This window comes from Oculina patagonica, chromosome 9 (assembly GCF_052425735.1).
Source record: "Oculina patagonica isolate OP01 chromosome 9, crgOcupat, whole genome shotgun sequence".
NCBI lineage: Eukaryota > Metazoa > Cnidaria > Anthozoa > Scleractinia > Oculinidae > Oculina > Oculina patagonica.
Window position 1 is genome coordinate 8,765,931 of NC_135766.1, and position 71,246 is coordinate 8,837,176.

At 38.0% G+C, this 71,246-nt stretch overlaps 4 protein-coding genes, 3 long non-coding RNA genes and 2 pseudogenes across 8 annotated transcripts in view; 6 read left to right on the forward strand and 3 right to left on the reverse strand.

Annotated features, from left to right (window-relative positions):
* Positions 1 to 6,157: 6,157 nt before the first annotated feature.
* Positions 6,158 to 9,974, reverse strand: LOC144664923 (failed axon connections homolog; annotated as a pseudogene). The gene is made up of 2 exons (XR_013572878.1): positions 9,533 to 9,974; positions 6,158 to 6,785 (listed from the first exon to the last, which is right to left on the reverse strand). The product of XR_013572878.1 is annotated as a failed axon connections homolog (transcript).
* A 707-nt stretch (positions 9,975 to 10,681) lies between these two features.
* Positions 10,682 to 12,516, reverse strand: LOC144665775 (failed axon connections homolog). Its single transcript, XM_078527069.1, has 2 exons — positions 11,855 to 12,516; positions 10,682 to 11,260 (listed from the first exon to the last, which is right to left on the reverse strand). The coding sequence occupies exons 1-2, from the start codon at positions 12,196 to 12,198 to the stop codon at positions 10,822 to 10,824; spliced, it is 783 nt and encodes a 260-aa protein (XP_078383195.1). The 5' UTR covers positions 12,199 to 12,516; the 3' UTR covers positions 10,682 to 10,821.
* A 4,558-nt stretch (positions 12,517 to 17,074) lies between these two features.
* On the forward strand, positions 17,075 to 20,885 carry LOC144664924 (uncharacterized). Its single transcript, XM_078526123.1, has 2 exons — positions 17,075 to 17,794; positions 20,805 to 20,885. The coding sequence occupies exons 1-2, from the start codon at positions 17,075 to 17,077 to the stop codon at positions 20,883 to 20,885; spliced, it is 801 nt and encodes a 266-aa protein (XP_078382249.1).
* Positions 20,886 to 28,541: 7,656 nt separating this feature from the next.
* Positions 28,542 to 51,218, forward strand: LOC144665677 (uncharacterized). The gene is made up of 10 exons (XM_078526961.1): positions 28,542 to 29,449; positions 36,306 to 36,351; positions 37,403 to 37,630; positions 38,108 to 38,374; positions 38,961 to 39,233; positions 39,317 to 39,592; positions 40,576 to 40,746; positions 41,050 to 41,229; positions 43,269 to 43,502; positions 50,579 to 51,218. Exons 1-10 carry the CDS (start codon positions 29,126 to 29,128, stop codon positions 50,884 to 50,886), a joined length of 2,307 nt encoding a protein of 768 aa, XP_078383087.1. The 5' UTR covers positions 28,542 to 29,125; the 3' UTR covers positions 50,887 to 51,218.
* Positions 51,219 to 51,904: 686 nt separating this feature from the next.
* On the forward strand, positions 51,905 to 52,022 carry LOC144667005 (5S ribosomal RNA; annotated as a pseudogene).
* Positions 52,023 to 57,934: 5,912 nt separating this feature from the next.
* On the forward strand, positions 57,935 to 67,772 carry LOC144664925 (muscle, skeletal receptor tyrosine protein kinase-like). Its single transcript, XM_078526124.1, has 8 exons — positions 57,935 to 58,308; positions 62,817 to 62,862; positions 63,879 to 64,097; positions 64,591 to 64,857; positions 65,655 to 65,927; positions 66,010 to 66,285; positions 67,088 to 67,258; positions 67,567 to 67,772. The coding sequence occupies exons 1-8, from the start codon at positions 57,991 to 57,993 to the stop codon at positions 67,770 to 67,772; spliced, it is 1,776 nt and encodes a 591-aa protein (XP_078382250.1). The 5' UTR covers positions 57,935 to 57,990.
* Positions 58,717 to 59,589, forward strand: LOC144665830 (uncharacterized). Its single transcript, XR_013573072.1, has 2 exons — positions 58,717 to 59,045; positions 59,449 to 59,589. It is a non-coding gene; the product is annotated as an uncharacterized LOC144665830 (long non-coding RNA).
* On the reverse strand, positions 60,944 to 61,756 carry LOC144665845 (uncharacterized). Its single transcript, XR_013573077.1, has 2 exons — positions 61,476 to 61,756; positions 60,944 to 61,100 (listed from the first exon to the last, which is right to left on the reverse strand). It is a non-coding gene; the product is annotated as an uncharacterized LOC144665845 (long non-coding RNA).
* A 1,210-nt stretch (positions 67,773 to 68,982) lies between the features above and the next one.
* Positions 68,983 to 71,246, forward strand: part of LOC144665848 (uncharacterized) — a 2,990-nt gene continuing 726 nt past the window's right edge. The window contains exon 1 of the long non-coding RNA XR_013573080.1: positions 68,983 to 70,082. This is a non-coding gene — a long non-coding RNA (uncharacterized LOC144665848). The remainder of the gene's footprint in view (positions 70,083 to 71,246) is intronic.

The window sequence follows — 71,246 nt, forward strand, 5'->3', positions numbered from 1 at the left end:
GTCCGCGTTTTACAAGTCCGCGTTTTACTAGTCCTCGTTTTACAAGTCCGCGTTTTACTAGTCCGCGTTTTACTAGTCCGCCTTTTACAAGTCCGCGTTTTACTAGTCCGCGTTATACTAGTCCGCGTTTTACAAGTCCGCGTTTTACTAGTCCGCGTTTTACTAGTCCGCGTTTTACTAGTCCAGTCCAGTCCTCGAAATACAGTATGCCAAAACTCCCCGCCCTCTAAAGATAAGTCCTTGACGGTTCTTGTCGTTTTTCGGTGCCTATTCATCTTCGGCATCTTTCTCATCCACCTCTCGTTCTGTCCTGTGTCTGTCATCACACGAAAGAAAAGCTGATTCTCAAAAAATCTGCCACAAAAGGAAATTGACAAAAACAATATGAAAACCATATATCGAAAGTTTCTTATTCTAAAATTTTATCATACGTCTTAATTCAGAGCTACAAAGAAGTTCCTCCTTTTGAGTTATTGATACTGTTCTTACAGTACCTCTTTCCACTAGCGAAATTTTACAAAATTCCTTCGCGGCGAAAAGGTAGCGCGAATCCAGAACAGACTCCAATCGAGAGTGGGTTAATTCTAGATTACTATTAATTAACTATTACAACATTCATTTTTAAAATAGTTTCCCAAGCCGACTAAGCTAACTAAACGTCGAGTGTATCTTTCAGTAAACAAAACATGCCGTTATGACGCCGGAAATCCAGCTCACGCATACTATACCCCGTGACTCACGCAAACCTCCGACTTACGTGCTACTACAGTCATTCCTTTCTAAACATTTTTTCTTTACCACCACCGTACCTTTCTACCCAAAAAACTCATGAAACCGCCCGGTTTTAACCTGTTTTAACCTTTCAAAAATTAGAGCGTTCGAAACTAAATAAGATCCGTAATCACAAACAACATACAGCCGTTTACCAGCACTCTTTAAAACTCCTGAAACCCTTCAAAATCAGGCAAAATAAATCTTTGAAATAACCTTTATCAATGTTTCCTATTTTTTATTCAGTTCTATAAAATGCCTTTCATACACTACTGTCAAACAAAAATTTCAATTTCCTCAAAGTTTCAAGACAAAAGAATAACAAATATTTCGTGCACAATGTAATTTGATTAAGCCAATATTATCACGTCTAAAAATACTTCAAGCAATTCAGTGAAAACCCGTTTTTTTTTCGTATCAACGAAAACCACTTTCGAATAATCAATACATGAAAATAACAATAAGATCAAAAGGAAGAAAGGAACCTTTCTAATTATTTGAAGACTTTCAAAGCCGTGATATTATGCATCCAATCCGCGATAAAATTTAATTACAACAAAATCCAAGTTCTCATTTTGAATTCCATTTTTTTCAGTTGATACCTTTATCCAACTTGTGAAAAATTTCATTCAAGTTCCTATTAATACTGTACATTCCCAATGTTTTGCTCAGGTCTTCAGAAGCGTCTTACTAACCAAATCTAAAATAATTCCAAAACATGCTGTACAAACATTCTACTCTTTGTGACAAACGACTTGACGACCAATTGTTCGAAATGAAAATCGACACAGTTCTTCCTAAATAAAAAAAAAGTTTTACGGCGGAGTCAGGCTCAAAAAATATACCGCAAGATCACACCCCCATTCATAGTCAGAAACCAGCAAACCATCTAGTTTGCTAAAAAAAACACTGCGTGACATCAATGACGTTACCTTTTTCATTTACAAAAATAACTTTAACTTGTCAAAGTAAGTGCAATTTCACAATGGTGAATATATCGGCCCAGTTCTCGGCCGGGTCCAGTTCTCGGCCACTTTGTGTTTAACGCGTTTTTTCACACTCCAGTTGAATCAAAAAGAAAAGGTATTTCCTTCAAACGATAGACTGATTCATGTGCTTTAAGTATCTTGAGTTTGATCGTTCAATTCGATATAGAAAGCTCACACGTCGAGTTTACGCGGAGGTAGTTGTTTGTTTACGGCTCCAAATTCATGGATGTAGTTAAATTCGTATTTTATCCAAAAGCCCCCACCATACGAGCTAATTTTTGGCATGTGAAACGTAGAATAATTCAGCTTTCTGCTTTAGTTAACTTTTCGTTGAACCGTTGTATTTTTTGGTCTTAATTTACTTCGAAATTTTTTCTTGCGACGTTTGCGTATTTGCCAGTTCTCGGCCACCCTGCTCGCTATCACAGCTTAGCGCTTGGTTTTTAATATAATTTCATCTGCTGCTGCCAGAATGAAAGAAATAAATGTTTTAAAAATAAAGTTCAATCTTATCTCTAAGTTTTGAGCTGACTCTTGTCTTGTCTATTATTTCTACAACACCTAAATATTTCAAGACCTTTTCACTGCAAAATAAACCATCTAAATGCACGGGTCACACAATGCGGTTTTGCCAGAACCTGCACATAGGCAACTAGGCGCGTTAAAATCCTTCTTTTCTAAAGTAAAACAAAGCATCATAAAAATAATTTGGGATCGATATAGTATAAATAGGTTTACAGAGTGATTTTATGACTGTGAAAATTAATTGAGCATTTTTTTACAGATAATTACGCACAAGCTTTTTAGTGGCTGAGAACTGGGCCAAGGTGGCCGAGAACTGGGCCCACAAATGGAGCTTTTATTTTTATTATTGCTCGGGCAAATTAATTTTTGACCAGTCGATAGCTTTACACCAAAAAGCTGAATAATGTAGCTAGCTCTGGGAGAAATTTCAAGTTCCTGCGGTTCTTCTGAGGTAAGAAATACAAGTTTACGTCAAAAGTGGCCGAGAACTGGGCCAAGGTGGCCGAGAACTGGGCCCACAAATGGAGCTTTTATTTTTATTATTGCTCGAGCAAATTAATTTTTGACCGGTCGATAGCTTTACACCAAAAAGCTGAATAATGTAGCTAGCTCTGGGAGACATTTCAAGTTCCTGCGGTTCTTCTGAGGTAAGAAATACAAGTTTACGTCAAAAGTGGCCGAGAACTGGGCCAAGGTGGCCGAGAACTGGGCCCACAAATGGAGCTTTTATTTTTATTATTGCTCGGGCAAATTAATTTTTGACCGGTCGATAGCTTTACACCAAAAAGCTGAATAATGTAGCTAGCTCTGGGAGAAATTTCAAGTTCCTGCAGTTCTTCTGAGGTAAGAAATACAAGTTTACGTCAAAAGTGGCCGAGAACTGGGCCAAGGTGGCCGAGAACTGGGCCCACAAATGGAGCTTTTATTTTTATTATTGCTCGGGCAAATTAATTTTTGACCGGTCGATAGCTTTACACCAAAAAGCTGAATAATGTAGCTAGCTCTGCGAGAAATTTCAAGTTCCTGCGGTTCTTCTGAGGTAAGAAATACAAGTTTACGTCAAAAGTGGCCGAGAACTGGGCCCCATACTGTACTTTGCACCGTAAGCTTTTTTCTCTGTCCTTCCGCCGAAGCAAAAAAACACAACCTGATTACACATTAACCCAAAAGTCGACCAAGTGTGCCTGCAACGATTTCCTGTCAAAACTAAAATGAAAACCATTGCGGTATGCGTCACCCGTAGCGGTTTTGTAGCAACCCCGAGCTATCCCCGTCTTTTTGGCCGCGCCAGGAGACTACGCTCTAGGACGACCAAAGGGTAAACCTTAAATCGGCCACGCCCGATTAATTATTGGACGATTGACGTCACGCAACAACGGCTTTGTACAGAGCGTAGCCGAAGGCGAAAATGGTCGCTAAATTTCAACATTGCGACGAAAAAATGGCCAAAATATTAGATGATAAAGATAGCAAAAACATCAAAAAAGCTTCGAAGGGAAGTCACTTGATTTTTGAGTCTAATGCTTGCGTGCGCTTTGCGCATGCGCATTAGACTCTTTGTAGTATGAAAAAAGCTGTTAGCAATCCCAAGGGAATGGTTCGGGATCGATAATCGTTCGCTGTAATGTAGAAAACAATGATCAGCTGCAAGAACGGACTCCGTACGGACACGCACGATTAGTTTCAATTAAAAACAGCCAATCAGCGACACGTGTTCCCACGCATAATTAAAAGTTCTTTTTCAAGTCACGATTATTCAACACTTGCACAAGACGAAATAATTTTCCAGTTAAGGCATTTGTAAGCTTTTTCTGAAAATAAAACTTCGTTTAAAGGTCACTTAAGCACTTGTGTTTTCGTCTTGCTTAAAAAGCAAAACGTCTTTGAGAAAAATATTTCGACGGCGATTCGCGTTTATTTACACAATGTGACCAAATGTTTATTTTGAGAAAACAGAAAACTTTACCTCGTATTTTGTATTTAAGTCATTCGAATTTTTTTCTTTCACAGTGCAAACGAAAACCTTCAAAAATAAAAGATGTACATGGATAAATGTAAATCAAGCTACGTGACTAAATCAAAATGAGTTTGTTTGGCCGCTTTGCCGCTTTGCAGTATTACACTGTCCCGGGTCTTTGCATGTCATTGCCATACACTGAAATCGAATTTCATGCTTTTATGACTCTCAGAGATCTCAAGTTCTTCTTACAGCTAGAAAAATCATAAAATGGTTACAGTAATATGGAAGTGATGATTCGCAAAATTTGTACATCATGATAAACAGTCTTCGCTCCTGTGTATCCTAGCTCAATAATAATTGCCTTCCAGCGTTCAAAAGGTCATCATTATATTGACGAAAGCATTTAAACCCGTTTTTAGGAAAATCTGTCACTAAGTGTTTACAGTACAATGGAGTAACAGTTACTATTTCAAGTGCTTTTATTGCAAAATCTGTTTCAAGAGTCATCATCAAAATGGTGAAAAATCTGAAAGAAAACGATGTGAAGTTCTTCAACCCTTGTTGTAATGAACATGATTTTTGTAAATCGTCACGCAATCTTGTCCAAATGTTTAATCGTTTCTGCTTATACGGACAATACTGAAGAAGTAACATCAACTCCTGTCCATACTTTCAATTTTGTGAAGCATATAACATTTATTACCGTTTCGTTTTCATCCATAATCATCCACGATGCCCCTAGCTTGCTATATGTGTTCGGGAGTTTAAAAACTCCCGAACACATACCTCTAACCAATTTTAACCGGCTTACGAAACCCGCGCAATCTGTATCACTATGCCATAAAGCATTAGACTCATGTCACCCTTGGTGACCTATTTTTAAAGCTTATCTTCAGGAGAGAAACATCAAAAAACCAGCGACACCGGAGGAATTGGCCACTGTTAGCGAAAATTCTACGCCCAAGTTAGAAGCCATTTTAATTCATTTTGTGTTTTTAGAGCTCTTGGAAATATTTTGAATGAATAATAAACCAATTATTGAATTCGGCTTTCGTATGATATGAAGAATTATGCAGATTTTGGAGGGTGTTATCCACCCCCGCCTTCGGCTTCGTCGGATAACACCCTTCTCGATCTGCATAATTCTTGATATCATACTTTAATAGCCTCATCCAATAATTGCTTAATATTAGTAACAACACTCAGAAAAATTAAAAAGCTTATCGAGCTGAGCGAAAGTAAATTAAATTAATTAATTTTAAGAAGGTGGTTGGCAATAAAGCAAAAAAACAGGTAAGGGACCGTTCATTTTTTATGGGGTAGGGGGGGGGGGGGGGCTGGTGGGAATTTGATAGATAGTCACTGTTATATATAATGGTCCCCCTTTCTTCATCGAAAATTTTTGCCTGCCCCCCCCCCTCGAAATCAATTTTTTTTTCGATGCCCCCCCCCCCCAAAAAAAAAAAACAATAATCAAGTGAAATTAAAATATATCGAGCCTTTTGAATAAATAATTTATCAGTGTACGAAAAACACATCCCAAATAGCTGGCATTGCCTCAACTGTTTATTGTGGATGTCGTCTGTTAGTATGGGTTGTCTGCACTTGTAACCAATAAGCTGTTGGGTTCAGTTAATGGCATTTGGTACATAACAAAGTAGGGGGGTTCGGGGGCATGCTCCCCCGGGAAAAATTGAATTTTGAGAACCTCAGGAATGTTATTTTGGGCATTCTGGCAAATTTTTTTTACTCTTACAGAAGCCTCTTTACAACACTTAAAAGTACAATTATATTTAGTGACCCCCCCCCCCCCCTTACAGACAATATTTTTTTGGCTGGCCCCCCCTTTAAAGCCAAATTTTTTCGGATGGCCCCCCTCAAATCCCACCAGCCCCCCCTATCTCATAAAAAATGAACCGTCCCTAATGGAAAACGTTTATAGCTAACACAAACATTCTATAGCAAAATATATAAAAGCTAAATAAAGGAAATAAGTACTATTAAATATTAAATAACTACTAGGTGCCAGATGAACACTCATTAATGTTGGAAGTATTTCTGTAAGAAAGTATTTTTGTAAGTCTGAGAAAGTAAACAGGCCCCGTCTTCAACCAGATTTATGTTTATTTGAAATGATTTCATCCCAGTCTGGATAGTACAGTTCCTTCATTCTTTTGGCGTGCCTTTCAAGATTCTGTGCTTTAGTCTGAGTTAGCAAACCCAAAGGACACTCAGGACCCATATCCCAGATAAACGCAGCGATGAAAGCAAACAGTGCTGCGTCAGTTAGACAAGGCTTCTCTCCAAACAGGAATTTCTTCTGGCCCAAAATTTCCGACACCGCAAGCAAATCTTTCTCACCTATTCCATACACTTCTTGCTCCGAGTGCCGACCAATGCCGTGGCCCCACATATTTTTTCTGCAGCTCCTTTGTATCATATGAAATACCAGATATTTGACTGGAAAGGCGAGATGGCCAAACCACCTCTCTCTAAGAACCGGTGCATAGTCTGAACACCAACGGTAGTAAATCATGGTCCTGCGAACAGAAAGAAAAACAAAAGAGTATAGTTTGTTTTGATCGAGATCAGAGTCGTAAATGCACAATACATGTACTTTTAGGCTAGAAAAGCTGTCTGCAGGTACTCCATTACCCTGGGTATTAGAGGATTTTTAAGCGCGGAGGAACCGGAAACCGCGCATGAAAAGCCTCTGGCACCCAGGGTAGTACTTCATACGGAAACCATAGAATGACCACAATAACCCAGAAAAATTATTACAGTGAACACCGAAAATGGCCTGAGCTTTTCACGAACATTTCCGGAGATTTTCCGTGCATGTATTCCGAATATTCCCGTAGATACTGCTAATTAATATTATGTAACAACGATCTGTATTAGTAAGAAAACCCAAGAAATACCACAAATTTTCAAAAAGCCTGAATTCATGGATTGCAAATAGATAACAGTGGAGCCTCTAATAACGCCCAACTCTCTATAGCTATATCGGCCACATCCCCACAGAGACAAGGATTTTTCGTCCAAACCAAATTGAAACCTCCAAACTACAATGGCCACCTTTGCTATGGTGGCCGTTCTATAGAGACGTTCATTAAACTTTAAGGGTGTTTTTATCATCAGGTAAAGGTGACTAATTTCCAATGCGTTATGACTTAAACATTACAGGCGTTGACAGTGCAATTTTATCATGTCCATTTTTCTGGTTAAAAATCAAAATGACGTCTTCTTACTATAAGGTTCTGCATTATTTTTTTGTTTTTGTTTTTGTTTTTGTTTGCTTTTTATTGCCAATAACTTGGTTGTCTTTTTAATTTGAGACATAACATACAAAAATATTTTGAAAGAAGAAGCTTCACGCGGCGCACAACATATTAGCCTGACAAAAGTTCAAACAACGAAAGCGCAATAAGATTTCACGCGGAAACAACAGCCCATGACATTCATCCCAATTACGTGAAAATTTTAGAGAGAAATGTGAACAATAGGCGACAACACCTTTTCCTGGAAGCTCTACATTCTATCAGGGACATTAACTGTGTGAAGGAGCATGTACATTTTCCGCAAATATATTTAACATTGGGGGCATCCCTAGAGATCGGCGGCTTATAAAAATCTTATTATGCATAAACAGAACCGATTCAACTCTGATGAAGGTAGCAGAGAGCTAGCGAAAATTCAGTTTTTATACGTTTTTTAACATATTTTTTAAAGGTCAGTTACAAACCGCTGTTTTATAAAACACTTGAGTAGGTGTGTTTTTATCAAACACTGATCTCCCTAACAACAAGAAGCTTCAATTGGTAACCTATTAATCCATAATTTCTGTTCTTTATTTCTTGTGTTATGTGTAGTAAAATTAATCAATCAATCAATCAATCAATCAATCAATCAATCAGACAGTCAATCAATTAATGAATCAAGGAAACGAACACCCAATCATTCAATCAATCAACTAATTAATCAGTCAGTTAATCGCGAAATTCATCAGCCACTCAATCAATTATTATTATTATCAATCAATCAATCAATCGACGAATCAGTCAGTCAATCAATCAATCAGACAATCGATTAACACATTTAATTAATTTTCAACTTAACTGGCAATCTTTCATAAAGTCCCGTTAATGTGCTAAATCTAACGAAATTTGTTTAGCCTAACGTAACAGTAACAAACAGGGATAATTTTAAAACCTGGAATACAATCTAGTAATGAACTGTCGACATACCCCAACATGTGGAAATAATGACAATGTACTACAACCTTTAAAACTCACAAACAATGTCAAAGTCGCCACAATCAATATGCGAAGACAAAAATCGCCAAAACAAATAGCGACAAATAAAATTTGGATTCGAAAGTTAGACCATTTTTGACGGATCGACGGATTCCGTTAATAAATTAAGACGGATCGGCGATTTTGAATACCCCTTTAGTCAAACGATGATGTTTTTAAAAGTTTCCTATTTCAAAACTGTTCACAACAAACTCCTATTACTAAAACCTGTGGATGCCTCCGCAGCGATCCTTTTCACTGACAACAGCGACAAAAACGGACATTTACAATTGTTATTGTTTATTACTAGTTATGGGGTAGCAAAAATAGAGGTCTGGAACCGGTCCATGGGGGGGGGGGGGGGGGGGCACAGGTTTTGTCATCTTCATGTGTTCACGACCTGCTTGTGCCTTTTAAAGCGAAATTGTGCGTTAACTTTCTTCTTAATGAGATCAGCAATAGAACGTGCGGCGCTCACGAAACAAGAAAACTGTAAATTAATGTTTTAACTACTGGATACTGTAGTAAGTTGTGCGCGTACCATAATAATCGTACAGCCAAGAAAACATAGCCTGCGCCGCAGACGAAACTTAATCCTGATTTATTACTGGCCGGGGTTAGGTTACGTCTGCGACGCAGGCTAAGAAAACAGTGAAGCCTGAGAAGGCGCATAATTAACTTTAATCGCTTTCATGCATGGCTAATTTATGTAAAGCTCCTCTCACTTAATGAAACATTTCACCTGCACTGCTTTAGTTGGGTCATATCTTTCCATATGGTACGCAAAAAAGCAAAGTCTTTCTTTCCGGCTTAAGCCATCAGGAAGAAATAAATAAATCTCGAACTGTACTGCCTATCGAAATTGACCCTTGTCATGGTCTGTGCTGCTGCGTGACAGTCATTGAAAGGGCTAATTAATTCTGGAACCATGCACGAAACCTAAAACAACATAACTAGCAATACAACAGCTAATATGAGATGAGTACACTTACCAATAAGTATTTTCTTCCAACATTGTACGAATGCTGTGAGCAATGGCTTTTTCTGTGGCACTCAAATAAGAATCGATATCCACTTGGAATTCTTTCTTCAAAAACTCAATGCAGAAATTTGAACTAAGCGATTTCTTGCCCGTTGAACGCGATCCACGGCTTTTTTTCCCTTCTTAGAATTAACCTTGAAGCCATACTCATTTTCGTACGGGATCTTTGTCATTCGAAGGAAAGTTTCCAACTTTAAACATGGCGGACTAGCGCTCAGGACCACATCGGATGGACCGGGCTGATGTAAGACAACTGTACCAGGCTTGGCGGGTCTCTTGCTCTTTTTCTCCTTTGAAATCTCTTCACGAGGAGATAGATAACAAGAAATGCAACAGCAGCGATGCCAGAATACAGAACAGAAGTTGAAATCTTCATGGTTACTTGTTACGATTTATGAGCACGCGTAGAGTCGGGACTCGGGAGGAATGTTCGCACGTACTTGTCACGCAACAACAGAACAATTCACCACATCATGTAGTGTTTCGAAGTGTCTTGTGACTCTTGAGGTAAACAAACTACGAATGTTCGGACATCCGCCGAACATACTTTGCACAATAGGTAGTGTACAAGCAGAAAGGTCAGGACAAAAAGATGTGCTTATTGTGCTTGTAAAAACGATTCCCGATATATCCTGAATCCTGGGTAAGAAATTAAACCTAAACGGCAATTAAGTCAAGTTCTTCCACTCTTTTAAACACACCATGAAAAACGTAAAACGTACTCAGACGCCTGCTACGCAGGCTAGCAGGTGGCGGGGTTTAGAGTTTGAGCCCGAGACCACCGGATAACAATACTATCGCCCGAAACCACTCGGCTACGCGGGCTTGGTAAATAGACAAGTCAGGGCTAATTTCGGAACCGCTAAGTCTGCTTTTGACACATCGATAAACATGAAGGGGAATCTAGGAGTGGACGTTGGGGACTCACCTGTAGCCTAAAATTAGGCCTTTTGGTAGTTGAACCCGATACAAAACATACGTTTAATAAAAAGCTGTGGCCTACTGTATTTCAAAACATTAAAAAATTAGCTATTAAAGTAATGGGAGAGAAATTATAAAAGTAATAGGAGAGAAAGACGTGCATATGCATTTTTTTTAATGTTTGATATCACCTTTGTGCATAATAAATATATAAACATCTTTAAATCAGTTTATCATTAGATATATGAATAAATAAACTAAAATAAATAATTTGCATCTGTTTACCGAAGCATGAATGAAAAGACGTCAATAACGGTATCAAGATTTATATTTCTTCGAAATTAATTTGTTCCAGTCTGGGTAATAGAGTTCCTTCATTCTGCGAGCGTGCTCATTAAGATTTTTAGCTTTGGACTTTATGAGTTCATCAAATGGACTTTCTGGACAATCCCAGGCAGATGCAGCGATGAAAGCAAACAGTGAAACGTCTGCTAGACTAGGCTTCTCTCCAAACAGGAATTTCTTCTGGCCTAAAATTTCCGATACCGCAAGCAAATCTCTCTCGGCTATTCCATACAGATCTTGCTCCGAGTGTCGGCCAATTCCTTGGGACGATAGATCCCTTCTGATCTTACGCTTTATGCGGTACACCACCAGATGTTTTAGTGGAAAGAAAAGATGGCCAAACAGTTTTGCGAACAACTTCTTCCGTATGCCCGCTCCATAGTCAGACAACCAGCGGCAGTAAACAAGGGCCCTGTGAACGAAAGTTAAAACAGAAAGGTAATTCAGAGAGAATCATCGATCACTAGCAAAGCAATGCCAACAACCATTGAACCTTATCAACATTCAACTTTACATGTGACTGAAGATTTCAAAGAAACTTTTCTACGTTATTTTGAACAAAAGTGCAGAAAAATCTCCACTATAGAAGTATACATAAATGACGGGTCTAAAAAGGCCGGAAATGATGTCATTGTTCACGTATGACCTCATTTCCCGTGTTTCGTGACAGCATTTCAGTTACATGAAGACAACGAGCTGAACTGAGAAGAAAGAATATTGCTACTGAGACGTCTTTAGTGAAAACTTCTTTTAACAAGTCGAGGATAATTTAGTTCCAAGTTGCGCGTAGAGTAGAGTGCGTGACGCTAAATTTCTTCACTTGCATAAACAGACTAGAAGTCAGATTAGTACTACTTATTGATCGATAAGAATCAGTTATATAACATTAGTTTTAAACAAATGACGGCCAACACATAAAAGCCGGTACCTCCAATAATAGTTGGGGCGGCTGTGTGTACCCGGCAACCCGCGGGATAATTCGGGAAATTACTGTATATTCACCTACCAATAAGTGTTTTCCTCCAACATGGTGCGAATGCTGTGAGCAATGGCTTTTTTTGTGGCGCTCAAATGACAGTCAATATCCACTTGGAATTCTTTCTTCAGAAACTGGATACAGAAGTTAGAATCAGCGATTTCTTGGCCATTGAACTCGATCCACGGCATTTTCCCCTTCTTGGAAAACTTTAAACGATAATCATTTTCGTACGGGATCTTTGCCATCCGAAGAAAAGTTTCCAACTTCAAACATGGCGGAGAACCGTTCACTGATAAATCAGTTGGAGCGAACTGATGTAGGATGACTGTACCACGCTTGGCGGGTTTCTTGCTCTTTTTTAATATCTGCATAGCTAAAATTTTGGAGACTTTTCTCACGCACTGCTCAAACTTCAGAACTCGGCTTCTACTCAACTCTTAGAGCTAGAACTGTCCAGCAACTCTTTTTATTGCGGATATCGAAGTCCATTTATGGAATATCCGCTGGGTAAACAGCTACGTGATGAGCAGAACATCTGTCAGAGTTCCCTTGACATGACCACAGTTGGGTGTTGTTATCATAAACAGGAAGGCATAACATTACACACCGCCTGGCTCTGAAGTCACGGAACGTATTACCGACAAACATAACAGAACGTTCACTGAAACGACAGAACGTTATGATTTACACTTAGCTATCACTGTCTATGAAAAAAAAAAACACCGTCTGTTTTCAGACAGTGAAAACAGAATTCCCGCGTGACGGGAGTAGGGTGCGTCACGAGCAAAAGAATCAGTTAAAGCATGATCGCCAAGGGATTAAAAAGGACGACAAATGACTTCTTGTATCTTGCTGGCTAATTCCCTCACGATAACACGCTCTGATCGAACAGTTTAACCCCAAGCTGAAAAAAAACGTCCACTTTAAAAGCAATTAGTAAACCCATCATCGCCTTTAAATCCGCGGGAAATTATGCGGAAGATAAATACCGCAGGCGTAACCGGAAGTTACTTGTAGCGCACTGAAGGTTCTGACCCTGGTTATTTCACGTACTGTCGCAGATGACAGTTCCGCGAACTTCAACATCATTTGGCTTGAAGCGGACTTTACCTTACAATTACCGTTGCCAGATATCAATAGCAATTATATTTTGCTGTTTTAATTTAAGCTAAATCTTTTCACTTCGATATCGTACAGCAAATGCGATCCAGTGATAATTGTTAGTTGCGTAACATTTTTTGTCGCACATGGGAGTTCCGTATTGTACGCGCTTACTCGAACAATAACAATTTCCCATTTAGAAGATGTTCGTTATTCGCCATATATATATATATATATATATACTGCAACATTCACAACCAGAGGAAATGGCATCAAGAATCCGTCCTTTTTTAGTCATTCTTAAATTATGCTGCCACACTTCCACGCAGTTACACCAAGGTTAGGTGGTCGCAAAGAAAAGTTGTACTAAATGAAGACCAATGAAAGAACGGAAAATGTCAATGACATGAGTCTCATCTTAACGTTTTTTTTTTATTATTTATTGGCGCATGATAAGTGAAAAGGCTTCTGTAATCGCCCCCTGTAAACGTCTGTCCTTGAACATCTTTGAAACAGGAACACAGAATCTCATGGCCGCTAAGTAAACTACGTAAGATGTATTTCCGGTCCCTCCTATGACTGAGCTGAGCTGCATCTCGCTTCCGAAACGTAATTGGAGTAGTTTTAAGAGGTTCTTCTTTAAAATAACCTTTCTGTAATGGATGATTAAAAAGGGGAGTCAAGAATGTCTAATTGTAACTCCGTGAGCTCATTTAGTCTAAATTCAATGGACACTCTGCCACACTCGCGTGTTACTGTCTAAATTGATATCCACGTTTTCTGTACCTTTAAATGCATCTTCTTAAGTTGTACTCCCCAAAATCCCCGGCTTATTTGTAGACGGTGGAAACTAATGCTGGAATTTGTGGAACATTTTCCTCCTTGCGCATGTCTAGAGGGAATTAAATCGCTGTGTAAGTAGCTCAGTGTGTCGGGCTTTAACCAGTCCTGAGCCAGCCTTGATCTTGTGCGGTCGCGCAAGGTGCGCTTGGCGTTGTGAGACTACCTGTTTCCCGCCTAAACCGTTGAAATGCAACGACGCCTCTTCAGTATGGTGTAAAGCATGACTGGGCGGCTAGGAAAATGTCCATGTTGTTTATCAGTCGTTAGTCATGGCCACGCATCGTTTGGTAACTAAGATTTTTCATAATTTGAGGTGGGTCTTCATTTAAAACTAAAAGAAAAAATGTATTTTAGGTTATGTAGGCGATGTGGTTCATACACAAACCTTGGTTACGGTTTTCGCTCTGGCTGTGACGCATAACATGTAAAGTCGATGATTACATTTTCGTCCTTTTCATAACTTTTAAAGATATAACTATTAAATTCATAATATTGTTAATATTTATGTGCAACGGTCATTCAATTAAACGCAATAGCTATTTCTTCTGGCATTTGTTGGTTAATACAAGACCATGTTTTTCCCTTTAAAAATGAAATAAACTAAAACTAAAAACTAAAGCTATTAGGTTTCATACCCCAGATGATATTCACGGAACTACTTACAAATCAAGTACAAGTGTGAATAATGAATATATTAAATACTACTTATTAACCGAGGGTGAGGTCATTACAGGGGAATCTCAGACCGAGGCCTTGATGTATTGACCGAGCGATAGCGAGGTCAATACATCAAGGCCGAGGTCTGAGATTCCCCTGTAATGACCGAACGGACGAGGTTAATTGCGTTCGACGAAGGAGAGCGCAAGCCTAATTCTGTTTTGCGTCCTGTGTCTTTTGAGTTGGTAGGCTTGTGCACTGTTATGCGGAATGAATCGAGCCGTAATGCGCGCACTGGTGTATGGACTCCAAATTGGCCGCCCCGATAGATTTTTGCAGGGGCAAGTCTCGGCCGGGAAACTCACTCAGGTGCGACGATATTTTAGTCTCGTTTTCGCATTGAATCGTCCCTTTTGTCGTCTTTGGTCGCTGTTCTGCACGCGTGCTTCACGAATTCGCTAGAACATTTCGTTTGGTCGCTAGATTGTGTACTTAGTAAAACTGTTTACTTTCGTTCTCGTACAAGAATCGCCTCTTCTGTCGTCTTTGGTCGCTACTGCGACCAAAACTGACCGTTGCTTGTGGTCAAAAAGCAAATGTTCTGAGTTGTATAGCTCAGCGGCCATTGTGCCACTTGATCATTGCTTGTGATCAAATAACAAACTTTCCGAGTTATGTAGCTCGGCGGCTGTTGAGCCACTTGATCATTACTTGTGATCAGAACACGGCGTTATCGAGTGATGAGGCTCGCATTTGCGTTTAACATTTGCACGGTGTAGACGACATCAGAGCAGATGAAGCGATCGAATACAACCGAACCAATGTTCAGTCAGATGAAGCGATCGAATACAACCGAACCATTGTTCAGTCGAGTAAATGCGGCACCAAAAGCATTCTTTTGTATAACGTGATCAAATCACGTCGTGCACAGAGTTCTGTCCAGACTTCGATAAATGATACCCACAATAATTATGATAGTAAGCTTATAAAGAGATATGAAAGAGATGTCCGTGTTGTAGCTGGAAAGAATGGCGATAGGAGTTGTTCTGTTGCTATGATCTCTACAAATGCTGAGAAATCTCAGGCTGTGAAAAAAGCAATTGCAAAAAGCAACAGGAAACGAGACAGAGAACCATCTCGAATTTCTGTTCGTAGAGTTACTAAAGTGCTTAAAAGAAAGAAATACAGAATTAGACTTAAAAAACTACTGAAACATATTAAAAATGGACCTGTAACCAGGTGGTTGATTCATTAAGAAATAAAAACGTTACTCTGGTTAAAAATTTTGTAGTAAAATGTTCGTAAAATATCTACAATGTCCCAACGTTTCGGCTTAAACTAAAGCCTTCATCAGGGGAAAGTGATAAGTGAATACAAAAAGCACGTTCTTATATAATATGCAAATCGAGAGCTAATGTTTGTCCCTAAAGGCTAAATTTAGAAATTCGTGCGGTAAATGCATGCCGTCATCGCGGTTTAGCGGATTATTACAAGTGTTAATTTCCCAAGCCTCCAGAATACGTCTTTTGCGCCAATTTGTGCTTGTACGTAAGATCTTTGACGATTCCCACGAGATAGTGTGGCCAGAATGAAAACAATGTTCCGCTAAAGCTGACTTGTGTGAGTGTTTGTTTTCAACTGCTTTTTGATGCTCTTTGAGTCGGGTGGAAAATTTTCGTTTCGTTTCTCCGATGTAGCTTTTGTCACAAACTTGGCAGGGAATTGAATAAATTGCGCCACGAGTCTGATCTTTTGGCAATGGATCTTTCGGTTTTGGAAACAAATTGCCGATGGTTTGGTGTGGTTTTAAAGCGACTTTGATATTATAATTGCTTAAAATTCGCTTGATTGGTTCCGTAGTACCCTTGATGTACGGCAGAATGCAGAAACCTTTTTTGTCATCCGGTGCAGTTGCAGGCGTTTGTTGAGAAGGTCGTTTCGGTTTGCTTACATCAATCACAAAGCGCTTAGGGTAGCCATTCGCCCTGAGTGCCGCAGTCACATGTTGCATTTCCTTTGACTGTTGATCAACAGAAGATGGAATAGTTTTTGCACGATCAGTCAAAGACTTGACCACAGCCCTTTTGTGAGCAGCCGGATGGTGGGAGTCAAACGAGAGATATCTTTCTGTGTGTGTCGGTTTGCGATAGACTTTAGTGGAGAGTTGGCCATCGTCTTGTCGACAGACAGTGACGTCAAGAAAGGATATTTTCCGTTCTGTTTCTCTTTCAACCGTAAATTGGATAGATGGCTCGATACTGTTCAAATGATTCTGTAAGGTTAGCACCAGGTTGGATTTAACAGCGGCACATACATCATCTACATATCGTTTCCAAAAACACGGCTGGGAAAGGGAGGTGGATAGTGCTCGTTTTTCAAGGTCCTCCATGACCAGATTTGCCATAACAGCTGACACTGGAGAGCCCATGGCGGTTCCGAAGATCTGTTGGTAGTGATTGTTGTTGTACTTGAAGTTTGTTGTCGACAAACAAAAATCCAACAGATCGACAATGTCATTAACAGGTATGTACAGCCACTGTACCACCTCCAAACTTGCCACAAGCCGAGCTCAGAGCTTTACACAATCTCCGTAAAGACCAAGACCGACTCGTTATCCCTGCGGATAAGGGTAACTGTACCGTTGTCATGGATCGCAAGGATTACGACGACAAGGTGCAGCAAATGCTCAATGACCAAAGAACTTACAAGGTGTTAGATAAAGACCCTACACAGCGAACGGAGAGGAAGCTCAATGAAAAATTGGCCAACCTTAAACGAGAAAACAAGATCAGTGACAGCCTTTACAAGAAACTTCGCAGTTCTGACGGACTGCCTCCTCGCTTTTATGGTCTACCAAAGATTCATAAGCCTGGTTTCCCCTTAAGACCTATTGTTTCGTTCATAGACTCTCCAACTTACATATTATCGAAACATTTGGCGCAGATCCTGAGTCCTCTGATGGGCAACACAGATTTCACGGTCAAGAACAGTGTGGAATTTTGTGAACAGATGAAAAATGTCTCACTCAAAGAAGATGAAGAGCTGGTGTCGTTTGACGTTGTTTCTTTATTTACATCCATTCCGGTGGAACTCGCCATTCAAGTTGCTAAAGATTTGCTTTCCAATGATGTCACCTTGCAGGATAGATCCACCATACCTGTTAATGACATTGTCGATCTGTTGGATTTTTGTTTGTCGACAACAAACTTCAAGTACAACAACAATCACTACCAACAGATCTTCGGAACCGCCATGGGCTCTCCAGTGTCAGCTGTTATGGCAAATCTGGTCATGGAGGACCTTGAAAAACGAGCACTATCCACCTCCCTTTCCCAGCCGTGTTTTTGGAAACGATATGTAGATGATGTATGTGCCGCTGTTAAATCCAACCTGGTGCTAACCTTACAGAATCATTTGAACAGTATCGAGCCATCTATCCAATTTACGGTTGAAAGAGAAACAGAACGGAAAATATCCTTTCTTGACGTCACTGTCTGTCGACAAGACGATGGCCAACTCTCCACTAAAGTCTATCGCAAACCGACACACACAGAAAGATATCTCTCGTTTGACTCCCACCATCCGGCTGCTCACAAAAGGGCTGTGGTCAAGTCTTTGACTGATCGTGCAAAAACTATTCCATCTTCTGTTGATCAACAGTCAAAGGAAATGCAACATGTGACTGCGGCACTCAGGGCGAATGGCTACCCTAAGCGCTTTGTGATTGATGTAAGCAAACCGAAACGACCTTCTCAACAAACGCCTGCAACTGCACCGGATGACAAAAAAGGTTTCTGCATTCTGCCGTACATCAAGGGTACTACGGAACCAATCAAGCGAATTTTAAGCAATTATAATATCAAAGTCGCTTTAAAACCACACCAAACCATCGGCAATTTGTTTCCAAAACCGAAAGATCCATTGCCAAAAGATCAGACTCGTGGCGCAATTTATTCAATTCCCTGCCAAGTTTGTGACAAAAGCTACATCGGAGAAACGAAACGAAAATTTTCCACCCGACTCAAAGAGCATCAAAAAGCAGTTGAAAACAAACACTCACACAAGTCAGCTTTAGCGGAACATTGTTTTCATTCTGGCCACACTATCTCGTGGGAATCGTCAAAGATCTTACGTACAAGCACAAATTGGCGCAAAAGACGTATTCTGGAGGCTTGGGAAATTAACACTTGTAATAATCCGCTAAACCGCGATGACGGCATGCATTTACCGCACGAATTTCTAAATTTAGCCTTTAGGGACAAACATTAGCTCTCGATTTGCATATTATATAAGAACGTGCTTTTTGTATTCACTTATCACTTTCCCCTGATGAAGGCTTTAGTTTAAGCCGAAACGTTGGGACATTGTAGATATTTTACGAACATTTTACTACAAAATTTTTAACCAGAGTAACGTTTTTATTTCTTAATGAATACTGAAACATAATTTCCCAAGCTCCTCACTTATTAGAAATGTTTGTAGCAATTACAAGAAACGGTTTATTTTGTGTAACTCTGAACATTTTTACAGTAAATATATATGTTTTTTCATAAACAAACAGAAAGAGAAAAAAGATACAAGTATTGCACTGGTAAACAGAAAGAGGTATCAATAGACCATTTGCATTATGACGTAAAAGCGCAAAGACTTCTGGTAGTTGTAGTTAAGTTCGCGGGAAATTTTGAAGCGTCATCAAGCCTGCTTGCCCAAGAAAATCGTGACGGAGGCAAAGAAAAATACTCTCACCGAAGAAGACTTCCCTGTGGCTTCATTTAAAGCGCAAAAAGCAACCTCTCAGTATAAAACCAAGTCCGTTAAAATGAAAAAAAGTTATGCAAGAAATTGTATATTTTCTGGGTTGCGTTTTGTAGTGAATTCAAGTTTTAACGAGTGTTTCCTTCACTCGAGTCCGCGCGGTAATTGAATTAAATTCCTAAAACTTTTGCTTGCCATGCATTTTCAATTAATAATATACAAAGGCGCAATATTTTACCCTTTCTAAACATGGGGGAGTACAGTACATGATGTCTATACTCGTAAAAATCGTTGAGGCTCACCTTTCGAGTCTCACAAGTAATCGTTCATCAACAAGATTATAGAAATAAAATTATATTTGCTCGCACGGCCCTCGCTTGGATTGAAACCACAACTGCTACTCGACGAGTTGACATTTCCAACACAAAAACAAGAAAACTTCTTTGTTAAAGAATATTGCAATTACAGTTCTAATTTGACGACAACAGAAATACAATTTTAAGATAAAAAACAAATAATCTGTATTCACCCGCACAGGGTAGTTTTGATTGATCAACTACTAGAAAATCCTTTATGATTGATTCATCGATGAAGCTCGATTGAACGAGGAAAATTATTTGACTCGTTTCTCTGTCTCACTGTAAAAATAAATTAAGCTGACCGTCCCGCCGAGCAAACATGATATATGGTAAATTTTCTACGCTTTCCAGTGAAGAATTAATTCACCTGCGATCGATGGAAGCGATCGTTTGTTGAACGTCTAAAAATAGATGCTAGATGATGAACAAAGTCAATGGCTTGCCTTGCTTTCACTTGATTCCACACAAATTTAGTTATATCCTAGAATCGTCCTTTCAAGCAATCTGTTTTCAGTGCGCGATGTTTTGAAGCTGTGATATTAGGCTGAAATTAATTACAAAGCGAAGTTGTCGGCCGTGATGAATGAATTTCTACCAAGTCAACTCCGCCACACAACGTACATATTAAACTTACTTGAACACGAACAACATTTGTCTGTCTTGGTTAAAACACAGAACTCAGTCATTTTTCATTCCAAAGCTATCATCCTGTTTTCTAAAATTTTGACAGGTAACTGAAAAAATAAATGAATAAACAAATTTCGAAGCGACAAGAGCGTAAAAGCAGCTCAACTTCAGATCAAAATAGACAAGAGCGTAAACTTTGCAGCTCAACTTCAGATCAAAATAAAAGTCCTGGATGTCCACCTTCGCGCTTGGCTGCCCTTAGCCAATCATAAGGCAGAAATGGTTTTTTCCCGCGAACTTAACTACAACTACCAGAAGTCTTTGCGCTTTTACGTCATAATGCAAATGGTCTATTGACATGCTTCAAACAAAGTCTGACTTCAGTCACAATAGCGCTTTTGGTCACATTTTCCAAAGTTCAAATTGAAAAGGAGGTATGCTTCCTGCAAATGACAGTTGTAATTTGCCTTGGGTATCTCTTAATGAGAGACTTTCATTAATAAGTTTAATGCCTTATGATGTTGGTGGGAGTGGAGACTGTTTTTTTAGGTCAGTTTCACACCAATTGTATGGAACTGCAGAGTTGAATTTTCAAATTCGTGCTGCTGATATTAGGCACTTGAATAATCATCCAGAATCTTATGTTGAGAACGTTTCTGACAATAGTTGGCAAGACTACATTGCCAGCAAATGTCAACACCAGGAACTTGGCGTGACAATGTAATTATCCAGGCAGTAAGTATTTTTAGTTGAAAGCAAATTCTGCAATATTAATTCATACTTCAATATATTGCTGTTTCAAGTTAAAAGTGCTTTCTATGGAATTCACATGTTGCTGTTTCAAATATAAAAGAATGTTGTCTGTAACCTAAAAGGAACAGTGCACAGCTGAGTTTAAAGGAACAACGTCACGGCTGGGCATGCGCATTGATGACCACTATTTCTGGCACATTTCGAAGCTGTCCGCCATCTTGATTTTAGATCGTGACTTTCAATTCGTGCAATTTACTCGTTAATACGCGTTATAATAACCATTATTTAAGCGATGGCGTGACATCGCTTTTATGCCATCGCACGATCGGTTCGTTTTGTCTGTTTGGCCCGATCGAACAGAAATCAAGTTTAACTTAACAAGAAATCGCCGCGTAAAACACAAAAGCAAAATACTTCTGTGCAGTTAGAATGGAAAACTACAATGTATGAACGAAAGAGACTTATGATATATGATGGAATCTATTAGATTGAGTAGACAGAAATTTCTAATTCTTAAAATACAAAGGGTCGCTGTGAGCAAGAGACCGTTTGACCATTTCGTTGTCTAACCCAAAACAAATTGCAACAAAAATAAAACATGCCTTATTCGACTTTGCATATATTGAGGAATAACATACTAAAAGTCACCGTGAATCGGAGTATTGGAACCTCGTCTTTTTTTGCGATATTTGAACTACAATGAAAGATGAGAAATTTAATTTATGCATAACTAATGTGATTTTTACAAGTAACATTGAAGGGTCCTTATCGAAAGAAATAATCAAGCTAGCAAAACCAAACAACGACAAGCCAACAAATCAGTTTACAACAAATGTAGCAGCTATTACTTTTCCTATTTATTGCGTGAAATGAAATTACTATTCTGCCCTTTTTGGTACCTTAGAGAACGTACTACCAGCGGCCGGATTCTGGCATAGATGCAAGTATAGTAACAACGTTCGCTAATCGGATATTTCATTAAAAAAGCTGAGTTTTCTTCAAAAATTAAAGATACTGAAAACTGATAAAGTATAATTATACCTTTTTGATGAAAGAATAAACGCTGGTCAAAAAAGTTACCGTCTGATAACTAGAATTGCGGCAAACAATTATGGCGGGAGTCTTGGATGAAACCCTTAACATAATCTGTCAGAAAACGTAATGCGTGAATTTGCTCCCCCAAAACCCTTTCTGCTTATTGGAAGGTGCCTATAATTCCAATAATCAACACTGATTGATCTTTGCAAAAGTCCCCCGAGTGACTGAGCCGTCACAGACGCCGGGGACACAACCCCGGCGTAACTATGGGCACGCCTCCATCTCTGCACTTAATTCTTTTACAAAAGGATGAACAAATTCTTTCAGGAGTAGCAGAATGATTTTGGACAAAAAAAAAGGGTTAAAACATTTGGAAAAAGTTTGGTAACAACCTGCAAATGACTTGATAAACATGATTTCAAACTTTGAATTCAAACAACAACAACAACAACAACAACTTTATTCACCCTAAATATTTACAAAAGAAAAAGACATATACATGGTATTAATAAATAATTAAGGGTCTGGTGGCCTGAAATAACTGAAGAGTTTAAAAGGGCAGGCAGCCAGTGACAAGTATGGTATCACTCTATTCACTCAATATTAGCATTTGTATACAGCCACGTCAAATGCTATACAGTTTTGTACGCCAATCGTCACATTTGTTCAACCACTGTGGTGGAAAGCATTAACTCATCAACAGACACGCCTTTTTCTCGCTGTTTTAAAATCCTTTTTAAAAAATAAAAAAATAAAACAAATATTTTAACAGGATTACCCATCAGTACTTTGGAGTACTGTTATCTTAGGGGTCCTGTAAGATATTAAAATTTTAAAAGATGACTTACAAAGTTTAAAAAAAGTTTAGAAATGTTAAAAAGACAACGGTTAAAAACAAATAAAAACTTATGAATAAAAATTACAAATAAAAATGTTTTATAACTTTTTGTTTAAAAAGAACTGGGTCTAGAGTTCAATTTTTTCATGTCCGACGGTAAACAATTAAAAACTGACGCTCCTAAAAACGAAAAACTCCGACGGCCAAACTCTAGCTTCATTCTCGGCAGGACATAAGCCATACCTTACTCATGCCATGTGCAACTAGGACACTGTATGTATGACGTTATTTTCAGTCGTTACTTTACATATGTTTCAAAAAATATGGCCCTGCCACTGTATTTTTGGATGGTTATCGAAGAAGACCAGCCACCAAATATGACTAACGATAAAAGGGTCATGATGTTAGATTCACTCGGAAAAGAGTGTATATTATAAAGAAAGATTTCCTTTCCAAAATGTCAAACAAGATAAGGTTCGTCGCGCTACTACCTCTGCATTTTAAACGGCATAGTAATGCCGTTATTACAGCAGGAGATTGACTCCCTGTTCTGTCTCTAAAATGATAAACCTGGAGAAAAGCTGGATGTCCTTCAAGTGAGGCACTTTCGCAGAAAAGTTTTACCCAGCATGCTACCCACACGTCGGGATATAATGCCTATTCGTAGCACAGCCTGAGGGTCTATCATCAAGTACAGCAGTTGAATGGAGTCAACAAGTGCACTGAGGATGGAAACCGATGGAAGGTAATTAAAGAAAGCATGGTTCCTGTGCAGTTGAACACGCAGTCACTTTAAGCGTACTTGTTAAAAGCAATCGAATGCAAAAGCAACTGGGGTACCAAACGGGTGCAGTGTATAAGCTTACTTTGCTCAGGTGTTGTTGTACAAAGTTGCACTGAGGATCTGTGAGACGTGAAAGTTCGAGCTCATTTCAGCTTATGTATTTGTTAATTAAGAAATGATCCTTTCCGTAAAAGCCACTGCAACAGCGTTAGGGCGGGCGGTTATGTCTGTTCAGAACATTCGATAATATTGGACCTAAAATCCTACATGTTTTCGTCAGTGATCACTTTTACCATTTAACTCGACTTGTTGCAGTACATTTTAGAGCAGGAGGGCATTTTGCGTGCGCATGCGTCGATATGGGCTAGTGCGCACGACAGAGAAGTTCTGCTATCGATTGTTTACATATTTTTCACAATTTATGGCCTAATTTTCAGCTCAAAATAAAAGGTGTTTTAAGTTTTATTTGCTGTATACGATACTAAGAGTCCTTGCTTTATCTTCTGACAACAACCAGCATACTTTGGTGTCGGCGTGCCGTTTATCTGATCGACTTTGGCTATGTGTATTAAACATTGCGCGTGGACAAAATGGCGACCGAATGTCGAGAACCGTAATACCTTGCCCATGTTTTTAATAGCTGGGAGATCTAAACGGACAAAACGCTACGGCTACTTAGTACTAAAATATAAAACAGCAGTTTTAACTTTACGATGTTATAATCAAGTATCTCGGGTTTGAGCGAGTGGTCATGATTTTGTTCAGATTTTTCATAAAACTGCAATTTCATCGTTCTCACGATGCAAAAATCTCAAAATCTAACCTTGATCTCCAGCGTCTACCGATGATAGATGGAGCCTGAAGTACTTGAACTATCGTCTAATGCTGCGAATGTAGCGTTAAAAAATGGTCTATTGTGGTAATTTTTAGCTTTCTTTAACGTACGTTCTCGCTGGTTTATTCTAACAGAGAAACTATCGTTTGTGATTATTTCCTTAAACTTAAGCATTAGTCAAAATAACTTCACATTTCGATGTACCACAATTATTCCGTTGAACAAGAAAAGAATTACTGAGATCGGTCTTAATTTTAAAGTGTTATGGTAATTCTTTGCTGGTAGACTATTTGTTTACATTTTACTATGTTAATTAGTACATTTTTGGCTCCTTTAACAAAATCTAGCCTTGATCACCAGTCAAAAAATAGCATGAAACAAACAAGCGATATATATATTTTTCAGAAACGTTCTAATAACTGCTGCATAAAATGTCTTAAGAAATAATTTTTAACTATAAACAATGTTATTTTCAAATTTTCATTTCAACGTTTGTTTCTTTAAGATTGATGTTCGTTCTGTTATAACGACTGTTTTACTTCTGTGTCGCCTTAATGTGATTCTGTGTCGCCTAAATGTGTCCAGGAAACCCTGTTTGCCAGTCGAGGGCAAGTTGGCCTTGCTTTAGAGTAATCAATGAGCTGCATTATCATGTGCAGAACACCCAAACATGTCTTTCCCCTCAGGGAAAACTCTTTTCTTTGGTGGCCGTCCCTTTAGGCAAAAAATCTTCCGACAAGCTATAATATTGCTCGCACTCTGCTTGTATTACAGCAATTGATTTGATATGAAGTTTTGATCTTAATATATCACACTCCTGCACACGAATAAATGTTTTCCTCTTTTTACGGCCTGTTTGATTTCTGTCGGTGAAGGCTTTCCTACCTGTCCCACATATTTTCCCATTATTTTCAACAACGATCCCGAAGCAGGCCAGAAAATCTGCTTTATAAGAGCCTTGCAACACACAAAACACTTTTTTTTAGCGAAATTTACGTCTATATTGAATTATGTGACGATAAACAGTACAAAAAACAAAGTTTGAATCTTCCGCGCCATTTTTATTCCCAAGATCACGCGGTCTTTGTACAGCGGTTGAACGCATGCGCCCGCAAAATGCCCTCCTGCTACATTTTAGTGTGAAAATATTAAATCCAATTTAAAATACAGGCCAAATTTTTCTTACTTTGATATTTCAGTTACTGCAAGACAAAAATATTCTGATTTCTTAAATATTTTTTTTATAAATGTGAATTGTTCGGAACATATTTTCCCGAAAAATCAATGGCGGCTATTGGAATTAATTACGTCACACATGAAAACATTTGTGTCACTATACTGGTAATGAATCAATCAGTTGTTATATCAATTTTGGTTTAGCTGTCTTTATTATTCGTGGAATTACAGACGCTAGAAATTTTTTTTTTGGTTTCGCCATATTACATACCAGCCAATTTGGGAATTTCGCCAATGGTTTGAAAGTCATAAAAAATATAAGGTTCCAATGCTTAGATTTACGGTGACTTTCAGCAGCGTATTCTACACCAAATTTGAAGTCAAGAACAGCATGTTTAATTTTTGTTGCAATTTGTTTTGGGTGCAATACTAATTTAACTGGACTAATTGGCGTACAAAACTGTATAGCATTTGACGTGGCTGTATACAAATGCTAATGTAGAGTGGATATATACTAGTTATGCAACGCTTTCGAGTGGTATACTATGGAATATCCCACGAGTCACTTGTATTTTCTCGGTATACACACGAGCCTTTAGGCGAGTGTGTATGCCAAGAAAATACAAGTGACAAGTGGGATATTCCATAGTATACCACGAGAAAGTGTTGTGTAACTATTTTATACCATGCCATAGAAAATACGCTTACTAAATTTCGTCGAGAATACAGTCGCAGCGCACTATGGGAAGGTTGGGTTGAATACCGTCGAATATACAACGGCTTTCCTGTTTTCTGATTGGCTGTATTTTCTATGGCATGGTATAAAGAGTGATACCAAACTTGTCACTGTGGTCTAAATCAATTTTGAATACATGTTTATAAATAATTTGAAGTCATTTGCAGGCTGTTACCAAACTTTTTCCAAATGATTTAACCCTTTTTTTTTTTTTTGTCCAAAATCATTCTGCTACTCCTGAAAGAATTTGTTCATCCTTTTGTAAAAGAATTAAGTGCAGAGATGGAGGCGTGCCCATAGTTACGCCGGGGTTGTGTCCCCGGCGTATGTGACGGCTCAGTCACTCGGGGGACTTTTGCAAAGATCAATCAGTGTTGATTATTGGAATTATAGGCACCTTCCAATAAGCAGAAAGGGTTTGGGGGGAGCAAATTCACGCATTACGTTTTCTGAGAGATTATGTTAAGGGTTTCATCCAAGACTCCCGTCATAATTGTTTGCCGCAATTCTAGTTATCAGACGGTAACTTTTTTGACCAGCGTTTATTCTTTCATCAAAAAGGTATAATTATACTTTATCAGTTTTCAGTATCTTTATTTCTGAAGAAAACTCAGCTTTTTTAATGAAATATCCGATTAGCGAACGTTGTTACTATTCTTGCATCTATGCCAGAATCCGGCCGCTGGTAGTACGTTCTCTAAGGTACCAAAAAGGGCAGAATAGCAGGGGCGGATCCAGGATTTTTCCAAGGGGGGTGGCTGTTTGCCAATATTTTAGTTTACTATCTTGTTTAAGCCCTAGGGTTTTTATGGCGATGGGGGTAGGGGGTATCAGGCTTTTAAACAGGATTTAGAAAGTGGGAGTCCAAATTAGTTCAGGCCTGAGACCCATATTTCATGGGGCCGTAGGCTCCTTCCCCCTAGGGGGGTCTGGGGGCATGCCCCCTCAGAAAATTTTGAGAATTTGAAGCCTCTTAGACGTAATTTCCGCGATTTTGAGCAGCTTTAAACATCTTTCAATTGAGTAATTAAACCGCTGTTTTTCCTTGATAATTTAGCAAACCTATTCTTTCCTCAACTTACCTTGAATTATATTTGGGACAGAAACTCTAGTTCTTATGAATAGTGATTGAAATTTGAAGTTGAAAAGCCACGAACTTTCACGAAGGAATGCGTTGTTTTCCTCACCTACGTGCGAGAAAAATTTTAGCTCTTGGCAAAGTGGCATGGGGACATTTTGGTAAGTCAATGTTTTTAGAATAGCGGCTTTGCTTGAGAATCGAAATCGCTTCGATGCGAAGAAAACGGTAAGAAAACTCACTCAAAAGATTAATATGGAGAAGAAAATCATGCCAGCAAGGCTAAAACAACTCTAGAAAGCTTAAAGGAATGAATTTTTTTAAAATTATACCACATGTTTTTTTTTACATTAAGCACAGAACGTCGTAAAACAGGCTGTCGAAAATCTCCTGTTTCGGAAAAGTGGCCGTCCTTTACTTTGAACGGCCGCCTGGCTCAGGAAGGTGGATGTTAACAAATATGTCAAATTAACTTTAGCTAAAAATATTAACACCTTTTTCCCCTTACCCAGTGTCATTGTCCTTATTTGCTATTTTAATGTGTTTATTCTCATTTCTCTGGTGGATCAAGGGGGGTGGCTAGCCACCCAATCCACCCCCCCTGGATCCGCCCCTGGAATAGTAATGTCATTTCACGCAATAAATAGGATAAGTAATAACTGCTACATTTGTTGTAGACTGATTTGTTGGCTTGTCGTTGTTTGGTTTTGCTAGCTTGATTATTTCTGTCGATAAGGACCCTTCAATGTTACTTGTAAAAATCACATCAGTTATGCATAAATTAAATTTCTCATCTTTCATTGTAGTTCAAATATCGCAAAAAAAGACGAGGTTCCAATACTCCGATTCACGGTGACTTTTAGTATGTTATTCCTCAATATATGCAAAGTCGAATAAGGCATGTTTTATTTTTGTTGCAATTTGTTTTGGGTTAGACAACGAAATGGCTTATATTGACTGGACTAGCGATCGATTATGGTCCTTTCATTTATTGTAATTCTAACGTTTTAGGCTCATTAAGTTTCACGAGCTTTTATTTACATGATTGGTTTAATTTGCGCCTAACAACCGTTGAATTGACAAAATTACTTATCCACTCTAACAGAAAATGTACTTGTCAACAAGTGTTAAGATTTAAATAAGTTTAGCCGTATGAACTTTGTGGCATTCCTATATTTATTTAAAATAACAGTAGAACAAATCTTAAATCTTGGTTTAACAAACAAAATAATTCATTTTCGCGAAATGAACGGTTGGTCGTGTCGTTTTTATCTCGTTTAAATAGGACGAAACAAGTAAATAGTACAACCATGCAATTTTCTCACGCTTGTGTTTAACGTCATTTTCAGATACCTGTAACATCCTTTAACGCTTTACCCTGAGAACAAAACTTCCCTTATGAAAGATTTACCTTCCCCGTAAGCTGAATAAACGTTTATGCTAAGAAGTTCCTCTTTCTCTGATCACACCACTGCATGAGGTCTCTGAGCTATATATCAGACAATTCGATAATGGAACGGAAATACCAGTTAAAACTGTAAAAGATATTATGGCGATTAACGTGGAATGCGAAAACAAATTAATGGTGATAAACATGGAACAATAAATAGGTCAACATTCCTTGAGTATTAATAACAGTTCCTGTCTGACGAGACGAGTATAAGTAAGCTAAAGCATCAATCAGTCGTTCAATCTAGTCTACAAGCAGATCGACGAACATGGAGAGTAAAAGCAAAACGAGCTCCAATGTTCTTCTCTTTGGCCTTTCATTCAATTTAATTTTGACGTTGGCTTCTCTTGGTTTCACCTGCTATTCACTACATCGGTTAGATTCGCGTCTTACAGCAGTTGAACGGGATTTGCTGGTTGTAAACAGTTATCCATATGGGCTTGCTAATCACGAGATTGTGGCACCAACAACTACACACTCGCCTCAAAGTGGATCACAAAGGAAGGAAGCTGTCGTCAAAAGAGCTGCATACAGTCAATCCATGTGCCGCAAATGCAGCAGCGTCTGTTTAAACTGGAATGGGCATCGAAATGTAAGTTGTTCTTAATAATGTGTGATTACTTCCGTGTTTCATATACTGACACTACTCTACAAAGTTTAAGTGGGTTTGTTCGTAATACAGATAATTAACTCGTTCTCCTACAACGCTTGATATTGCTTTAACCCTTAGAATCCTAAGGTTCTGGTATTTTTTAAGCAGTTTTCTGGGCTTAAACTAATCTGTCGAATTTCGTGATTGCATATAAGAAGCTCAAGTAAAAATGTGTGCTGTTTCAAAACACTGATGGCTCAAAGTTTTATTGTGACGTCAGCATTCAACCGTTTCTTTCTTGTTGAGCGAGCATACGGGCTCGAATCTGGCGAATATTTCGTTTATAAGTGTTTTTTCGAGTCATTTTCCACTGCAGAAGCCCCCAGGCTGGCATCATTAAGCTAGAATGGTGGGTAGAGGCCAGCATCTGAAAGAAACCAGAGGTGAGAGATGATTTTGTCTTGATTGGAACGCCAGAAATATTCGAATCGAAAGATGGCGGTTCATTGGTAAAGTTGTCTCTCTGGCCGTTCTGTGGGTGGATTCCAAGACCTGCCAAGGCATTTTGGACGAGTTCTGACTTCCAAAGAATGCAATCGGTGCAACATTTTGCCGGCAGGATTGGGTGGCTCGACACTTATAAAAAATATATGGAATAAAGGTAGGAAGCCTTTCATGCCGTCGCCATGACTGTTTTTCCCAAGCATCCCTTTCGGTCAGCAACGAGGAAATTACAGGTTTGCAAGCATAGCTCTAATCGAATAGTAATTGCTGAGTCTGCTGAATGATTGATGGGAAATTTCCTTGGTGAACGGAAGGGAATAGGGTTGAAGTTTGCTGCAAATGTATATTTTTGAAGTCAGAATTATTTTTTCATTAAAAAAAATGGAGGCAAAGATGTGTGTTTTTTGTTGTTGTCCTGTTACGTAGAAAACGGGCATTTTCAGATTTGCTGCTGAACAAACAACCATATGCAACAGAAATCAAGAGTTTTAGTCAGTTAGTTGGCTTTTAAAGCTATGAAAATTATCACTTTGCCATAAAAAGCAGTCATTACTATCATGTGCCCAGATATGTAAAAGCTAGAGTTTTTTCAATCACTGCTGGTATTTTCCACGCACATATGCGTGGCTAGGACTTAAAGGGTTAAACGAAAATACTCTTTTTTAGTCAATTCGTCTTTCGAACTCGGAGACTCTTCAGACATGCAAGGCTCATCAATACTAGTCCCTCTGCAAATGTTTGTGTTAACTTGAACACATAGCAAGAAGTTAGGGGGGGGGGGGGTGGATGGCACTAGCCCTCAAACCTTTATTATCAGACCACAGCACAGAATTGAAACAAGATGAGTAAATAATTTGAAACTGTAGCTTGCCCAGAAACTTTACTTAGGCCTAACACAGTCATTAGGCTACAATTACTTCATTTAATGTGATGCAGTGTGACAGGAGTGCTTGTCACGTGACTTACCCAGGCCCAAACTGCCATCCTAAGCCTAAATCAAACCTTAACCCCAACAACTCATACCTAACCTTAACCCATAAGCCTTTAACCTTCAACCCTAATCCAGACACTATTATGGGTTAAGCATAACCCTAGCTTTCACTCCGTGGTGTCGTACGTCCTGGTCACGTGACCCCTATTGTTCTCCATAACCCTTAGAATCCTAAGGTTCTGGTATTTTTTAAGCAGTTTTCTGGGCTTAAACTAATCTGTCGAATTTCGTGATTGCATATAAGAAGCTCAAGTAAAAATGTGTGCTGTTTCAAAACACTGATGGCTCAAAGTTTTATTGTGACGTCAGCATTCAACCGTTTCTTTCTTGTTGAGCGAGCATACGGGCTCGAATCTGGCGAATATTTCGTTTATAAGTGTTTTTTCGAGTCATTTTCCACTGCAGAAGCCCCCAGGCTGGCATCATTAAGCTAGAATGGTGGGTAGAGGCCAGCATCTGAAAGAAACCAGAGGTGAGAGATGATTTTGTCTTGATTGGAACGCCAGAAATATTCGAATCGAAAGATGGCGGTTCATTGGTAAAGTTGTCTCTCTGGCCGTTCTGTGGGTGGATTCCAAGACCTGCCAAGGCATTTTGGACGAGTTCTGACTTCCAAAGAATGCAATCGGTGCAACATTTTGCCGGCAGGATTGGGTGGCTCGACACTTATAAAAAATATATGGAATAAAGGTAGGAAGCCTTTCATGCCGTCGCCATGACTGTTTTTCCCAAGCATCCCTTTCGGTCAGCAACGAGGAAATTACAGGTTTGCAAGCATAGCTCTAATCGAATAGTAATTGCTGAGTCTGCTGAATGATTGATGGGAAATTTCCTTGGTGAACGGAAGGGAATAGGGTTGAAGTTTGCTGCAAATGTATATTTTTGAAGTCAGAATTATTTTTTCATTAAAAAAAATGGAGGCAAAGATGTGTGTTTTTTGTTGTTGTCCTGTTACGTAGAAAACGGGCATTTTCAGATTTGCTGCTGAACAAACAACCATATGCAACAGAAATCAAGAGTTTTAGTCAGTTAGTTGGCTTTTAAAGCTATGAAAATTATCACTTTGCCATAAAAAGCAGTCATTACTATCATGTGCCCAGATATGTAAAAGCTAGAGTTTTTTCAATCACTGCTGGTATTTTCCACGCACATATGCGTGGCTAGGACTTAAAGGGTTAAACGAAAATACTCTTTTTTAGTCAATTCGTCTTTCGAACTCGGAGACTCTTCAGACATGCAAGGCTCATCAATACTAGTCCCTCTGCAAATGTTTGTGTTAACTTGAACACATAGCAAGAAGTTAGGGGGGGGGGGGGGTGGATGGCACTAGCCCTCAAACCTTTATTATCAGACCACAGCACAGAATTGAAACAAGATGAGTAAATAATTTGAAACTGTAGCTTGCCCAGAAACTTTACTTAGGCCTAACACAGTCATTAGGCTACAATTACTTCATTTAATGTGATGCAGTGTGACAGGAGTGCTTGTCACGTGACTTACCCAGGCCCAAACTGCCATCCTAAGCCTAAATCAAACCTTAACCCCAACAACTCATACCTAACCTTAACCCATAAGCCTTTAACCTTCAACCCTAATCCAGACACTATTATGGGTTAAGCATAACCCTAGCTTTCACTCCGTGGTGTCGTACGTCCTGGTCACGTGACCCCTATTGTTCTCCATAACCCTTAGAATCCTAAGGTTCTGGTATTTTTTAAGCAGTTTTCTGGGCTTAAACTAATCTGTCGAATTTCGTGATTGCATATAAGAAGCTCAAGTAAAAATGTGTGCTGTTTCAAAACACTGATGGCTCAAAGTTTTATTGTGACGTCAGCATTCAACCGTTTCTTTCTTGTTGAGCGAGCATACGGGCTCGAATCTGGCGAATATTTCGTTTATAAGTGTTTTTTCGAGTCATTTTCCACTGCAGAAGCCCCCAGGCTGGCATCATTAAGCTAGAATGGTGGGTAGAGGCCAGCATCTGAAAGAAACCAGAGGTGAGAGATGATTTTGTCTTGATTGGAACGCCAGAAATATTCGAATCGAAAGATGGCGGTTCATTGGTAAAGTTGTCTCTCTGGCCGTTCTGTGGGTGGATTCCAAGACCTGCCAAGGCATTTTGGACGAGTTCTGACTTCCAAAGAATGCAATCGGTGCAACATTTTGCCGGCAGGATTGGGTGGCTCGACACTTATAAAAAATATATGGAATAAAGGTAGGAAGCCTTTCATGCCGTCGCCATGACTGTTTTTCCCAAGCATCCCTTTCGGTCAGCAACGAGGAAATTACAGGTTTGCAAGCATAGCTCTAATCGAATAGTAATTGCTGAGTCTGCTGAATGATTGATGGGAAATTTCCTTGGTGAACGGAAGGGAATAGGGTTGAAGTTTGCTGCAAATGTATATTTTTGAAGTCAGAATTATTTTTTCATTAAAAAAAATGGAGGCAAAGATGTGTGTTTTTTGTTGTTGTCCTGTTACGTAGAAAACGGGCATTTTCAGATTTGCTGCTGAACAAACAACCATATGCAACAGAAATCAAGAGTTTTAGTCAGTTAGTTGGCTTTTAAAGCTATGAAAATTATCACTTTGCCATAAAAAGCAGTCATTACTATCATGTGCCCAGATATGTAAAAGCTAGAGTTTTTTCAATCACTGCTGGTATTTTCCACGCACATATGCGTGGCTAGGACTTAAAGGGTTAAACGAAAATACTCTTTTTTAGTCAATTCGTCTTTCGAACTCGGAGACTCTTCAGACATGCAAGGCTCATCAATACTAGTCCCTCTGCAAATGTTTGTGTTAACTTGAACACATAGCAAGAAGTTAGGGGGGGGGGGGGGGTGGATGGCACTAGCCCTCAAACCTTTATTATCAGACCACAGCACAGAATTGAAACAAGATGAGTAAATAATTTGAAACTGTAGCTTGCCCAGAAACTTTACTTAGGCCTAACACAGTCATTAGGCTACAATTACTTCATTTAATGTGATGCAGTGTGACAGGAGTGCTTGTCACGTGACTTACCCAGGCCCAAACTGCCATCCTAAGCCTAAATCAAACCTTAACCCCAACAACTCATACCTAACCTTAACCCATAAGCCTTTAACCTTCAACCCTAATCCAGACACTATTATGGGTTAAGCATAACCCTAGCTTTCACTCCGTGGTGTCGTACGTCCTGGTCACGTGACCCCTATTGTTCTCCATAACCCTTAGAATCCTAAGGTTCTGGTATTTTTTAAGCAGTTTTCTGGGCTTAAACTAATCTGTCGAATTTCGTGATTGCATATAAGAAGCTCAAGTAAAAATGTGTGCTGTTTCAAAACACTGATGGCTCAAAGTTTTATTGTGACGTCAGCATTCAACCGTTTCTTTCTTGTTGAGCGAGCATACGGGCTCGAATCTGGCGAATATTTCGTTTATAAGTGTTTTTTCGAGTCATTTTCCACTGCAGAAGCCCCCAGGCTGGCATCATTAAGCTAGAATGGTGGGTAGAGGCCAGCATCTGAAAGAAACCAGAGGTGAGAGATGATTTTGTCTTGATTGGAACGCCAGAAATATTCGAATCGAAAGATGGCGGTTCATTGGTAAAGTTGTCTCTCTGGCCGTTCTGTGGGTGGATTCCAAGACCTGCCAAGGCATTTTGGACGAGTTCTGACTTCCAAAGAATGCAATCGGTGCAACATTTTGCCGGCAGGATTGGGTGGCTCGACACTTATAAAAAATATATGGAATAAAGGTAGGAAGCCTTTCATGCCGTCGCCATGACTGTTTTTCCCAAGCATCCCTTTCGGTCAGCAACGAGGAAATTACAGGTTTGCAAGCATAGCTCTAATCGAATAGTAATTGCTGAGTCTGCTGAATGATTGATGGGAAATTTCCTTGGTGAACGGAAGGGAATAGGGTTGAAGTTTGCTGCAAATGTATATTTTTGAAGTCAGAATTATTTTTTCATTAAAAAAAATGGAGGCAAAGATGTGTGTTTTTTGTTGTTGTCCTGTTACGTAGAAAACGGGCATTTTCAGATTTGCTGCTGAACAAACAACCATATGCAACAGAAATCAAGAGTTTTAGTCAGTTAGTTGGCTTTTAAAGCTATGAAAATTATCACTTTGCCATAAAAAGCAGTCATTACTATCATGTGCCCAGATATGTAAAAGCTAGAGTTTTTTCAATCACTGCTGGTATTTTCCACGCACATATGCGTGGCTAGGACTTAAAGGGTTAAGTCGAACTTTTTTTTCGTCAAATAAAGCAAAACCCGCAGGATTTCTCATTACAAATAAGTGGAACTTTACTGCCTTGCCGAGATTAACAAGCTTCCGTTGCTGTTATTGCATTGCCGTGCACGTATTCAACAACAAACTACCAAAGGTCAAAATGCGCAAACATATCGAAAAGGTGTAGATGAGGAGTCTGGATTTTGACTTAAATTTCACGTTTTTGTCCGCAAAACATCATTACATCTTTTTATAATTGGTTGGAAAATATGGCTTTGTAATTTCAATATATCTTCATCTGCTTAACCTACAACGGAAGTATTCGGTATGTCCGACCAGATTGAAGCCTCGAGAAGCTATTTATACGGTTATCCGAAACCTCCATCCTGTTATGCTTATGACATTAATCATCATGTTGTGCTTATAACTTCCTCTTGTGCTTATAAAATCCTGTTTTGCTTGTAATGCTTCAACCCCCAGCACTTATTTATTTTTACCATGCCAGTTGATGTGCCTCGGAGGTTAAATACGGAAGAAATAACATTTCTACCACTGGGGGAGGGCGTCAGATTCCCTGAAAGTGGACTATAATATTATGGATTTATGGAGAGGCTCTCCACGAAAGCGATACGTTTTTCAGTCTCTAGTTATCTAATAAAATATACAAAATGGTATACTTTAACACGTGAGAGATATTTCAGAGCACTTATCTGAAAAAATAATTATCGTTGTCATTGTAACTGTTAAATACTTATTTTAAGTTCTTAAAGGGGCTTTTATATTCAAGTGAATAAATTAAGAAAAATGGAATTAATAATCCTTCTGTAGGTATGTCCAGGGGGTACCATTTTCTATCGAAGGGATATAAAAGAGTATCTTTATTCTGTCAAAAAAGGTTTGGACCTCCAGAAATTCTACTAACTAAACCAGAGACTGTTTGTAATGAAAGGTGTTTCATCGATTTTCTTTGAATTAACGTTATTGTCACTGTGACTGCTTTGCAGAACAGACTACAATTTTAACCGCCTACCAAGCGACTATACCAATGTTAGTAACCCATTCATAGCTATCATCTAAATAAAAGAGTGGTAGTTTAAAAGCAAACTGATCACAATAATATTTCTCTTTACAATCAACAGAACGTGACAGTGGAAAAAAGTCAGGGGAAGGTGGTTTGCGTGGAAGGTAACGATTTTGTGTAGTTAAATAATTTTTCATTACGGGTCAAGTGACCCACATACGGCTGATGTCGGTTTCAATAATATAAAATAACTATCTCTGAACGGGTTGTTCGCCTTACACAGAGTAACCTACCAGCATTTTATTGTCAGGTTTCTCGACACTCATTTGTACATCCACAGCAAGTTGAGATAAGCATAGCGAGAGCAATGTGTTTCTGCTAAAGAAAAAATACATTTCAACGGCGAAGGCTCTCCACAACTGCGATCATGAATCGTCCAGTCAAATGTCACGTCGAATATCTTATTTGTCGTTATGCGTTAAATGACGTCACTGACTTTTTTCTCCAGAGCCTGGTTCGCCTTATAAATTATTTCTTTCACGTCTGTCTTCAAGAAGTTTAATAGTGCTTCACACTATATGAAAAGTCAAAAGGGTCCTTGCTTAGGTTGGTCTTAAACACATTGCAATGTCCCTGACTCGTCCCCAATTATCTCTTATGCGAAAATTGTAAGACGCGAAAGATTCCCTTCTAGACTCACGACGGACTTAAAAGACGACTGGGGACGAGTCAGGCAATGCCCTAGTCCCTTCCGCAGGCGTTGTTTGAGCCCTGAATGCTGGAAGGTTATTGATTAATTGATTGATTGATTTGTTTGTCTGTTTGTTTGTTTGTTTGTTAATTTTCTGTTGTTGTTTATTTCGGCAAGGCTGTTACTCGAACGCTGTTACTGTAATTGTTCACTAGTTATTCGAAAGTCCTTACGCAGTTGAGAAAAAACGAACGGATAGAGAACAGTACCACTGTTTACAATAATGATTAATTTGATGGCAAATAAAGGGCGCGTTTGAATTCTGTGGCTTACAATTAATAAGAAACTGACGATGAGCAGTGGTGTGGATAGATGTGATCACCAAATTAAATTAAATAAATCCTGATCAAAACTCACATTGAGAAAAACCTTGTAAAATTTAGTTAACCTGCGATCAGGCGAGGTCTGATTGCAGATTAAAATTAGTGTGACATCATCTTACTGAACGTGTATTATTTCATCAGGTCGTGTTGGACCTCAAGGCCCACCAGGCCCACCAGGCCCTCCCGGTTCATCTGGACCTACTGGTTCCCAGGGCCCTCCTGGTAAAAGAGGAAGAAAAGGAACAAGGGGTGCTCCTGGTCCGCAAGGGAAGCGAGGCAGCAGAGGATTACCAGGACCCCCTGGGGCTGCAGGACCGCCTGGTAAATCGACACAACATGAAACAAGCTCTAGTAATGGACGTCAGTTAGGTACGATTTTATTCCTTTTGGAAGTATAAAACTGCAGTGTAGTTTCATGAATAACGGTTGCGTGTTCCATGTGAGACGTTGCCATTTATTTCGATATATTTCTTGACATGCCTCATCATTGCATGGAAATAGTGGTTCTCAAATCATTAGCTGTCGCCTGATCATTTTGTGCAATACTGGGAACTACATACCAGGACATACCAACTCATTCATACACCTCACGCGATGGTTAATACAAAGACAATCCAAAATTAATAAAATTGTTATTTTCTTAAAATATGTTTAAAAGAAAGAATGACTAATATCGTGGGGTTTATCCTCTTCGTCTAGTTCTGTTTAGTTCTTAACAAACTCGAATAGAAGTTTAAAATCTACAAACAGACAATGTTATTTATTGTTATTTTTTTTACAAATTTGTTGGCCAATATACGAGACTCACTGACACAGGAGTGACAACATGCAACATTTGTTTTACAGAATTACCGCTTTTCGTTTCAAAGCCTTCTTCTTCCGTGACGGTTAAAGAGAAACAAAACGTCACATTACCTTGTAAAGCAGCCGGTTTCCCACCACCAGTGATCACGTGGTATAAAGATGGACAGGTGATAGAAGAAGAAAGAAAACAGTTTAAGAAAAGAAACTTGGAAATAAAGGAAATTCAGTTTGAAGACCGCGGTATCTACACCTGCACAGCGGAGAATCTGTTGGGCAGAGTTCAATCGTCAGTCAATTTAACTGTAAAAGGTATGTTATATGACGATTATGTAATTAATTGTTCTAAGCATCACGTAAAAAACAAATGCTTCGCCTTCATATGCATTCCACGTCCTCATGCCCAAGTGAACTAAACTCAAAGGGTAATCACTGTATTGTATTTAAGTAAGATTGGCTGACAGCTTCAAGGTTTCAATCTTAAGCTTAAATAATTTATTATAGAGAATCAAAAGCCAATTATTCATATATTTATGTTTGTTTCCTTTACAACAATCATGACGTTTTCGTTATATTAATTGTATTTTTGCATTGAAGCATCTCTAGGGAGGGGGGGGGGGGGGGGGGGGGGGGAGTTATCCTGTGTCATTTCCTGAATTTTAAAACGTCCGATATCACTTTATTAATATTCATCAGTACTTTATGCCCACTGTCGCAATTTGAAAGCTGCGAAAACAATCGATTGCCGCTATTTTGTAATATCTTTATGTGCTGTAGTTTGTGGGGTTTTATCCTGTCATGGTCAATATATTGGTCAATATATTGTTATAAACCTCTGCTTATATTAATCGTATCTTTTTATCTTTGTTTGTCCTTTCAATTCTATTAATGTTTTTAGTGCCAACCAAATTTGTGACAAAACCAAAGAAATCGGTTACCACTTACAAATCATGGGACACGATTCTCAAGTGTGACATCTTTGGCTATCCCTTCCCTGTGATCTCGTGGACAAGATCTCTCAAGCGACTTCCGGTCAACAGACACGTCATTGATGGTAACAAACTAACGATTTACAATACGACAGAAGAGGATGATGGTGCTTACGTATGCCAAGGAGCTAATGAACTTGGGAGTGTCATGGCAGTGACATGGGTCGTGGTTAAGGATGTGGGTAAGCTTAAGAATCATTAAAATCCCAGAATTTATTGTGAATGAAAGCGCGGTTGTAATATGTTATATGCTTGTTTCTTTAAGTGAATCCCTACATTGTGTCAAGCCCTCCCAGTGAAATTCAAGTGCCAAATGTTGGTGATTCTGTGAAGTTAAATTGTTCTGCTCGTGGCTCGCCGCTACCTAAGGTCAAGTGGTTCAAAGATGGGCGACTTGTTAGTTCTGTGGAAGTGCAGGACGGGAAAGATTTGTTAAAGAGTGAATACGTCGTCCATGGTTTCGAACCGAACGACACTGGGACCTACACGTGTCTGTTTTATAACGACAAGAATACGACAGCAGAAGCCAACACAAGCCTAAGTATGTGAACAAATTGCTTTGTTTTTCAATTTGATAAAAATGACAGACTTGTTTCCTATTAATTTTTGTAAGCAACAGTCTCTATTTTAAACTAACATTCAGCCATTGAAAAATTGTTCCGTGTAATCTTTACAAATAAAATCCGTCATGTCAATCAATAAATATCCAGAGAGATTATTTGAGAGACATTTTTAATCTGTCAAACTGCCAAAAAAAGATTAATTAAATAAAGTCGGAATGCGCCAGGACTTCGCGTATCAATTGAAAAAAAAACATATGTACCAAAATTATTTACATCTTATTGTAAACTTCTGTGCTGCTTTTTCAAATATCTTATCAAAAGAATTCATTTCTATCAACACCAAACATTGAAAACAATGTTCGAAGTTCAACTCAATTTTACCTTCTGTTTACATGCTTCTTGTGAACTTTGAAAATCAGGCTCTGATAATAAACTGTTGTTGGTGTTTTCACGGATAATGACTTTGATATTTAGCTTTAAAAAGGGTACTCGATTTTTGTCCAACTGAAATTAATATTACTCGGTCGATTTCCTGATGGATTCCGCCTTAATTCAACTTTTTAAAATTGTTTTATGCAAATATACCATCTTTTCAGCCTTTATGCTGTAATTTTAAAACTTCAATAAATTATCTATCTATATACATATCTAAAGATGGCTTACGAAGAATCGACTTAAATTCGTAAGACTCAACAACCGCACCACATACCGATTTCTTTCTCAACTATGTCAGTCAAAGTCGTGACATGGAACAAAGGTTTTTGTTGTTGTTGTTGTCGTTGTTGTTTTTGTTGTTGTTTTGTGGAACAAAAATATAAACAAGAATATTAAGGCCCTATAACTACACTTATTGATAGGATTTTTTTTGACACAAATCTTGTAATAATTATAATTATTAATGTTGCGGATATCTTTTAATGTGACAGCTTTCTCTTAATGTTTCCAATTTCTTTTTTTTAAGCTTTAGTCAATTGTGGTAATCCTGGTTCTCCAATCAACGGAGAAAAAGTGAGCTCACGGTACTGGACTGGTGAATCGGTGTCGTTTATTTGTCATCCGGGATATCGGTTGTTTGGACCAACCACTCGAAAGTGTCTGTCTTCCGGTAACTGGAGTGGTATACAGCCTTTATGTAAGCACCATTCATACTCTATCGTACCATGCAAGTATTATCTTTATTTTTCACAGCAACTAGTTGAAATTGTGCGAGCATATTTACGAGATTGTTGTTCTTGGCGAGAAATGGCTGTTGAATTTACTTACAATAAGAAAACAAGAGTGGGACATCAAAAAACAAAACAAACAAACAGGCAAAAAAAACAAAAAACAACAACAACCAGATAACTCCTACTGCACTGGACCAAGCATTAACTTTAATTAAATTTGTGTTCTTCCGAATGTGACATCTGATCCTGTTCGCTGCTTTTAAATGTAGGTCGCAGAGCTTGTCCTCCTCTGGAAACCCTGAAGCATGGTTTTACTCACAGACAATCGTATTGGGAAGGAGACCAAGAATCATTCACTTGTTATCCTGATTACTGGCTAAAAGGATCACCAGAGCGTCACTGCCTGGCCAATGGTACTTGGACTGGAGTTCAACCTTCATGTATTTTAGGTAAGAGGTATGTTTTCATATTGATAATGATGCTTAAATTATAATTGCCAAACAAAAACACCCGGGGGGGGGGGGTACTCCCATATATGGGCTATATAGGTATGTGCCGCCCGATAGGGTATGGTTTTTGAGGTTCTCAGTCCTTAAATAGGGTATCTTTTTTGCTCCTTTTGGCAATGTGTTCCCGGTGTGATCCTTAGATAGGGTACCTAAATTCTATCAGCTAAAAAAACGCCCAGCTAAACGTAAAAAAGGCATCCGTTCAAGTGTTAGTATAAAAATTTGTGTTTTGCTGTGCGCAGTTAGCCGTTATTTGCGTCGTTACGGAACGTTTCTTCTTCCCTTGAATAGGGTGTCATTTTTCCGTTTGGGCCTTAAAAAGGGTATCAATTTTCGCTTTCTTTATCCTTAAATAGGGTAAGGGTTTAAGAACCTGGGCGGCACACCCCTATCCGAAATTTATGGGAGTACCCCCCCCCCCCCCCCGGGCAAAAACACCGTGATGCAACAGTGATTAAATATTACTCAATGCCAAACATAAGTCGCTATCTATGAATACCTTTTTAGGCCTTTAAATTCAGTAAATTTATGATGATACGTTATTTACAGGAAATGCTTTTGCTTTTGTTGTTGTTTGTTTTTTAACCCGAAAGGGGTGACAGGTGCATATAACTTTAAAGGAAGTGATATCTTCGCGTAAACCCTATTCAGACCGGGCTGTTTTGGACCTTCTCTGACCAGGGGGGGGGGGGGGGGCTTCGGAAGCCCCCTTTATGTAACTTCCAAAATATTTAAGGTCGCTGGGGATACCTACAGCATGAATAAATTCATGAAGAGAAATTTTGCTTGACCTGCATTTTTTGAAGCGCTTATTTCTCAGCTGTTATGGGTGCGATTAAGCTCAAATTTTACAGAGACATAAAGAATTGATGGAAAGATTGTGAATGTCGTCTTTTATCTGGTAGATTGCATTTAACGTCGATGTTATAGCCTCGTGAGTGCCAAATTGGGAAAAACATGATTTTGTGGCAGAGTTTGCGGAACGAGTAGAAGACAGCACACTGGGATCTTGTCAAAAACTAATCAGTCAATACCTCTAGAGTGTCATAACAGAAGCGGATTTTTAAATTTAAAGTTTGCCAGCAAATTACGGCGGTTTAAGTGCGCAAATTTGAATTTAATGTCTTCTACCTCTTTCTAAAAGCGCTCTTTTAAAATTCCGCTTCTGTTATGACACACTACAGTATTCATAGTTTACCTATCTGCAGTGGCAAGTCATGAAGTTCTGTATCCGTGCTGTATTCTCTGCCACAAAATTGTCGGAAAAGTCAAAACTTTGAGATTTCCGAAGGTGTCCCGACCTAAATACGATCATTTTGCCAAGGAGACATGTAATTACGGTAATTATATTCCACGCTTTTACGGCGACAACAATGCGTTTTTTAATAGGACACGATTGTTTATGCCGAATATTTTTGTGATTACTCTGAGTTGCAGAAATATTCAAATTTAAATGAAAATAAGCTCAAAGACTTCCTACAATCTATATGAACGTATATCGCTAAGTGTTGTTTAAATTGGTTAAAATATCAAAGAAACAGGAATTTTTTACAAAGCACGCGCACGCGCCCATATTTTTATCCAGTCATAAATATCTCGTAAAGTTGTCGATGTCAGTCGTTGTACTTCGTGCATACGCTTTAAATAAATGCATAATGATGAGCCTAAGGTGTCCCCCGCGACCTTAAGCAATCAAATTTCTTAATAGAAACAAAAAAATTACAAATTCGGGCAAACATGCCTATCAAAATGTAAATTCAAGTTCTTGACACAACATCTTATCCTACCAAATTATTCCCTGATAAATTTTAGATAAACTAACAAAGTTTGACAGGGTTTGGTTACTTCTTGAAAAAGTTATAAGCGTTCAAAGTCAGCGCGGGCCTCAAAAGCCCCCCCCCGCGGTCTGAATAGGGTTAATACTGTCTCTCAATATTTACTAATGATGACGTTATGATGACGTTTGTTACTTTGTGTAGGAATGCAAATACATTCAGATATTATTGGAGGCAATGAATTTTTCCTCAGTCATCTCAGTCGATTTATGGATCCTGTGACTGGTTCTTATTCACATTGGAAACTGTGTTACCGCGCCACTTCTCACGGCTGGGCTGCAAGTACCTTTCATAGTTACTGTGATGGAAAGCGTCACACGATAACTATCATCAGAAAAGACCAGTTCGTGTTTGGAGGATACGTTGACATTCCATGGGGTAAGGTTTACTAATGAACAGCTTCAAGAACATAATTATGAGAGGAAATTTAGAGAGAAAAAAAGTAATAATTTCTAGTCATAGAGGGACAGATACCTATTAAACATCCTCCGCCCTCCCTCTATATACCTGAACAATCACGAACACTCGCGGGGATATGTGTCAACATAAGCTTATTTAAATAGACAACAGCAGCATTTATCTTTTTGCAAGCTCTCGACATGTTTTCCTCATCAATTGTTTAAACAAATGTAGTGAACGTTCTTCGTCGCCTTAACAAGACTTCAGATATTCCATCTTTCTAGTTACTCACTCATCCCCCCCCCCCCCCTCATCCCCCCCCGACCCATTATACCTCGATGCAACCGGTATGCTTCTTTTAATTTCGTGCAGCAATCATTGCAGATCTAGAATCTTTGACTACTTTACCAATCGAAGTTACTGTTTCAGTCCTTCCAGAAAACGATCATCATTTTTTTGAGCAAAGTATATCTAAGTAAACGGCGCAGACAAAAGAAAGATAATATTTTGATTGAAAGAAATCGGGCCTAGCCTAAAAATAGCAGTGAAGACGCTTAGAAGAACTGATCTGAAATGTGAACAGTTCATAAGGAAGATAAACCACGAATGATCTCAATGTACTTTGATGGCACTTAAATAATGTATTATTTTATAAGTGGTGCTTCAAATATCGGTACAGGGGGCGCTTATTAATAAAAAACAAATTCAAGGGTTGGGCGGGGGATGCGCTTGTTATAACATGCTTATTAGAAAAAGGAAGCTTAATAGAATAATCACGGTACATGTATCCTGGTATAAATCTTGTTAACCTCGTAGTGTCCGCCACCAAGGTAAAGTCTTTTTGAATACCACTTTAATACCAGTTACATTTTTGAGCATTTGGAAGAGTTAAGCTATTTGTTAATTTTATTTTCCTCGGCAGCCAAGTGAGAATCAAAGAAGTCTGTGCAGTACAACACTCATCTGAATTAAGGAATGGTTCTTATGGGAGGCGCGGTGGCCTAATGGTTAGCGCGCCGGACTCCGGAGCGAGTGTTCCAGGTTCGAGCCCTGGCCGGGGTCACTGTGTTGTGTTCTTGGGCAAAACACTTTACTCTCATAGTGCCTCTCTCCACCCAGGTGTATAAATGGGTACCGGCGAAATAATGCTGGGGGTTCCCTGCGATGGACTAGCATCCCATCCAGGGGGAGTAGAAATACTCCTAGCTGTTTAATGCTAAGGAAACCGGGATAAGCTCCGGCAGTATGCGCCACTTTGGCTCGAAGCTGACCTTTTTTTTTCATTTCTTTGTGATTTGTTCCTTTTCTCAAAAACTTTGCTTCTTTTTGTTTGTTTATATTGGAAATGAAACTTTCCAATGATTGACACAGCCCCGAGTGGTCACGTGACTGACCATGCCCTAAATATAACAATTAGGAGCATTTGAGTTACGGGATGTAAATGTACAAGAAATCTTTCGTTTTTTCTCTCAAAACCTTTACCTCACCTAGCCAAAAGTCCTACCAAACGGGGATTTTTAAAAATGTTTATTATTTCTTCATTATTTCCTATTTTTGCCTAGTCCCAGTCCCTCTCCAAGAGAAAGACGTTGTAATTGAAACAAAAGAAACAAATTTGTAAATCCCCGATTAGTTCTTCATACTTAATAGCTACAGCCATTCGCAGAAATCAAAATTAGTCAATCATTATACTTGCAAGTTCTCGTCAATTTGGTTTGAAATTTTTATCAATAATTTGGGTGTGGTATGTCACGTACGCGTGACCAAGCAGGAATGACCTTTAAACCAAAAACTGAAACATTTCGTACAAACACTTTACCTTATGCAAGTTTCTTAGCGAAAGCTTGAATAACTTTTAGATTAGACCACCCCCCTCCAAAATTTAGACTGACCCATTCTTAATTCACTTGAGCATTAATGCAGTTGCAATCCCCTCCTTATTTAAACTTGAGTTGTTGTTTTTTCAACTTGAATCTTTGCTTTGATTATTTTTCTTTTAAAATCAGCATGTTTCAAATTCAATTGCCATCTACCCTAACAGTGTTTGTTTTATCATCACATTTTTAGTAACGTTTGGTTAGTTCATACAAAACGCCTACTTATGCCAGATAAAATAAACACACCACGATAACAAACATTATAAAGTTTAAAGGCAAGATAATTTCTAAGGCCTGGATTTCTAGAAGCACCTGTATACGCATTGAAGGGTCAACATTGGAACCTGATTGTTAAATAACTGTAATAAACGAAGACGTCACTTATGTAACGTACTTTACAAACAATGCTAAGAATTTAGATATTAAACAAGATATGCACAATCCAAGAAGGGACGTAGATTAATAAAAAGAGAAATTATGTGAATTTATTATTTAAGGTGGCTCACAATAGTTTACACCTTTCCATTAATGTTGGCATTCTATTACAACAAGCCCTTGTAATATTGCTGAAAAATGTTAACCGTAAACCAGTAAAGCATTTATAAGTAAACAGAATCAAATCCAAGTACGTCAAAATGCTTTCCCATGGCAACATCAATAAAGTCAACCATAATCTACTTTTGAGCGGTGAACACTAATAGCATCGAATTTTGGCTTCGAAGTAACTTCAGTGTGCTCTTTCGTAGAATCTATCCAAATTTGTTGTGAAAGTTAATCCTCAAAATTATGTGTGTAACTTCGATAGAATACCAAAGACGGGCATGCTGAAACCATTACAAGGTCTTACAAGCCCATGATCTTAAATAGATCAGCTGTACCTAGGTCTATAGCAGTAAGGTTCTCGAAAAAAAAAGGTAAAAACCTCACCTTTAAAAGTAAATTACGTAGACATTTGTTTGTTTGTTTTTTTAAGAATTGCAAATTCTTCGGGGAGAACTTGTGAACATTTGAACATTTCCTAAGACCCACTCTATGGCTTTGTTTATAACGAATGACTGTTACAACTATAGTTATTTCATATATTTTTGTTTCGTTAAAAAATACAGTTTTTCTTCTGTGACGAGTAGTTTTTGATTTGTCTGTCTTTGATTTCAATCGATACAGGTTGTAACTCTCAATTTTATCTAGGTATTTACCAGCCGCGGTGAAATTACGAACATAATCCTTTCAAACTTATGGAATGGGGGACTATTTTCGGATAGAGAATTGCTTTTTAAATATTTTGAGGTTAATTTTAATTTTGTCGGGATACTGTATCTAAAATATTTTAGTGCATAAAAAGGCCACATAATAAGACTCTCATAACATAACAATATGAAACCCAAAACAAGTCCTCCAGCCGTAAAGCAAACATTACAGGTCTCTATAAGCAGTTTGTGATAGTGTAAAATACTAAACATTAGTTCTACAAAAGGGCTTATATCTTTTCTTTTTTAAGGGCTATAACTAAATTTATATATCCATGAACTTATATTCGTAAGACTTTATTCTTTTTTTCTGGAGTTTGGGTGGGTGAGGAACTTCTTTTGGAAGGGCTCATTTTGAAGAAAGAAAGGGGGACCTCTTTCCGAAATTTTATAAGCTATCTGTGTTATTAATGATTTTTGGTGGACAGCGGTTGAGGCTACATCACATTCGCGTGGCCGATTATGTTTTTTATCTTTTCAAAACCACAAACCTGCTTGTCCCCGTCAATGTTCTAAAAATTAATTGACCAACAAAGAGTCATACTCAGGCAACTGCTAACACGGAATGACGAAACACCGAGATCGTGTACCTAGAACGGTGATATAAGAATTACAAGGTATAGAGTTTTCTTCGGAAACGAAATGCGTGGGACTGCTGTTAGGAGAGGAAAAATGATTATTTGGTTTAATTTTATTTATTCGCTTTCGCTGATAGAAATATAGAAAATCCTACATAGAAGTTTGGTGACCGGATTGGCAATATAAGAAGAGGGTCTGGGTAGGGGTGATGGATTGTTAGTTATCAGTCAATATTCAGGCCATTTCTCAGCTGTCAGTTAAAGATTTTATCACGTCTCAGCTGTCAGTAAAATTTAGTCATTTCTTAGCACTTAGCTATTTCTGTTATATCATAGTTTATTCAACCAGATCAGGAAATTTTTAAAAGTTGTGTTTTTTAATCAGCACCAACGAATAGTTGGCTCTATGTTCTGTCGAGGGATGTCTTGTTGGTTTCTAATCCTTTTAAGTTTATGATAAATAATCAAACGCGAATCAGATATAGACACGTGATCAGTATGGAGTGTTTGAATGACGACGTTTCAAGGTTTTTCTGTTTTATTAAACATTTGTTTTAACCTGATGTTAAGTTAAAAAAAAATACTGTACTACATTCTGACGACATTGCGACTCTTCCATCAAACCGCATCCGAAGGGTGGGGGGACTTTTTTGGAAAGGGCTCATTTTGTGGGGAGGGGGCTCTTTCTGAAATTTTATAAGATCTGAGTATATATGTATTATTAATGATTTTTTGGTGAGCTGCAGTTGCGGCTACATCACAGTCGCTTGTAAGTGGTATAAAATGTATTATCGAAAAAAGTATATCTTGATTTCTGATCTGTTATTATTCGAGTTGGTTGTCATTCTCTTCCCCATGTGAGGTCTAAGGCAAGAAACGCGGGCTCACGAATAGGGTGGAAGTAGAGCCCATGAAAATAAACTACCTAGTCTGGGTTGTTTGGAAGGTGGTCAATACTAACCCAGGATTGAAAGTTGATCGACTGTTCAATATCTCTTTTATAAAAAAAAAATATTGCTTATGTTTTGTGGTGCTTAAGAAAAACCGACAATAAAACTGATGGACAGAAAATGTAAACTTAAAACCTCGCTGAAAAGCTAAGTTTACTATTGTGAATATACACTTAGCTTTTGCAAGCCCAGCATTCTAGACTCACCAGCTAGTTTCCAGGTATAACACACTAATTAGCTAATAAAAAACAACAATAACAAAACATTGATAACGTACTGAGTAGAAACTAAAAACAAAAAATGCCAAACACTAATTAAAAACAACACGTTAATAGTATGAAATGAATTAAATGGGTAAATAGTTATCGTCATAATAGATCGAGTGTTCTGATGCTATTTTTGAACGCTGTTAGAGTTTGATTTGTTCTGCTTGAATCTGGTAACAAGTTTCAGAGTGCTTTATACCAGAAAAAGATGCCACTACGTTGTATCGAGGGATGTCTTGTTAAAATCAAATCAAATCGAGGGATGTCTTGTTAAAGTATAATCAAATCAAATCATTTATGTTAATTAATCAAACGTGAATCATTTATAGACACGTGATCAGCCTGGAGCGCATTTGCTTTAACCAAAATATTTCGCCAAAAAGTACCAGGTTACCTTCCAACGACATTGCGTCTCTTTCATCGAACTTCTGAATAGCTCAAAAAGTGCTTCATTTAAGCTTAAAATGACTTTCGCAAGTTAGTTAGGAACTCTCTTTGGAAGAGAATTTTTAAAGAACAGTAGCTTTTAAATCATTTTATTTTGTAATTTAGTTGCACTTTTACTCTTTTTACTTTTTTTTTATATTTTATCTCGTATTTCTTGTATTTTTAGTCGTAATATTTCATAGTCTATCCATAGTTTTAATATTCGTATTAATCTGTGTATTTTTTATATTTTATTGTAAATAATTATTGAGGGCTACTGGTTTGTTAGTGTTTTTTTATACTATTCTAGTGCTACCCTCGTTAAATAAAGACTTTACTTACTTACTTACTAGTTATTTTCGCAACAACACAGGCACAAAATGCCTTGTCGACAAAACGACATAAGCCATGGGTCCTAAGGTGTAGCTTCCATCAATGTACACCAATTTCTAAAAGGGGATTACTTTCAATTGCGAAATTAACATAAGAAGACTTTCCTGACATGTTTGTTAAAATGCCTCAGCTGCAAGTTAAAAACAAAAAAGGAATTTATCAGCTGTATTTTTTTGCCAATTTTCAAATATTAGTTAACCCCATATAGACGAGTGTGTGACATTTGCAGATGGCAGACTGCAGTGGATTTCCACTGACGTGTAAATTTTTACGTGCGTTTACGTGCTTGAAAAAAATTCAGTAGAGACAATGTTTGAACGACTTGCGTGAACGTTTACGCAAGTCGTTCATGTCTTTATATTTTTTCACGCACGTGAACGCGCGTAAAAAAATATGCGACAGTGGAAATCCACCATATGAGAATATATAGCTATTCATCGTGTTAACATTATCATTATTGAGAGCTATCCGTACATAGTAACCGAAGTGTTATTCAGGCTAACCGGAGTGAATGGTAGGCTAACCGGAGTAACATTCTGCAAGTCTGCAGTCTGCAAATGTCAGACAGCCCATCCGGACCCTCTCAGGAGATAACCGCGGCCAAAACTTTTTAGAAGTCATTTTCTTAAAGATATTGCTGTGAATAATCTTGTCAAAAATCAAAATGGGAAAACATGTTTTTTTTTCCCAAGGAAAAAATCCGCTGTTGTATATAATGATGTTTAAAATCTCTTCTCAACTTTTCTTTCCAAAGTAAAACGTGTTTTCGAATGCCTGGTGTCTGATGGAAAACAAAAGCTGAAATCAACATAGAGTCTGTAGAATAAAACTTACGAAGACGAGTAATTATTCAACCAGATTTGTTTTTATGATGTCCCTTAAAGAGGTTGCATGCACAGGTACGGGACCAGGGGGGAACCGTGGTAACCCCATCTATTTGATCATAAACCTAAACTGACACATTTTTTAATAAAAACGAGTCTGTGAATTAATTTCAGTTTTTTTAGGCAAGAAAATCAGTAACAAAGTTAAAAAAATAATTACGATTTCGCTATTTTACATGCTGTTTCATACACATGTTCTATTTTGCTTATTCATTCATTCATTTGTTCATTCATTTGTTTATTCATTGATGTATCTTTTTTTTTAATTATTTAAAATATATTGATTTAATTATGTACGTATTTAATGTATCTATTTTATTTATTCGATACATATTGATTTCAGTTCGCATTTGTGAGTTGCACATAAAAACATTTTCAGGCGTCTATGTTTTCTACGTAGTTCACATTCCTGTTTTTATTTTCTTGCTGTTCAGGGTCCAAGTGCTATGATTCCTCTTCCAATGCGTTCATATTTTCGTTACGCAACCAGGAGGGCCTGGGACCCTTCAAGAGCATGGTGTCAAATTCACAACACGCAATTTGCAGCCACTCAAGTTATGGTCCAACTTTTGGTGCAGGGCATAACATCTACATTGCAAACAATGCAAACAGTAACACTAATTCATACACAAACTTTGGCACCTACTACTCTGTTCCAAGTGGAGTACAAGACAGAAGAACAATCCTGGCTGGCTCTTACAAATTCACACCTGATGAGGTGGAGGTATTCTATCTCGGTTGAGTCACGTGACTTGGACAAACGCTAAACCGTTAACACATATTTCATTAGCTTAGTATCAGTGTTGTTGTTGTACCAAGATATGTTCTTGTCGTTATAGCCAAAAAACAGGCGTCTTCAGCAAGTAACTTCGTTTTTATTTTATCTCTTTCTTTAAATACAGTTCTGTGAAAAAATGTATCTCTACTTTATTTTTATTGTTAGTTTTGGAATATTTTGTCACAGATGGCATAATTAGTTATAACAAAGAACTTTTCTTAATAAAAAGTTTTTTTTTCAGTTTAGAAAAACTGTACCTAAGAGACATGGCGTGGACTTAAAATAGGATGTTTTCTTGTCACTTTTATGTAGCGCTTAATAAATTAAAATAATACAGCCATAAATTGCGTCTGTTCGAAACATTTTAATTAAAGGCCCTTTTAAATAGCCAACTTAAACTCGTGAAATCCCTACCCTTTTATATACCTGAAACCTGAAAAAGGTACCCCTTTCGGGCGGAGCCTCCCCGTATAGGCCATTATAGGGAGTACCCCCCCCCCCCTCCTCGCGGGGTTCCTATATCTTCTTAAACCTTCGAGGTCGATCTCGAGCCGGGATTTCAAGATATGATATCGAGTGAGGATTTCGTTAATTTACAGAAAACTTTCTCGCCCCGCTCGAGACAATGAAACGTACAAAGCCGAAGTCAACGAGGCCGTAAGAATGAAAATGGAAGACCTGAAAGTTACTAAGTTCGTACTGGGAATTTTTTTTTTTTTTTTTTTTTGAAAAAAGAAAACCCACAACAACGGGTTTTCCAGTTGGTCACCCATCCAAGTACTAACCCCGCCCAACAGGGCTTAATTTCATCGATCGGATGAGAACCTGTGCCTTCTATGTGGTATCAGAAAGGGCGGGTAAATCAGACAAATCAGCTTATCGCAGTTAACTCCAGTTATAGCATGAGAAATGCCCAAACATCATTTTAAAGATCGGGTATTTCTTTTATCTATTTGCAAGACCTTTGTAACGCTTTGTTTCGTCTGGGAGTGATACCACAAGGAAAGTACCGGTTCTCGTCCGATCGCCGAAGTTAAGCCTTGTTGGGCGGGGTTAGTACTTGGATGTGTGATCAACTGGAATACCCTTTGTTGTGGGTTTCCTTGTTTTAATTTCCCAGTACGAACTTAGTAACTTTCAGGTCTTCCATATTCATTCTAACGGCTTCGTTGACTTCGGCTTTGTACGTTTCATTGTCTCGAGCGGGGCGAGAAAGTCTTCTTTAAATTAACGAAATCCTCACTCGAAATCCTATCTTGAAATCCCGGCTCGAGATCGACCTCAAAGGATTAAGAAGAGATATATAGGAACCCTTTATTGTCTGAGATATATTTACTGTTTGTTTGTTTTTCTGTCCAGTTTCATATGATAAAGTCGAACAACCATTCACAAACAATACTGCGCTGATCCTCAGTTTAGTAACACCCCGGAGTCCAATGATAAAAGAAAGTCAAGGTTTTTTTTTTCAAAAAAAGTTTTTTATCGGCTGTTTCTTTCGTCTTGTCAGACATTTCCTGGAGTGGGTGTGCTAATATTTACTTCTCAATTTATTAATTAAATTATTTAATTGATTAAGTTATTGATATATTAAAAAAGTTCTTTCTTTATTTTTTTAATATTTTTTTTGGTATCCGCATTTTGTCACCCTCCTTTTCTTATCCGCCTTTTATCATCCGCCATCCGCCGCCATCCGGTCCTCTTTTTACAGAGACCCACCAGATGCACGTGGTTTTAAACGCTGCCTTAAGGTATCAGTGTACCCCAAAATTGACCATTTTAAAGAAAAATATATTTTGGTATTTTCGGGTAGATTTCATTAAGACCTTTCATTAAAAAAAAAGAGCACGGAAAAAGATTGTCTCTACACAAAGTTATGAACGAAAAACTTTTCTTGCCATTAATTATTTGATATTGATAGCTGTCAACAGGTTGTCTAAAGAAGCGCGGCGATCTACCGTTGCATGATTATCACATCACAGTTCTTGGTTTTCGACGAGATGTTTTGAATGGTTTGCGCTGGCAAACGTTTTTCATACGTGAAAGAAGAAACATTTTCCCATGCCTTTCTCATGTTCAAAGAATGCTGCAACAACGGGAAAAGACTAAAGATTTGGCAAATGCACTAGTAGATAGCGACAGCGAATTATTTTTCGCCGCTTGAAGCGGTAACGCCACGACCAGGTTCCTCGGCTTACTTTAGGACCTTTAAGATGCTTGCGACTCCACGTTTTTGTTGTTTTAGATTTAAGACGGAATCCACTAGGAAGTCGAGTAATATTTATTAAAGTTGGACAAAAATCAATTTCCAGAATAATTTAAATCCTATAGCGTTATTTCCTACCCTTATAAAAGGTAAAGATGTAAGTAATTATCCGTGATAACACCAACAACAATTTCATATCAGAGTCTGAGAAAATGAATTTCAAAGTTCACAAGGTATGGGCAAAATCTCACGTGTAGCCATTTTGTAAATTCTTTTTAAGCGATTCAGTGGAATTCAGCGGAACTTCAAAATGTGTTTTCGATGTGTGGTGTTGTTAGAAAAGGTTTCTTTTGATAAGATATTTGAAGCAGTAACAAAAAAGTTTGCAATAAGGTGGAAATAATTCTCGTACAACAATTTCTTATCAGAGTCTGAGAAAATTATATTTTAAGTTCACAAGCTATGGGCAAAAGCTTACATCTTTTAAGCGATTCAGTGGAATTCAGCGGAACTTCAAAATGTGTTTTCGATGTGTGGTGTTGTTAGAAAAGATTTCTTTCGATAAGATATTTGAAGCAGTAACACAAAAGCTTGCAATCAGTCAGGTGTAAATAGTTTTGGTACATAATTTTGTCCAATAACTACTCGAAGTCCTGGCGGATTTCCTCTTAACATTTCTAAAACTGTTGCAGTGAGACGAAAATTGTTATAAAGCGAGCGGTAGAAATAAAATTATGCAACAGACTGTTTCCGACCAGAAGCAACATTTGACACCGCTTTGAACAAGTTCTATTGTTAAAGTAAAACGAACCTTCATTCTATCGCTCAACGCGTGATCATTTTCACACGTCTTGTGTAATTAATCTCATTAAAGCGGAAGTACGCCCCAAAATACATTTTCTTTCGCATCTCGTAAACAAATTTTCGAAGAGAGAGGTGCACATTTTAAGTTCGTTTTCAATGGGGTTTCAACAATTTTCGCTGAAATTTAGCAAGAATGTTGCCCGATAATTGAGCAACAAAACTGTGTCGGCGAATTTTAACTTTTTTCCTCTTTCAAAAGTTATGGCTGTTTTAACACAGAGAATAGCTGTTGCTTACACTCTGAAAGTTTAACTACGTGTCAAAAACAAACCAGACAAGTAATCAATATTCCCCGACACAGTTTCTTAGAGAAATGTGTGAAGAACACATAGCGATGCTAATCGCTTTTTCCCACTCAAATTTGTCCGGAAACGAACCCGATTTATGAGCCTCGGTACTTCTGGAAAAAACACGCTCATTTTGGATAACATTAATATTTTTACTAAAAATAAATATATCTTCGTAATCTACAATTCCTAAGCTTTCAGAAAATATATACTTTTCTGGGGTTTGCGTTAATTACCAGACGGTAAGGCATCTCCAACGCATGATGGTCATTTGGGGTACACTGATACCTTAACCTACTCTAGAAGGAGTTTAAGAGGCTGTATCTGTAATAGTGGTCTGCCCGATCTGGCTTGTTAAATAGATTTCGCTCTTTTCTAGTGTGTTGCAAGACTTTCATGTACTTATACTAAAAACACAATTCACTTGACCGGATCATTAATTTTTTTCGAGTTTTTAAGGATTTTCGGTTCACCCGAACGAGCACTTGTAACGACCACTGTCAAGGCTTAAATTTACCACAACTTTGAAAATTAATTAAAAAAGAACTAACAACTTCTGTACCAAACAAACACTACAGCCTGTTAAATTATGTCTTTTTAATTTATCACACCAACTTTCACGAACATTGAGCTCGAATCAAGCTAGCAGCAAAACATTAATGACACCCCTATCACACACCTTGATGACCTTGATGAAACACTTGAAAACGGCTCAGATTCAAACTTTATTTTTGAAAAAGTGAGGCGGTCTACTTCAATCAAACCAACGCAGCCGAAAAGTAGATGTAATAGAAAATGTTCCTATCGAAAAAAATCTTTTGGTATCGTCTTAATGAAATATTTACAGCTGTGTAAACTTGCCCAATTTCGAAGATCTTCATGTTTGCAGCCATTTTGAGGGACTCGTCAGGACGAGGAGTTTCATCAACTGGCCTCGCAGACATACCTCACACCTTCAGAAATAAACAAAGATTAGATATAAATGCAGTGCAGTTCAACTGAAAGAGAATAAATCGTGTTTAAAAATGGAAGCTCGACTTACATTTCAACGATTTCTACGGGCGTAAGGTCATTCTTGTTCGAATTTCGCTTGATGATTCCAGAACAAATAACAATATTTGACACGCAGACTTTGACTGAATGTAGCGTTTGAATCAGTTAAAGGTAGTAACCTCGTGCTTTCCCTTCTTTACCAGCGTACAGCGAAGTGGTTTTCACGACAAAACAGCAAGTATCAGGTAAAGAAGACCAAACTGACATGTTTATCGATTGGTCGGTTATATACTTCATGTATGGAGTACCGTTGTGTACCGTATGTGTACCGTATAGTGCATCATACATGAAGTAGTGACTGACATGCCGTTTCTTCAGCTGTTTCTTCGGACGTTCAACGTTTTGCGATGGACTGAAATCTTTGCTGTACGCCAGTAAGGAAGGAAAAGCACAAAGTTACTGCCTTGAGCTGATTCATAGGTTGCATTAAGTCGAAGTTTGTATGTCAAATATTGTTATTTCTAGTGGAATCATCGAGCGAAATTGCAATAGTAACAACCGTACGTCCGTAGACGTCCGTAACAGTCAAAATGTAAGTCGAGCTTCCATTTTTAAACACGATTTATTCTCTTTCAGTTGAACTGCACTGCATTTATATCTAATCTTTGTTTATTTCTGAAGGTGTGAGGTATGTCTGCGAGGCCAGTTGATGAAACTCCTCGTCCTGACGAGTCCCTCAAAATGGCTGCAAACATGAAGATCTTCGAAATTGGGCAAGTTTACACAGCTGTAAATATTTCATTAAGACGATACCAAAAGATTTTTTTCGATAGGAACATTTTCTATTACATCTACTTTTCGGCTGCGTTGGTTTGATTGAAGTAGACCGCCTCACTTTTTCAAAAATAAAGTTTGAATCTTGAGCCGTTTTCAAGTGTTTCATCAAGGTGTGTGATAGGGGTGTCATTAATGTTTTGCTGCTAGCTTGATTCGAGCTCAATGTTCGTGAAAGTTGGTGTGATGAATTAAAAAGACATAATTTAACAGGCTGTAGTGTTTGTTTGGTACAGAAGTTGTTAGTTCTTTTTTAATTAATTTTCAAAGTTGTGGTAAATTTAAGCCTTGACAGTGGTCGTTACAAGTGCTCGTTCGGGTGAACCGAAAATCCTAAAAAACTCGAAAAAAAATAATGATCCGGTCAAGTGAATTGTGTTTTTAGTATAAGTACATGAAAGTCTTGCAACACACTAGAAAAGAGCGAAATCTATTTAAAAAGCCAGATCGGGCAGACCACTATTACAGATACAGCCTCTTAAATTTACCACAGTTTACGAAATGTTTAATAAATGAGCAGCAGTGTTTTAGGTTAAGGTCCAAGAAGTCAACATATTAAGGAAATCATGCTTCAGATTTTCGGCTTGTCAAAGTCACAACGGAAACGTCTTGGAGTCAAGTGATCAGACACTGGCGTCACATTGTGGGTTTCAATTTGAGGTTTGCCAATGCCCTTTGACTTTATTTTCCGTTATCTCACGTATTAGCGCTGTAAATTTGTGAAGTTGTTATTTGTATAGATACAATGAAAAATAAGTCGAACGATTGCGTATATATTGAGCATTTTTTCCTTCTCTAGAAAGACAATCACTTGCATAAGTAAAACAAATCCAATATGGTGGCGGGGAGCTTACATGCAAATTCTCGGAAACCGCGCGTATAATTCTCAGAAATCATCCAGTTAACCGGACGGATTTGTTGAAATCGAACCTTTCAAGAAGGATGTGAGCTTTAAGATAAGCTACTTCTTTCACATTTATATTGTAGCAAAACGAAGAGCACTTACGGTGACTATTTTTTCCGCTGAGGATCGTTTAGGGTAGTCTTTACATTCATTGCAGTTTTTACGCTAATGCCGGGCTCGTCACTCGTAATAGAAGAGGACCACAACTTTAAAGTCTCCCTGGCAAAATAGTATCCATTATAACTGTTATTGAAAATGCGTTTCCCGCTGGCTTTCTCTTACGCTAATTTCACGTTCCTCTCTTTGCGTGATCGGTTCGATTTGCGCCTAACAACGATTTAATTGACAAAATTTACTGCCAGCTCAATGCATCCACTTTTTTAACGAGATTGGTCTTGTCGTTTTAATCGGGTTTACCTATTACAAAACAAATAGGAAGATACTACAATTAAACTGAATGCAATTAGAAAAATTATCTTACGCTTGTGTGAAACCTGTTTTAGAAAACATCCTTAATCGCTTCAACCACAAGAAGCTGATGATCAACTTAACGGCAGTCAGGTCATGAGAAAGAACAATTTGATCATCAGCGAAAAAATTGCTGCCTTCAATTGGTGATTTAGAACGTAACAGAAACGCGCGTGGACAGAAAAAAACAAAGCTTCCCTTATATAATACTGAAATAAGCTTAATAAGTGTCTATGCTAAGGAATTCCTGTCTCTGATCACACCGTTGCTCCTAGCATAAAAGCTCTGAACTACATATATCAGTACAATTCAACAATACATCGGTAACACTAGTTGAAACTGTAACCGATATTAAGGCTATTCACATTAAAAGCGCCAATGGTACTATAAATAGAAAAAAAAAAGAGAACAACATTCCTTGAGTATTAATATCAGTTCCTGTCTGACGAGACAAGTATAATTAAGCTAAAACATCAATCAGTCGTTCAATCTAGTTTACAAGGAGAACGACGAACATGGAGAGCAAAAGCAAACAGAGCTCCAATATTCTTCTCTTCGGCCTTTCATTCAATTTAATTTTGACGTTGGCTTCTCTTGGTTTCACTTGCTATTCATTACATCAGTTAGATTCGCGTCTAACAGCAGTTGAACGGGATTTGCTGGTTGTAAACAGTTATCCCTATGGGCTCGCTAATAACGAGATTGCAACACCAACATCAGCAAGTTCGGCTGGATCACAAATGAAGAAAACTATCTTCAAAAGAGCTGCCGATAGTCAATCCATGTGCCGCAAATGCAGCAGCGTCTGTTTAAACTGGAATGGGCATCAAAATGTAAGTTGTTCTTATTTAAGTCTGATTACTTCCGTGTTTCATATACTATGACTCTACTCTACAAAGTTGAAGTGGGTTTGCATGTTCGTACTACAGATAATTAACTCGTTCTCCTAGCTTGATATTGCTTTGAGTAGAACTTTTTTCGCAAATAAATCAAAACTCGCAGAATTGCTCATTATAATTACAAATAAGAGGAACTTTACTGTCTTGCTGGCATTAACAAGCTCCTGTTGCTGTTATTGCATTGCCGTGCACGTATTCAACAACAAACTACCAAAGGACAAAATACGCAAACATATCGAAAGGATGTAGATTAGGAGTCCGAATTTTGTCTTAAATTTCACATTATTGTGCGCAAAACAGTCCTATATCTTTTAATAATAGCCCTTTTTACAGTTCCCGGCGCCATATTGGAATAGTAACCGCGCAGACATGATAGCGAGGCTACCGGTGACCCGTGGCTGAGCGTGAAGAGAGATTACAGTGAGGATTCGGCAATTAGCCCGTGTTTTTTTTCGCGTTTTTCGGAACATAAGCGAAAGTTTTGATTCTAATAATACTCCTTCGTCATCTTCTAAGATGAATGGAAAATATTGGGCTGCTTTTGGCTGGAAAAAAGGCGAGTAAGCTTCTCAGGGGCTATCAGTTGTTTTCGCTGCGTAACAAAACACAAGCAGATCCAGTGAAGAAATCGCATCCATGGTGTAATCTGATAAGACGCCAGCATGAGCATGGTGAGGACAATTTTCTTCGTCTTTAAAGCAATTTTTCTTTGTACTAATCATTACTAAAAAGGAAATATACACAGCTCTCCTGAGCAAGTCGTTGGGATCAGAAAGAAAGGTTTTTAACATGCAATGTTTACAAAACTTTTGTTTACTTGCTCTTAATCACTGAAGTTGTTTGATAATATTTTATATATTTTATATCTAGGAAAGCCCTTCTGTTGACAAGTCTCCATTTAAATATATATCTCAATTCAGAAATTATTCCCAATTTTGCCTACGGTTTTTTTTTTTTATTTCTGTATTTATTTTGAGTCTGATAAAAGAAAGAGATTTTTGATAATTAACAAAGAGTTGCTTTTAGGTAAAGTTGTAAGCTTAGTTTAAATCAGTTTTCAATATTGTCTCATAGGTGAAAGCTATTCCAGTAAACATGGATTGTGAAATTATTACACAAGGAAGTCACTATTTAAAAGAAGGCACAGAGAAACATCTACTCAAGAAATTAAAATGCAAAAGAAAAGGGAAAACTTTTTTCTCATTAACCAGGAGAATTATTGCGCCCTATTAAATCACCTGATGAAAAGTCTGATTGATCTGCAAAGAAAATAATGCATCATTGAATTTAAAATGGTTGAATTTCAGGCAAAGTTTGGTCTCAGCCACATTACAGCCAGGGTAGTTTAATCGTCCATAGTGATAACCCATCATTTTGGTATTATTTCTCCAGAAGAGGTTAAAAATCAACTTTTCTATCAGCTCTAGATGAGAGAATTTGGTCAAATTCAGGGAAACATTTTAATTACTGTTACATCTCCTTTTGTGTACATGTGTATGTATTGACCTGGTAAAGTTTTGGGGCTGTTCATTCTTTGACAGTTAAGGGTTAACCACCCATAAATCTTTTTCACTGAAACCAGAAAGTATGTCAATACTTTAAACACTATTTCTGAATGTTTATTATCTCAAATGGGGAGCTATAAAATTTAAGGTCCTGCATGTAGTATTGAAAATATTGATGTAATGTTTAAGATGAATGTATTGTTTAAATAAGACAGTAAAGAAAATAAAAAATAAAATCTTCATCATGAAGCTGGATGGAACTCTGCTAGATTAGCTGTAGTTCGGTGTCCATATGAAATTCTACCATCAATGAGGAAGAGGAATTTCTCTTGTTGTAACATCCAGGTCAATCTGTAAAAGGTAAGGTAAAGTCTGTGTCCGAGCCAAGTGCCGCTCATACAGCCGGAGCTTATCCCGGTTTCCGTAGCATTAACGACTAGGAGTATTGTTACTCCCCCTGGATTGAATGCCAGTCCATCGCAGGGATAACCCCCCAGCAGTAAATTCGCTGGTACCCATTTATACACCTGGGTGGAGAGAGGCACTGACAGTAAAGTGTCTTGGCTAAGAACACAACGCAGCTCCCCCACCAGGACTCGAACCCGGGCCGTTCGACTGGGAGTCGAGTGCGTTAACCATTAGCCACCTCGTCTCCCATACCAGGTCAATGTGTAGGGGTGGAATTTGTTTTGTCTGAGAATGTGGTGTTAAAAAAAAATTTGAAAAAGCAAGCCTTTTCTCTCCAAAATAGACAATAAAATTCCTTTAAGGCCAGAATAAGGCAAGGACAAAGAACAAATACAGTTTTCCCTGGAAAAATAAAGTAAAGCAATGATTTTATCATTCCCTCAGGCAGTTTTTGTAAATATAACTTTAGACTTGCAAGCATTATTGCCAGTTATACATGGTACACATTTTGTGCATCTCATAATAATAATCCTCACCATAGTGTTTGGGTTGGTAATACTTTTTTATAGTAAAAGGAACTGTTAAATGGCTTTTTGAAACAGCTTGATTCAAAACTGCAAATGATTTATTTCAAAACTTAGTAGCTGATGCAGTCATTTCAACTATGAAAACATTTTTTATTCTTAAAAAATTGCCCTCTGCTTGTGTTATTTTCCATTTCTTGACTTGAATAGATGATTTTCTGAGCTTCTTTCAACTGGCAGACTCCTTTTAGAATGTTTCACAATCTATGTTGCTGGGATTTCTCTTTACCTATGAGATAATATTAAAACTTTATTTAAACCAAGCTTATAACTTCACCTAAAAGCAGCTCTAACCAATATAAAATAAACTACCACACTCAGAAATAAAATAAAAAAGAAGTCTGCAAAATTGAGAATAATTCCTGATTTGGGATAACTATTTTACTGAAAACTTTCAAGAATTGGGCATTGTGTAATGTAAAGTATTATTAAAGATCAACTTCAGTGATTAAGAGCAAGTAAACAAAAGTTTTGTAAACATTGCATGTTAAAAACCTTTCTTTCTGATCCCAACGACTTGCTCAGGAGAGCTGTGTATATTTCCTTTTTAGTAATGATTAGTACAAAGAAAAATTGCTTTAAAGACGAAGAAAATTGTCCTCACCATGCTCATGCTGGCGTCTTATCAGATTACACCATGGATGCGATTTCTTCACTGGATCTGCTTGTGTTTTGTTACGCAGCGAAAACAACTGATAGCCCCTGAGAAGCTTACTCGCCTTTTTTACAGCCAAAAGCAGCCCAATATTTTCCATTCATCTTAGAAGATGACGAAGGAGTATTATTAGAATCAAAACTTTCGCTTATGTTCCGAAAAACGCGAAAAAAAAACACGGGCTAATTGCCGAATCCTCACTGTAATCTCTCTTCACGCTCAGCCACGGGTCACCGGTAGCCTCGCTATCATGTCTGCGCGGTTACTATTCCAATATGGCGCCGGGAACTGTAAAAAGGGGTATTGGTTGGAAAATATGGCGATGTAATTTCGATATATCTTCATCTGCTTAACCTACAACGAAAGTATTCGGTATGTCGAACCAGGTTGACGGTTATCCGAAACCTTCATCCTGTTACGCTTATAATATTTATCATCCTGTTATGCTTATAACTTCCTCTTGTGCTTGTAAAATCCTGTTTTGCTAGTAATGCTTTAACCCCCAGCAGTGCACCTATTTATTTTTACCGTGTCAGTTGATGTGTTTACCTAATCAATCAGCGTTATCTCCTGGACCGGCCTCAGAGGTTAACTACGGAAAAAAATAACATGTATACCCCCGGGGGGAGGTTGTACTTCCTGAAAGAGGACTATATGGCGAAGCTCTCCACAAAAGCGATACGTTTCTATGTCGCTAGATATAGTAATACCACGTGTTAAAATACACAAAATGGTAAATGGTCTATTTTAACACGTAAAAGATATTTCAGAGCGCTTATCTGAAAGAAAAAATAATGCAAACACGGAAATTTTCAACCCCCCCCCCCCCCCCTTTTTGTGTGTGGAAGAAGGCCACCTTGATAGTGGGGGGATTAACAGATTATCGTTGTCATTGTAACTGTAATATACTTGTTTTAAGTACTGGAAGAGGCTATTTAAGTGAATAAGTTAAGAAGAAAAAAATAATTAATAATCGTTCTGTAGGTATGATAAGGGGGCGCAATTTTCTATCGAAGGAATATAAAAGGGCATCTTTTTATTCTGTTAAAAAAAACGTTTGGCCCTCCGGAAATTCTACTAACTAAATCGGAGATTGTTTGTAATGAAAGCTGTTTCATCACTGATTTTTTTTTTTGAATTAACGTTATTGTAACTGTGACTGCTTTGCAGAACAGACTACAGTTTTAACCGCCTATTAAGCAACTATACGTATGTTAGCAACACGTTCATAGCTATCTAAAGGTCTTTTTAGCCTGCAACAGTGGTATCATTTCTCTTTACAATCAACAGAACGTGACAGTGGAAAAAAGTCAGGGGAAGGTGGTTTGCGTGGAAGGTAGATTTTTGTGTAGTTTTTAAATACTTCGACCAACACACAGCCGATCTCGGTTTCAGTAATATTAAATGACTATACAGTATTGCATCTCTGAACGGGTTGTTCGCCTTACATAGAGTAACCTACCAGCATTTTATTGTCAGGTTTCACGACACTTATTACATCCCCAGCAAGTAGAAATAACCACAGCGAGAGCAATGTGTTTTTGCTATAGAAAAAACACATTTCAACGGCGAAGGCTCTCCAACACTGCGATCAAGAATCGTCCAGTCATGCGTCGTTATGTCGTTATGTCGTTATGCGTCAAATGACGTCACTGACATTTTTCTCCAGAGCCTGGTCCACCTTTTTATTTATTTCACGTTTGTCCTCAAGAAGTTTAATAGTGCTTCACACTATATCCCTGACTCGTCCCCAATCGTCTCTTATGCGAAAATTATAAGACACGAAAGATTCCCTTCTAGACTCACGGAGGACTTAAAAGACGACTGAGGACGAGTCAGGCAATGTCCTAGTCCCTTCTGCAGGCGCTGTTTAGAAGTTTATTGATTGGTTGATTGATTGATTGATTGATTTGTTTGTTTGTTTGTTTGTTTGTTAATTTTCTGTTGTTGTTTATTTCTTATGGCTGTTACTTGAAAGCTTTTACTGTACTTGTTTACTAGTTATTCGAAAGTCCTTACGCAGTTGAGAAAACAACGAACGGATAGAGAACAGTACCACTGGTTTTAAATTTGGAGTCCTGAAAAATCTATAATGATTAATCTGATGGCAAATAAAGGGCACTTTTGAATTCTGTGGCTTACAATAAATAAGGAACTGACGATGAACGGTGGTGTGGATGGATGTCATCAGCAAATTAAATATAATCACCAAATTAAATATAATAAATATTGATCAAAACTCACATTGAGAAAAACGTTGTCAAATTTAGTTAATCTGAGATCAGGCGAGGCCCGCTCGCAGGTTAAAATTTAGTGTGACATCATCTCACTGAACGTGATTAATTTCCTCAGGTCGTGTTGGACCTCAAGGCCCACCAGGCCCTCCCGGTTCACCTGGACCTACTGGTCCCCAGGGCCCTCCTGGTAAAAAAGGAAGAAAGGGAACAAGGGGTTCTCCTGGCCCGCAAGGAAAGCGAGGCAGCAGAGGATTACCAGGGCCCCCTGGGGCTGCAGGTTCGCCTGGTAAATTAACACAACTTGAAACAAGCCCCAGTAGTGGACGTCAGTTGGGTAAGTTTTACGTTCTGTTGGGAAAGTAAAAGTGCAATCAATATAATAATTATATTTACGTTTGGTAAACCGGGTTGTAACTTGAAGTATCAAATATCTTCGTGTCGGCCGGCTGACGACTCTGTTTGTCAGGATGTGCGAATCATGTTGAATACTGTCCTTATTTCGATCTATTTTTACCCCCCCCCCCCCCTTATTAATAAAAGTGGCAGGGATTCCTGTGAGGAAAAAAACCTCTCATATATTTTAATGTTGCTGCAATTATTTTTTTACGTCTAATAGCAAGGGGCCAAAGTGGAGTATTTTATTGGCGAGTGGTAAGCGACACAAGGGGCCACTTCGGCCGATAAAAGCATATCGAATGTTTATTTCAGTTCTTGACAGCTCGTTCCTATCTCTTTGCAACGTATTTAAAAAACATGACTAACAAGAGATACCTTGATGTATAGTAAATGCAAAAAGTTAAAACGCTAACGTGACCTTTTTTTTTCAGAATTACCACATTTTGTTGCAAAGCCTTTTTCTTCCTTGACCGTTAAAGAGAAACAAAATGTCGCATTTCCTTGTAAAGCAACTGGCTTCCCACCACCAGTGATCACGTGGTATAAAGATGGACAGGTGATAGAAGAAGAAAGAAGACAGTTTAATGAAAGGAATTTGGAAATAAAGGAAATTCAGTTTGAGGACCGCGGTATCTACACCTGTAAAGCAGAGAATCTGTTAGGCAGAGTTCAATTATCAGTTAATGTAACTGTGAAAGGTATATAACGTGAAAAAAAAAAAACGTCTTAAGTTTTTTTAAACTAAATCTTACCCCTCCTATGGTACAAGTGGGGTGGGGCTGTTATCTGTCATTTTCAGGATTTCACCGATAAAGCGAAAAAATAATTCAAATTGAAGAAAAATCAGGCGAAAAGCTAATGTTGTATAAGAATATATTTATTTTCTAATTATTCATAAAAAAAACTATTGTGTCCAAAAACATCATGTCCCAAACACGTTATGCGGTTTCCACAGCAATGACTGCTTTTATGGACATACAATTGGATGGTCAATGTTTTGGAAGGGATGCACAGACATGCACTGGACGTTTGAGCGACATGAAGTAACTCGCCTATTAAATCCTCGTAGGGGATGTCGTCCACGGTCCACCTCAACTCCCACCCCCACCACCTGTGAATCTGAGGGCTAGGTCGGTTCGAAGTACGACGGATCTTCGTGTTCTACCTTCAATTTTCAATAGATAAGAAGCTAACTGGTTTTGCAGGCAAGAGGCAGCTGTTTTTCGTTGAAATAAAGATTTTGCAGTTTTCTTCTTGAAAGTGGCTTCCTTTATTTTACACCCGTCGTTAGTTATTGTTTTTGTTTTTTTGTAGTTTCAAGGTACGTTTTCCTTTTTAGAATGCTATTTTCACAATAAATTGACCGGTACAGGATATGTTTCTAATAAATAAGTAAATGAATAAATACAAATATAACCTTGATTTTAATGACATTATGCCAGTAATGCCAGTTTTTTTTTCTTGTTTCGATTTGTCTTGTCTGTTATCTTTGCAGTGCCCGCAAAATTTCTGTCAGAACCAAAGAAATCGATAACTGCTTACAAGTTATGGGACACAATTCTAAAGTGTGACATCTTTGGTTATCCCACCCCTGTAATCAAATGGACAAGAACGCACAATCAAGTTTTAACAAACAGACACGTCATTGATGGCACCAAACTTACGATTGAAAACACGTCAGAGGATGATGATGGTGCCTACGTATGCCAAGGAGCTAATGAGCTGGGGAGTGTGTTATCAGTAGCATGGGTCATTGTGAAAGATGCGGGTAAGCATAATATCAAAACAAACATTAAATGTGAAGGAATGGATGGCTATTAATAGTCGTAATGTTATTTGTTTCTTTAAAGTGAACCCCAACATAGTATCAAGCCCTCCCAGTGAAATCCAAGTGCCAAATCTTGGTGATTCTTTGAAGTTAAATTGTTCTGCTCGTGGCTCGCCGCTACCTAACGTCAAATGGTTCAAGGATGGGCGACGTGTTATTGCTAATACCATACATGGCAGGAAAGATTCGATAAAGAGTGAATTCATCATAAACCGCTTCATGCCGAGTGACACTGGGACCTACACATGTCTGTTTTATAATGACAAGAATGAAACAGCGGAGGTCAACACAACGCTGAGTAAGTAAATATCTGTAATTGTATTGTTTTATTATGTGACAGAATTAAAATTTAACGAGCCCTTTTCTAAGGATCGGTCACAGTGCAAAACTAACTTCGCCTTCCAAAGTTCTTTTTGCTTGTTGGTTTGAAAATATGCGTCAATAGAAACCGGTCAATCGTGAATCAATCGCTTTACAGCTATCCCGTTGTATTTTCATAGCATTTATATGAGTGTTTTACAATGTGTCAAATTTCAAAATCAAAAAGCGAACGAGAAGTACATACTACGAAAAAAGAGGACTCTCATTTGGATGTACATGTATATGAATGGAATACTAGACTTAGCAACCGCGTCTCACGCGTCTCGATGTTCTTTCCCACTGAGACAATTTACCTAGATATAAAATTCAGTTGGTTTGTTATTATATAGTAAGTAAATAAGATAACATTATTATGAGACTTGGACATATTGTTCACTACTGTAAGTCAGTTTTATCCATGCTCAACCTACCTAGTCACTATAAATCCTGTAAGGGTCAATTTGGAAGGTACAACTTTACGGAATGAAATGCCTTGTTGATTAAAAATTAAACCTACAAATTGATTGCAATTGTTTATGACTAGAAAAATACGGATATTGAAAACTGTTTACAAAATCTGCGACATCCGTAATCTCGGTTAAAGTTCAATGATGGAAATCAAATGCGATTTTTGCATGATTCGAAAAGCGCCCTCTACAAAAATGTTGTTTTGAGTAAGTAAATAGATTATAAAATAAGTAAATGTAACTTTCCTAATGTTTCCAATATCTTCTTTGAAGCCTTAGTCAACTGTGGCGATCCTGGTTCTCCAATCAACGGACAAAAACTTGGCACACGACACTGGACGGGTCAGTCCGTGTCGTTCATTTGTCATCCGGGATACCGTTTGATTGGACCGACCATTAGAAAGTGTCTGCCTTCCGGTAACTGGAGTGGTATACAGCCTTCATGTAAGCAACTTTTAAACTTCATATTCTGTTATACTGTGTAGTTACATTTTATTCTTCTCTACAACCAGTATACGTCAGTTGTGAGTAAACTATACGCATACATTAAAAAAAAAACGTATTTTTTGAAAAGTAACTGTGTCAAATTTACCAGCAATCATGCAGGTATCAAGGTATGCGCATCGGTATAAACAACGACAATTAAACAAAGAAACAAAAAAAAAAAAGAATAAAAACAAAAGAAGGCTTGATTATGCTAGAAAAGTATTGCTGTTGTGTTACTTTTACAATATTCTTCAATATAAATCAAGGTCACAAGACTTGTCCTCCTTTGGAAAGCCTAAAGCATGGTCATACTCACGGACAACAGTATGAAGGTAAACGTGTTTCATTCACTTGTAATCCTGGTTACTCGCTAAAAGGATCATCAGAGCGCCACTGTATGGCGAATGGTACTTGGACAGGAAATCAGCCTTTATGTGTTGGTAAGAGGCCTTTAATTTTTAAGACTGCTTAAGGTGATTTGAGACTTTAAACAATCTAAATTGCTGTCTACAGATTTTTAATTCCTGAATTTCATATTCGTGCATAAAAGGCATTAGTGATTAAAAACTTTTAAAACAATTTAAACTGCTTTAAAGAAGACTCCTGCTCAGGTTGTCGAAACGTCAGTCACCAACAACAGTTCGTTTCATAACTACCTTCGCCCGGAATGGAAGATCACACGAACTAAGAACTTATTTAAACTGATGTTTACACATTTAATTCCGCGGAATTTCTAATTCTTGAATTAAGTTTTAAATTTTGGTCCTTGCTGGAATTCTGAAGTTTTGATTTGAGTGTCATATAAGCTCATATAGACTTGAAAAATATTAAAAGGTTATTTCAATTACAATATTAATATCATAGGTGACAAATAACTCCTTAATTTTGGCGCGAAATTTCAACGTTAATTTATAATTTCACATGTGAAATTATAAAATTGCCATGGCAACGTAGTTAGTGGCAAGATGGCGTCCGGAATAAAAGATGTTATAAGGCTTAAGCTTTGTACATTTTCGCTTGAATTTCATCTTAGCTAGCTTGCCTTGGCCATGTACTAAAACTTTTGATGATATTTTATATTTCAAAATGTCAAAACGACTTCAAGACTTAAGCCAATTACATAAATGGCATCGAGCGGATTTTTGAGCGTTTTACACGGGCGCCGTTTTCAGTTTATTCAAGACGAACTATGGTCAAAATGTGAGAAATAATTGACAGTTAATTCATCTTTGAAACTTTTTGTCAACGGCAAAAAGGAATCTCTGAAAGGTTTTATTCAAAGACTAAAAACCAAATTTCAAAGCTCAGAGTTCGCGATGCAATGTACCAGTCAAAAACATTTAAGATTGCAAACGTAATTTGTCACCTATGATATTAAAATGTAAGCAAATGGTATACTCGTGAAATTAGAAAATAATTTCACTTGCATTTTGTCAAAATTCTAATAATTTCCCTCGCCTAAAGGCTCGGGAAATTATAAGAAGTTTTGACAAAATGCGCGTGAAATTATTTCCTAATTTCACTCGTCACCATTTGATTACCCATACATATAGAGGATATTACACGGCGGCGCGAACATATGAATTTTATTTTCGAGTGGTAAACTAATATTTTACGAATAAGCGCAGCGAATGAGTCAAAATAGCTTTTACCACGAGAAAATAAAATTCATATCTTCAAGCCACCGTGTATTTTTTTTATTATAGCGGAGCTCCTTAGCGGCCCGTAAGGGCCGCAGAGCGGAGCACCATACCCATAAAAAAAAACACATGAAAAAAAAAAAAACACATGAAAAAAAATAGGAAACCATGCATCCGAGTTTTCATGGTCATCATGGCTAGCAGCATGACTCGCGGGCGCGTACGGCGGCGTACGTACGGTGTTGCGCACATCCGGGATCTTGAAAGGTCTTGACAACTCGCGCAGTACTGGCGCGAAATAATTTTGCAGTGTGAGGTCTATTGGCAAAGAAATTTTCAAAATTACTACGTATTTTTAAATCCTATTCAGCTAGTCTGAAAGTTAGAACTTGAGACAAACATATTTATTTTGGCTCCTTGTTATGCCGATGACTACAAACGAGAGCAGGGTAAACTTAACTTCGAGGAAACAGGGTTTAAGCGATTTGCGACGGGAAAGAGATCGCGAGAGATCCAGAAAACCCGGACAGAAAGCAGGCGAAAAAGTATAGCAAAGCGCCTGTCGAACCTGGTAGCAAAGTAGCGAAGAAAAGCGACTAAAATAGCATAAGAGGTGCCGAGAAAACAGGCAAAGAAATAGCGGAGAACAAGGGAACGGAGATAAAACGAGCAGACGAGTGTACCTACTGCGGCCAACTAGTACTGGTGAAGGTGAGTACAAAACTGCAGTGTTTCCGTCATTTATACGCAAAGCTGTAAGCTTATATTTACGGCACATTTTACTTGCTTTCGCCACTAAGCATTTGCTTGTGACATGAACAATGTTGAAAAATACTATTCGTTAAAATTCAGTTTTACCAGGTTTTACTGATCAAATAGGAGGATTTGATTATGTAAACAAATAATTGTTGGGCCTTCGAGTAACGAATTCACAAAGAATATTACTTCAACACATCTCGAAGAAAATAAAGCTTACGATTTTTAAATGCTTGTGATATGATTATTTTGTTTTACAGTGCTGGAAGAGCAGCTGAGATGAGAATGAAAGTGATGTCAGTTTGCACGAAGCACCTGGAATTTCGTTAACTCCGAGTGAAATAGATCGATTCAGTGTATGCAGTTTATTGATATTCATGATGGAGGTAAAATTACTGTTCATTTAGTCAGAGTAAATAAACTTCAGCTTTATTACTTAGCTCTTTCGTTCCCAAATATATTAAATAATCCACTTGTCATGTAGTTCTGTTCACTATTGAGCGTTCATGTGGATTACATAACAATGTCAACAATTTTGAGATTTTGAGGTCTGTTTTGCTGGTTTCATTCAGAATGTCAACAGTAAATGTTATATTTGTCATAAAAAAATCACAATCTTGTTGTGGAATTTGGAAAATGCACACAACAAAGGTTAATGACTACTGGAAAACTGGAATCTTTGTGAGTAAATTCATGCCATTTTAGACACTGTATGCAGCTGTGCATGCAAACTTATTATTAATTAAATGTGTATCTTTAAAAATCTTAGTATTACTGTTAAGAGAAAAGCTTTTAAGATGTGGCAATGTTTTTCCTATGCATGTACATGTATATATAGGGGTAGAGGGGGAGGGGGAGTATTTAAAGGCCAAACCTTTTAATTAAGAGGGGGTGTAAGGGTTTGCAGTGATGCTTTGAGTTTATTAAAATATTTACAGTAGAACCCTGCTAACTCGAACTCTGAAGGGAAACGAAAATGAGTTCGAGTTAGCAGGGTTTTTCGAGTTAGCGGGGTTGATTGAATATTTTATTTGCCAAGTTAAAAATTGATAGTTTACTGATTTTTAAGCACTTCAGTATACAGTACTGTGCAAATTGAACTTATCTTGCCAGAAACTCTAAAGCGACCACACATTCTTTTGTTAATAGTGGAAAATGACTGTCAAATACATGATCTGTTCATTGCTATAATCAATGGGCAACCGTTGCGAGTTGCAAGTTCCGGAATTCGAGTTATCAGGGTAAAAAGTTTGACCCAAATTTTGTTAAAGGGAAACAAAATTTAGTTCGAGTTAGCGGGGTTTTCGAGTTATCCGAGTTCGAGTTAACCGAGTAAAAATGACTGAAAAGTGGGGTCAAATCCAAGGGAAATGGAAGTGAGTTCGAGTTAGCAAGGTTGTTCGAGTTATCCGAGTTTGAGTTACCAGGGTTTTTTTCTGTAGTTGACTTCGCAGTTATCAGTAAAAAAAAAATAGTCTGTGCTGATACATCTCTGTTAAATATATAAGGTATCCTTTCGCATCCAGTAGTTTTGCTTCACTTTATACAAG

Coding starts and splice junctions, on each gene's coding strand:
- LOC144665775 (XM_078527069.1), bottom strand. CDS start 12,198: ATGCAGATATTAAAAAAGAGCAAGAAACCCGCCAAGCGTGGTACAGTC. Junction 11,261..11,854: donor TTGGAGGAAAACACTTATTG/GTAGGTGAATAT, acceptor TTTCGTTCACAG/GGCCCTTGTTTACTGCCGCT.
- LOC144664924 (XM_078526123.1), top strand. CDS start 17,075: ATGGATCGCAAGGATTACGACGACAAGGTGCAGCAAATGCTCAATGAC. Junction 17,795..20,804: donor GGAAACGATATGTAGATGAT/GTATGTGCCGCT, acceptor ATAATCATCCAG/AATCTTATGTTGAGAACGTT.
- LOC144665677 (XM_078526961.1), top strand. CDS start 29,126: ATGGAGAGTAAAAGCAAAACGAGCTCCAATGTTCTTCTCTTTGGCCTT. Junction 29,450..36,305: donor ACTGGAATGGGCATCGAAAT/GTAAGTTGTTCT, acceptor TACAATCAACAG/AACGTGACAGTGGAAAAAAG. Junction 40,747..41,049: donor GAGTGGTATACAGCCTTTAT/GTAAGCACCATT, acceptor TTTTAAATGTAG/GTCGCAGAGCTTGTCCTCCT.
- LOC144664925 (XM_078526124.1), top strand. CDS start 57,991: ATGGAGAGCAAAAGCAAACAGAGCTCCAATATTCTTCTCTTCGGCCTT. Junction 62,863..63,878: donor GAAGGTGGTTTGCGTGGAAG/GTAGATTTTTGT, acceptor TAATTTCCTCAG/GTCGTGTTGGACCTCAAGGC. Junction 64,098..64,590: donor CAGTAGTGGACGTCAGTTGG/GTAAGTTTTACG, acceptor TTTTTTTTTCAG/AATTACCACATTTTGTTGCA.